This window comes from Chroicocephalus ridibundus, chromosome 6, assembly GCF_963924245.1.
Source record: "Chroicocephalus ridibundus chromosome 6, bChrRid1.1, whole genome shotgun sequence".
In the NCBI taxonomy this organism is placed as follows: Eukaryota; Metazoa; Chordata; class Aves; order Charadriiformes; family Laridae; genus Chroicocephalus; species Chroicocephalus ridibundus.
This window is the reverse complement of record NC_086289.1, coordinates 60,133,705-60,205,793: the sequence shown is the minus strand read 5'-3', so window position 1 is coordinate 60,205,793 and position 72,089 is coordinate 60,133,705.

Below are 72,089 nucleotides of genomic sequence, written 5' to 3'. Positions count from 1 at the left end.
CAAACCCGTTCATCTATGTGCATTTCCCTGCTTCTGCAGATTTAATGATGTCTAGTGGACAGGTTCTGACACAGCATCTTCTGGGTGATGTTTCAGGCAGCCCAGGAGACGTAGGCAACTTCATTAATCAACTGCTCTACAACCCACAGTTCCATTGACTGATGACTCCAACACTGTGCCATTTTAGCTTCAGACAAACGGAAGAGCCTCGTTTTCTAGTTTTAAAAACACTACCATCACAAAGAAATCCATACCATTCCAAACGTCAAACCTCTTTCAAATTCTGCAGCCAGTATTAGTTATGAGAAAATGGGAATATCAGGCAGAAAAAAACCTACACTGTCTTGAATTGAGGACAATTAATAATACACGCAGCAAGCCCCTCAAACCACCTATTTTTTTCCCTTCCCACTGCAGACAGAGAAAATGAACTGAATTGGAAATTCTGTCAGGAAAAGTACATCCTCCAAAATTAAAGACAAAGGCACGGCAAGAAAATGAGCTGTGTCAGGCTCACTTGTAACATCAGCAGTACAAGGCACAATTCCCTTCACAAAGCAAACCAGCCGTGTGTTCCTTGTGCTCCACAAGCACCTTTGTGGGCATTCGGGCTGAGGAGGTAACACCTCTGAGCTCATGAAGCATCTCCTGAAAGAATCCAGGAGAAAATACAGTACTCTTGGTGTGCAGTCCAACGGGCAAGGTGGGGAAAGGCCCTCTCTCCCCTCCAATTCTTGCCATGCCAAACAGCCCTTCATCTCTGCATGGAGAAGGAGGTAGCTCAAAGCTAACAAGGGAGAGCCTCGACTGGCTTTTCTGACAATGTTCCTGAAAAGACAGGGCTCCCAAGAACATGCCCAAGTTGCCCAAATCAACCAAGCCTGCCTACAGCCAGGCACAGCATAACACAGTGCCACCCTCCCCTCCTCAGCAATGCTCCTGTCCCCCACGCATCCTCCTTGTGCCTCACCTGGGATGGGTTTTTACAGGACTCTGCAGAGTCCTATGTGGGCTTTAAAGAACCCTGGGAGGAAAAAAAAAAAAGACAAAATAGCACAACATCCTCCCAGTTGCATTGATCCAGTTAAGTATGGACTTTTTAAAGAGGGCAAGCGGCCTGTTTACACTCTCAGTGCAGATGTATTGTCTCAGGAGCCAGACGGGGATTGCACGTGTCTTAGAGAGGCACATATGCACAGAAGTTTAAAATTATTAATCAGATTTTTACTATTATTATTAAATACTCTTTCTGCTGTACTACAGGATGTAGCTGCTGAGATCAAAGACTCATCGTTCTGCATGCACATACATAATAAGAGAAAATTCCTGCCCCAGAGCACGCGCGAGAGAATGGATATGACAAAAGCTGAAAAAGAAAAGAGAGATGAAGTGAGTTGTTTCAGGTCAGCCAGAGCTTTGCCTGGTGCTCCGCACAGTGGATGTGAGCGTTTTAGGGCCCGGTTTTGTTTCCTATGATGATATGGGAATGCCACAGCTCTTTGTTCTGGCTCAGCACTCCGTAGTCTCAGGAGTGGAAGAGCATCCCTTCATGAATAGCAGACTCCAGCATACAGGTGCAAAATTGCTCAGGAGCCCAGCTTAATTAGTGCTGTATTCCCGCCCCACAAAGTGTACATATAATGACCTGGAATGTAAGAGATTGCTGTAAAATGGCAGGAACTGCTGAAGAATGACACTCTGCTTACTCCTTCTGTAATTCCAGCATCTACTGGATGGACACCACATCTACAGGGCCACCAAGTGAAAGGTGGACCTGTCACCTGGATTTTATTTCAGAACCCTGCCTGGCACAAACTGTTGCTAATCCTGGTACTTTGTTGAGGCACACAGTCTCGGGGGGCACAGCAAGCACAAGTCAATAGTGTCCTGCACCACTGCTTCACGCTTTTAGACATTACAGTGATGTACGACATTTTAGTTTTGCAAATATTCTACATGTCTACAGAGTAATTCCCCTGAATCCTTATAACTCCCTATTTCTTTTCAGAAGCAACATCAGTGCAGCTGGGTTACCAAGTTTTGAGATGCCAAAGCAGCAACTTTTCAGGTAAGGGGAGAAAATGGTACTGCTTATTTTCTCCCAGCTTCACGAGCACAAACTAATTCGGTGGAACCTAAAGTTGATGAAGGGAATTGAATGTTCAGGAATGTGCGCCTCTTGCCTTCATCTCTGCTCCTGGAGGAAACAGGATCTGGGGTGGGTGCTCCTCAGCGTCCCTTGGCAACTGGACATCCTACAGACCAGTTGAGTGCGCCCCCCTGGCCCAAACTGCAGAGAAGTCAACAAGGTGATCACAACCAGTATTGAAAAATCCCATACAGCTCCAGCCTTCCATTCCATCTGTCCCTGGTCTGCAACCTCCAGTTCAGTGCAGTCATGACTGAGTCGATCACAGACTGTACCTAAACCATAGCCCCAAGACATGGGACAAATGTTTGCAGCAATGAAAAAACCCACACTCCTTACACCTCTACAGTACTAACTGCTGAGCTGATCTTTCTTTGGTAGCCAAAAGTCTACAAACAGTTTCAAATGAAACCCAAACAACCAAATTAAACAAACTCCTGGGGGGAAAAATACTCCCTTGGGGCTACCAACTGCAGCGATGTTGATGCATTGTGCGGTCCCTTAGATCCGTAGCCGAACACCCACCCATTTGACATGACCTTTTTGTCCCCTTGGCACTAGACAGCCTTTTGGACTGAGACTGCCTGGGTGCTCCCGGGGACCATTTGACCAAGCAAGGAAAGAATGGATTGGGGAGAGCAGAAAAAAAAGCCCAGGAGGGAAATTTCAGCTTTGCTAGGAGAATGTAAGCTATAAGGGAAAAGAAAAGCCTATCAAACACAGCTTGTAAGATTAAATGAGGTAAAATATGCTGTGGGCCTTTTGTTGTTTTAAAATCCCTTTCCCTCTGATGTATTGTTTCACCTAATGAACAAACATGCTTTCATTTCAAGCAGGCTGTTACTTCCTACCTGCGGGGCAGCAATGCTGCAGCCCAGATCCCAGGGACACAGAGAAACCCGTGCACCGCGCTCTGGTCCCTGAGAAAGGTACGGCCAGAGGCCCTGTGCTTCAGGGGGAAAACCCAGCGTCCAGAAACAGGGGGGTAAAGGAGCCATTAGTTTTGTACAGGGCAAGCTATTAAGGAGAACTAATAAAGAGACTAGCTTTGCAGGCCCAGTGCAAAACAGCCTTTACCAGGTTTCGGAGCGTGCTCAGGCAGCGCAGCTGATGCATTATCACAACACCTATATTCTGCCTCTGGAAAAGCATGATCCACCCTTATTTCTCCCTAGACATCTGTCCATTGCACATACAGTTGTTAAATCCTGCATACTTCAACATGTACCTGTATGCTAGGCATCGTGCCTTGCACCAGGTCTCCTCAACACCCCCACACCCAGCTCCTCTTCAGGCAGCAGGATCCTGAGACGAACCCAGATGCTGGAGCCAGCCCTGCTGGACTCTCAGACTGTTTCTGGGAAAACGCAGCTTCCTTATTTCATCTTTCCAGGACAGAGAAGACCCAGAGCAATGCAGAGAGCCACTTCTCAACCACCTGGTCCTTGCAGAGCTTGTGTGCTTCTGGCACAGCCACAGCTCTTCAGATACAGCCAGGCCACTCAGACTGACTCCTTTACTACAAGACAGATAGATATTTTAACTTATGATGACAGATGTAGCAATCGGTTGTATTTAGAAATGCAGAGGGCAGGAAGGATGGGCCTCCACTGCCATACAAGTACTGCACTGGAGAACAGGACACTGGTTCTGGGACAGGACACTTCTCTAAGGATGAGGGACGGTGGGAGTTTGCAAAGAAGTATGAATGGGCTGGTAAGAGGCAGGGCCGCCAACAGTCCCCGTTCTGCCCAAACTGTGCTTATCCATCCTCTGTTACCCTTACTTGCAGAAAGGATGGCTTTGACTGCCTTGCAGGGCAGGGGTCAGAAACACCCTACAACATGCTTAGGAAACAGAACAGCACAAGTGAGATTCGAACTAGCAGTCACCAGGCTGTCCCTGAAGCCTTTTGACCTCCAGGGTAGCTTGTGCGATGTCTTGCTTTCCCAAACCACTGTGGTAGGAGAACACCTAACCTTTTTCAGATAAGCAAGATACACTGGATTACTTTTGGTATGGCAAAGTTTGATCTACCTTGCTATGTCCCCTCCAGCAGCAGGGATAGCAAGTGGCACTGCCACCATGTGACATGCCACCTAGGTACATGCCAAAAGCTGGAGCTATGTATTCTTTAGCTTCACCCTGAACTGATGCACCAAGAACAAACCCAGCATGTAGAGCCAGCCAAACATGCTGCTACCACTTGAGCCAAAAAGCAAAGCCTCTTGCTGGGGGCTGCAACAATTCCTACCCACAGGGGACCGCGTGACAAATCCCTTTCTGTGCCAAACTCGTACAGGCACAATCACACTCTTCTGCTGAGCAGCAACCATCTTTCAAAAAAAAAAAAAAAAAAAAAAAAGAGGAGCACAGTCCAGCTCCATGAAATCAAATAGATTATATACGCTCCCTTGAAGAATTCTCAGTTTATCCACCAGTGGCCACACACTCATGCATAATGCACTTACAGTCACTCATGAAAATAATGTATCGGTGACATCTGAGCCATTTGAGCAGAACGTGGGTCACAAGAGATCAGAGATGGAATTTCTTTATTGTTCCACCGCTGCTGTTTGGTTATGTTTCCCTCATTCAAGGTTAAATCATTTCTGTTTGGAACAATCATTACATTCTGCATTACATGCTGGCAAAACTAATGGGCCCCCCTGGGCTGGCAAATGCTGCGCACCTCTCCCGAGGATTCCTCCATACCTCTGTTCCTTCTCCGGGTGACTTCTCCTACACCCTGCGCTTCTCACTAATTTGTGAACTGCCTGGGAATGAAATCAGATGTTAGGTCCCATTAACTACTGGGTAGAAAAGTCTGATAACAGTGCAAATTGATTTCTCTCTCTTACTTCCCATCAGAAGGAACAGATTCCTTTACTGGGAAGGGCGACAGGCTATTGCTTTCTTACCACACAGAGTTCTAGCAACCCATCAGAAGGGAGGCAATTGCTGTCTCTTGTCAGGATACTATTTCTCAGCAAGTGATTAGCTACTGATGGAGGCATATGATATGCCCTTGGCTCAGGGAGAGAGATAAATCCAAGCCTAATGTTTGGAGACTGGTTTTTCGGTTCATTATTTGCTTTCAGGAAGTCTGCACCTCTCCCCCACTGCCTTTGATCTAAGAAGAGGCTTTTATCTTTGCATTGAAGACTTCAACAACTCCCTCACTCTCCCCACAGCTTGATTTACTCCAAGCTTGGTCACCACCATGACACAGTACATCAGCTGGATATTGTTCTCCCTCAAGGTTTGCTTTGCTGGGTACAAATTCCAGACATCCAGCTGTGCAGAGCTCAAGGTCAACAAAGAACCAGGATCAAGACAGAACATGGGTCTGCATCCGTTCCAATTGAGGGATACACAAGCATCAGAAGCATTTGGTGGAGCATCCACCTGTCTCTGGTGCTCCAGCCTTGATGAACACATGTTCAGATAAAGCTACGTGTATTATTCAGCTTAAGTCTCCAGCTCAGATGAAAAAATGCTTTCCCTACAACCCAACTACATCTCTTCTCAAGGAAAAAACTGCAAGATATTTCTCTCCTCCTGAAAGGCACAGGCCAGCATATTAAAGTATTGCCCCACCTGACTTAGGAGTTCCCGGAGTTATAGGGCAACCTCCAAGAGGAGGAAAGGAGGCTACACCAGCATCAACAACACGTGCAAAGTCACACAAAGTATGTTTTGTGTAGCTGTGTCGTACCCTCCTCAATTCCCTCAGCTGTTTCGCTTCACTGGTGGTTGAAATGATTTCTATATCTTCCAGAGAGTGAAGCTCTGCTCTCGTGTAGTCATCTCCCTGTTTGGTTTATCTGCAGGGACTGAGCCAAGGATCTCTTGACCTGAAAACATAAGTCTCTCCTTCTTGAACTCAGAGGTCAGCATTGTTAGCTTGGCAGGAGCAGCTGTCTCCACAGCTCTGCACGTGCTCAGCCACTGGAGAGGGCAGCGAGGAGCCGCAGCAGCTCAGCCCTGGGAGAATTCCCTCTAGACAAAGCAGGTCGAGAATGCACTCTCAGTTCTGTGGATTTCTATTACAGGCAAGAAAACCTGGGAACGGTCCAGCAGATGTTTCATTTGATTTTTTTTTTTTTTAAATCAAACTAAGATTTCATTTAGAAAAATCATTTTTAAGATTAAACTTATTTGAAAGCGTCTCCCTTTCCAGAATGATGCTAAGCCATTTTTCCCCCAGATCATTTAAATTTTCCATGGCAAAAAATATTATTTGGATTGATCTGAAACTATTCCCTGAATTTTTCAATGGGACAAATAACCAAAGCCTCAGTTATTTGTACAGCTCTTCTACGCATGAGCTACACCTGAAGAAAAGTCTCCCTATCCCCACTTAGGATTTTGAAAAGCATTATGGAATAGTTATTAGCAAAGTTGCTGCATCCAGAAGAGCCCAAAAAAACTGGGCTCCAGCTTCTCCACCTGAAGGCCCACGTGAAGAGACTTCATTTTCTAACCCAGCTGGCCTTTTGGATGTCAGTCAACTCCATATGGTTGCAATGCAGTAAACAGCGAGGCCACCCCAAAGCCTGAGCGGGCACGGGAACACAGACGTAACCCGGCTACGTCAGGGCAGGCCTGTGCTGCCAGCTCTGCTTTAGAGCCAGGACCACCGCTCCCAAAGCTCCCGCAGACACACAAAGAGCCTGCAGGGATCAAACTGCCCAATCTGCCCGAACAGCAGAGCCCATCCGCTGGGATGCATCACGAAAACATTAGAGACAGGGAGCTCCACCTCCTCTCTGAGCATGAAGCAAACCAAAACCAAGTGCAGAAGATACAGGAAATACACCACCATTGCCTTTTGCCCTCTGACTCATCAACCTTCTCTCCCTCCAATTCATACCCATCAGTTCCAATTCCTATGATGCCTAGGAAATTAAGACCTTCATTAGCTCAAAAATGCCAAGGCATGGACAGACAAGGTCCAGTCAGACTTTAGTAGCGGGTGAGGATAAACTTTAGTACTTCAGGCAAATCCCTGAAAATTCCCACACTGGAATGGGAAAGGAAAGACAAAACACCCAGCTTGCAATCAGGGCAAAAAGAGGAGCAAGCCTTTCCTAGTGCAAATCCAAGACAAAAATAAATACCATGTCAAAAAATAAAAAGCAGCAGCAGCACAATAAAACCCAGCAATAACTCTCACCAGCACTGCTTACTGACACCAGCTAGCCAAGCCTCTGTTGGGATAAATGACATAGCACTTCCTATGATAAACTAATAAAAGAGATTTCTATGAGTAATCATTGATTTGACAGGAAGTCAAACAAATCTATCCATCACCGCTGACATGTGTCTACAACCTTCCAAACAAAGCAGCGTCTACAGAGAAAAATTGAGCAAACTGCCCACACTGTCTCAAATGCCACATAAAGACAACCAGCGTCAGACGCCTCGATCGAACGCTCCCTGCCATTCACTCTGGGTTCCCTCTTTGATCCCTTCTGGATCCACTTCTGAAGCCTACAAACATCAGACAAACCCTGGGCTTCTCCTCCCACATCCTGCCCCTGTGCTTCTCATGCCCTGCATGACACAGTCTCCATCTCCACCAGAGATAAGGAGAACAAACAACCGAGTGGTTCCATCCCACTCCTCTTCTGCCCATCCATGGATGATGATCTTCTCCAGATTCTTTGTTACTGGCGGGGGGTGGGGGGGTGTCTATCTGGCCTGCAACTGAGCCAAAGATCGCTGGTCATTGTAAATATTTGAGGTTCTGTGCACACCAAGCTCAGGCCATCACAGATTTGAGCACTGACCTTTGGGGACAAGATGAATCCCACCCCTCAGCCAGGAGGGCAGCAGCTTGGCCACCTCCTTTAATTCTGAAAATGTTTTGTTTGCTGATTGCTAATACAAGCGAGGAGCTTACAGAGCCTCTCCCACGTACATGGTGATTTGACTGGGCTCTCTGGGAGCACACCCAGGAGGTGAGCAGCCTGGAGCTCAGCAAGGCTGGCCTCAGGCCCAGCACAGCGAGACGTCACCTCTGCTCTCTGTCGCTGGGCTGTGACAGCAGCTCAAGCCACCGTAAAAACAATCATCGTGCTCACAGGCTGGTCTCTAAGAACCCCACATCTACTGTCTTTAGAGGAATGACAGCTGCTGAGCCCTTCCAGAAGCACCTATTCCACCAGGCATGTGACACACCTTACCACTAAAACAGAGCAGGCAGACTGCATTTTGGCATATCCACCGCTTTTTCCATTTCCTTCCTATGACCACTTCCCCTCCGCTCTGCCCCTCAGAGGTTTAAGCAGAAGCAGCCTGACCGCTCAAGTAAGTGACCGCACAACCCGAGTCGCCCTTGCAACTTCTGCTCTCCTGGAACATCTCAGCAGCCCTGTGAGATGCCATGATGTCTTGTCACACTGCCAGAGAGCACAGTCTTGGAGAAGTCAAAGCCAGGTTTTAGCAGCAGGGCCTGGAAGCCAGGGCTCATCTCCCATCTGTGAACTGAGCACATCATCAGAAGCGACGTGAATACTACGATAATAGCATGACCTGCTTGGTTGGCAGCAATGACTTCAGTCTGCTTCTCCCCCCATCCTGGGTCAGGCCTCCACTAGCAGAACCGATGAACCATGAGTCCTTCTCAATTTTTTCATAAAGAGCTAATTACTCCCTAAAAGAGAAAAAGAGCTCTTGCCTCAGTTTCTGGAAGAAGCACAGAGACCTGAGCCAGGATCACATATACACACAAGTCAGCTGGACCCACGGCACCCCAGAGGCCAAGACTCCTTTGTGCTGATGCTGTCTGCAGCCCGAGTGAAAGCATCCCTGGAAATTGCAAGCGAAAGCAAAAAGAGCAAACAAAGAGCTGTGCACAAACACGCGGCAAGGCCAGGCTTGGGGCAAGGTTTCCTGAGCTCCAGTCCATCTCCCTCAGCTATGGGTTACCTGGTTCTTACAGCAAATGCCAAAGTCCCCAGCTCCCCCAGCTCCATAGTACGCCGACTCTTCCAGGGCAGCTTTTGCAAACACAGCAACTCCCAGAAAGCAATCACTAAAGGGGTCTGAAAGCAATCAAAGGCACTTCAATTAGAAATGCAGATGATCCCTCACTGCTGATTCAGGGCAGCATGGGCTTAGTACTAACCTGTGCAAACATAAACACAACCAAATTCTTTAATCATCACAAAATCAAACCCCTCCACGCTGCGCTAGCTGGGCTGTCCTGTGCATCTGTGCTGGCACACGAGGCAGCTCCCAGCTGACACCACAGTACTGATCAGCAGGACTTTTACACTGACTTTAATCATCACATAAAAAATTGAGGGATAAAACCCCGCTTCGAGTTCTTCCCAAGCAGCTATGTTGATGCATACAGAACTAGTAGGCAGACATTAATAGGGAAGACTTTTTTTTTTTAATTGTAGGTTTTATTTCTGATTTCAAAAGCAGTGTTTGATCCTGAGGTCCTCGGGGCTTAGATATTTATAATAGACTCAAATGCAACCCAAACAGAGCACATACCTTTCTTCAAAAATGCCCTGCTGCTAGACTCATCCCCTTTTAAACAAAGCAGACACAATTAATTTGGAAAATTTATACACTGTTTCTCAATAACATGAGACGATCTGAAACAAAACATTAAGAGTTTGCACAAAATTTGCAAGCTATCCACCTAAAAAAAAAAGTCAAGAAAGTGAAACCCCCAAAGCAGCACAATTTTTGACAGTGTTGTTCTGCCAAAACCCTTTTTATTTCTGTTTTTCTTGGGGAAAAAAAAAAACAGAAAAAATACCTCATAATCAGAGTGTGGTTTGGTTTTTTTCTTTTGTAGGGAGAAAAGAAATCCCAAGCTTTCTGGGAAGCTCTGTTGCTAAAGATAAAAGACATTATGAGGATTTCCACTGATCTCTACTGCACTGCTAACGTGCAAGGGGCAGGGAGATGTGCCATCTCCATTCTGTCAGCTAGCCCATTCTCTGCAAAGTCGCCTTTTCTTACTGGAACCAGCTTCTGCTTGCCCTGGACTTTGTGAATGGAATTCACCTAGGCATGTCACACTGGGATTTCCATTTCTTGTCGCTAAGACACATGGACCAAAATGGGGGAATGGTTCAGGCTTGAGCTCTGGGAGGAATAACGAAAGGTTTGAGGACATCATTGAAAAACATCTTCCTCGTGGAAGCGGAGTCAGGTTGTTCTATACACAAGCACTTCTTGTTTTCTTGGCTGCTCAATGTCATTTTTCTTCCTCCACCCATATAAACCAAACCTAACAGTGAGAACTAGGCATTGCTTCATGCCCCCCCTCTATTAATCCAGAATACCTCAGCCTTGGAAAGCAACTGTTATGTCCTCCTTCATCCTTCAGTCTGCTAAGTGGCTTCCCTAGTTTCTCTGGCAGTTTCTCCACTCTCAGCTCCATGCTGTAAGCACCTCTCAAAAAGTTAGAACTGACTGCACAACTATCCAAAAAAGCCTGAAGCAGTGGCCAGGCTGTGTCCTCCACCATAGCCCTGCAGTGTGCCTTGGGGCAAGTGGCACTCAGGACCAGGAGCAGCCAAAAAGCTTTACGCTTGGTCCCACCTTGCACTGGGCTGGGACCACTAAACGGTTCTGGATGCAGGAGCTCCAAAATGCAAGAACATAAATTACTGCAATCCCTGCATCCATCAGTCCAAGGCACTTGGAGGAAATCAGTGCTCCACGGAAAAGGACTATTCATTTTCTCCTGTAACGTGACAAAATGTGGTGGGGAACAGACAAACGTGTTTGTGCCAAGAGAAATGGCGTGATCTGAAGACTCCTGTGCTCAGCACGGCCACCAGACAATAAGGGAAGAGAGCTTCGCAGGGATGCTGCACCCCTGCCAAGGAGCAGTGATTGAAATCACCAGCAACAAAGAGAGGAGCTGGAAACTCCAGATGCTGCTAAAACAACAGCTTCTCATTTAACTGCAGTTAAGATTTTCCAACACCTTGCAATGTTTTTGGATCAATCCCTCTGACAAAAGTGGGCTGCCAAGATGCAAAGTGCAGCAGCAGCAGGTGATGGCAGGCTACAGAGAAAGGAAATGCAAATATTTGGGAGACTAGCCCAGAACAGAGAGGCAAAGGCTGTTTCAGACTTGGAACCTCCAGGCTACAGGAGGCAGCTCATAGAAATGCAGATTAGCAGGGGACTTTCAAGCAACCACCCGGGAGGCTGATGGGGAGGTGGGGGTGGCAGGACATGCTGCTTTAAACATCTAGGTGGGTTCTTGAGAAGGTCCCAGTGCCTGGCTGTACAGAGAATGAGTGTTTTACTCAGATGCTCTAATCACCCTAGGTCAGAACGGGTCACCTATTTGCAAGGGTGTAAACAAAAAAGCTGAAAGGTCAAGTACACGACTGCCTCCCAAACCTCTTTAAAGGTAACGGGCAAGAGAGCTGCGCTAAAGGCAGTGGAAGTGAGAATCTCTTGAAACTAGATGCTAATTGTCTAAAACAGCCAGTTTGCACATACCCTGCATACAGGAAATCTCCCACAGATGGTTTTCTTCCTCTTAACCGCTGGAAGGAAGGAGACCTCTCACGACGGAAGGCGCTGCTTGGCACAAGCTAGTAAGTGGCTGTTCCATGTGACAGAGGGTAGCAGACTGTGGTCCTAATTGGCATGGAGGGAAGGAGGAGGCGGGATGAAGTTCTTAGTTCCTCCTCCACTGTTCTGACATCGGGAAATGCCAAATGTTGATATCCTCCATAAATATCTATTTAAAAACATTGCTTCCCCCATCCTTCCTACTGCCTACCCTCCTACACCAGCCAATTTATGAGCACAAACACGGCAGCAGCTCCTGGCTCAGTGCTGGCTCTGGCAGTAAAAACCAACCTGGTTCAGAAACTGACCTTCAGCTTTGCTGTTTTTATCTCATCTGCTTTTGTATGCTTCCTCCCCACGAAAGTGAGTACCCTGAGAAAGTCTTCTGATGAGCCATCTGGAGGAAAGGGCAGCCAACCTCCTACTCCCAAAAACGTGACACCCAGAATGTGGATTCAGAACAAAAAAAAAAAAAAAAACGGTGTTGGAAAGGTCTCTACACACACCGAAAAACAGAAAACTCACCTCCTAAACCCCAGACATTACTATCAATGCTACTTTTGTCAATGATAAAATCTAAAAGCCTCAGATTTCCTTTCCACAAAACGTCCTTACCTTCAAGAACCAATATACATCAGTCTTCATAGTACTGTCCACAACATGGCACAGCCACCCAAGGGGGACCACAGCTTCTTCACTGGGACCAGCAAGAGACAATCTAGTGCTTTGTTCTCCAGGCTGAGCAAACCTCTGTGCCGTAGACCTTCTGAATCAAGACCACCCTGCCCAGCAAGAACAAGGACTGCAAACTGGCCTCCCACAAGAGTCTCTTAAACACCAGGCATGAGTCCAAGGCACATGCTGCTGACTCTACATAAGCCTTCATTATCACATGCACCTGATGTATAGCCCCGGCTCTGTAATCAAAGCGGGGGGGAAGGAAACCTCATTAGAAAGTCCTGCTGGTGATTTGATCCAGAACATCCCTGCAGCCTCAGGACAAAGGCAGGTCAGTGTCTGGCCTACAGCAGAAATCGGACTATCAGCTGAAGAAAGGTTTTGAGCATCTTCATATTAAACTTATTACCCAGAAAAAATGACTTGCATCTCTCTGCTGACTAAGGCCCTTACCTCTCCACACCTGAAGGAGGGTATTAGTGCCTCCATCCATGCCAAGGGTTGGATAAGGTCTAAAGAAAACTCAGTAGTTCTCTGCTAACAAGCTAAAAGGAAGCCACTGGGGGTGGGGAAGACTGTCAGACTCCTCCTTTCCATCTGAAGACAAAACAGAAGAAAGGTCTCCAAGTGAAGCATGGGCTGACTCCATACACCCAGAACAGTGATCCCCAGAAGGGAGTACACCGTATCCCACCAAGGGACAGAAGAAAGTCTCTAGGGGTGAGTAAGATCAAGGTGAAAAAACAGAAGAGGTTAAAACTGGGAATACTGCCCCAGGAAAGCTGGAATGAAGGAAAGATCTCAGGCTGTGAGTGGTTATGGTCTTCCCTGAGCGTCCCAGCTGGAATCCTAATCTTGCTCATGCAGAAAGCGTCCATCCATACTAAGCAGTTGAGCATGGGACAGTGTAAACTGCACCCTTTGAAGACTCCCAGGAACAAGTCACAGCCTACAGATCCACAAGGAGAAAACTCCACAATCTTCCCACAGCGCCCAAAACCTTACTGACCATTTTCCTCCTCCACATGCAGCCATCCACTCCAACAAGCATATTGTACTGCCAATGCAACATGTGAGCTATTGAGAGGACATGAGCTGTTCTGCAAGGCAGGTCTCTACAGAGGAGAAAGCCTCACAGGTCCTTCTGCCTCACATGCAGGTGAGCTGCCAGTCTGCCCACAGAATCACAGAATGGTTGGGGCTGGAAGGGACCTCTGGAGATCATCTAGTCCAACCCCCACCCAGAGCAGGGTCACCCAGAGCAGGTGGCACAGGAACGCGTACAGGCAGGTTTGGAATGTCTCCAGAGAAGGAGACTCCACCACCTCTCTGGGCAGCCTGTGCCAGGGCTCTGCCACCCTCACAGGAAAGAAGTTCCTCCTCATGTTTAGGTGGAACTTCCTATGGTCAAGTTTGTTCCCGTTACCTCTTGTCCTGTCCCTGGGCACCACTGAAAAGAGCCTGGCCTCATCCTCCTGACACCCACCCTTTAAGTACTGGTAAGCATTGATAAGATCCCCCCCTCAGTCTTCTTTCTTCCAGACTGAAAAGACCCAAATCCCTCAGCCTTTCTTCATAAGAGAGATGTTCTAATCCCCTAATCAGGAAAAGGAACTATGGCAGAGAAAGTCTGCAACATGTCCATAGGGGAAACTTTGCACCAAGCTCCATCCCTGTAGCCTCTGAAGCAACACAAGGTGGAGGGCGTCAGGACCAGGTCCTCACCAACCCCACAGCAGAGGACCTTTGAGGCATTATGCAGAAACTGCGGAGGAACAGCAGTAAATATTTTATTCTTACAATCACAGAACTAAGCGACCCAAAGCAAAAAGTATCCTGTTGCCCTTCAGCTCCATTGTAATTCTCTTTTTCAGCAGGAAAGGGGTGCCTGTTAATGAAATAAAATGACTACAAACCTGTCTCCAAACACAATCTGTGCCGAGGTAAAGCTGCAGTAAGCAGAGAGAAGGAGTAAGCGTGGCATTTCCCAGAGGAATTCTGTGCAATGAATATCAGCCAAGGAACTGGCTTTCACTGTCTGAAGAAAGTGGGCAGTTCGTTAGCATATTACTCTTCAACAGAAAATCTGGCCTCTGACAAAATTGTATTTTGTGAGCAAAGGTCTACTTTCTGACTTTGGTTTCACATTTTTGGGAGGGTGAAGGGGTGGTGTGTGGATTAGCTCTGTTTAAAACACCTGAGCTCTGAAATCATTTGATTAATGCCTCTTACAAAGGCACCTCCCACCAGAAGTAGGTTGGTTGGTTTCCTCACTTGTTCTCCTTCAAATATTGAGCTCTGCAGAAGAGCTTCACCTTCCAGGATGGCCCATGAGCTGACACAGCAATCTGGAGCTGTGTGGGAGATGCAGTCTCAGGAGCAAGAAGAGGTGATTTTTCAAATTGGTCCATCTGAAATGGCACCTATGGTGCCTGACAGGACTTCCAGCTGGAAACCTCAAAGTAATTCTGGACATCTGGTTACTTTTCACCACTGTCAGAAGCATTCCCATCCTCAGAATGCCTTCCTCTAAATGTTCTTGTTATGGTTTCATTTCTCTTTGTTCAATAAAGCCACACATTTAAGAGAAGTAATTTAGACGTTGATTTTGGTAACATTTCATTCAGATATTTTGCAGATGGAGTGTTTTGGCTTTTCATCTCAAAATTACTTCCTGGAAGGAAGTGCTTTACTTGCATAAAAAAATTCTAGCCGTCAAAAAGAAACATTCTCCAAGCCACCATGATGCCATGCCTCAGTCTATCCCATACCAAAATGCATTCAGAACTTTGTGTGATCCTGGGATTTCCAGCAGAACAGACTACTCAGTTCCACCCTCTTGCCGCGACAAGTGAGAATAGAACCATATTTCCCCCAATTCAGGGAACTTCTTTACAACCTCAGCTCAAGAGCACCTCCTCTCCCACCACTTCAGCTCCACTTGTGCTTCGCCAAGCACAAGGTAGGATGCCACTACAGGATGTACCAATTACGTGTGTCATCAAGATACACTGTTGGCCTTTTCCAGAATTCTTTTCACTCACCTGAAATCTCATCTCCTTGAAATCCCAGAGACTCCCCTCTTCAAGCGGTGCACAAAAATCCCCACAGTTCTCACACCTTTCACCCTGGGAGTCTGTCTTTTCCTAATAAGCTGTTAGGCAGGAGCATCTTTTTTGGAGCTATGTGTTGTTCCGTAAGATAGCAAGAGGGAAGCTATTTTCTGATATAAAGATAGTTTATCTCCCTTGACAGATTTCAAGGCAGTTTTAAAACTCTTAACAATATGCTGGGTTTTCCCCATTATAGCTCTGACGGCGAAGGACCGATAAGACATGTCAGTGTTATTAACCTGAAAATGTTGCAGAATTCTTGAGATGTAACCCAAAGCCTATTAAAATTCTCCTTGTAACCCAGGGGTCACTAAAATAAAGTGCAACGTCTTAATGATGCCGTGGGTGTACAGACACTCTCCCTTCTGGCTGCACTGTGTGCCTACCACCAGCACACCTTCACCCAACACACAGGGCGAGCTCTCGGCCACAGCGGAGACGCACAAAGTCTGGATGCTCGCGTTAAGACAAATGATGCCAGACTCTCACCATCTCCAGCCGACTCTTCCCTGTGCCTGACCCTTGGCAGCTGGCCAGCACTCTGGCAGAGGCTTTCACACAAATCACACCTAAATGGTTCTTTTAATGTACTGGAAGTGAAGGCCATCCTTTCTCTAAAGTAGTGTTGCGTATATTTGAAGGGAGATATTTTTCCCTACATCAAGGGTTCGCCCTTCCTGGGAACACAGGGGCCGTCTTCTGAGGTAATTCTAGATTTACTCGACCCTCATTTAACACAGCATTGCCTCTAACAAGGCAGAGCAGATACCCATCTGAGAGTCAGGGACAGCTGGTTTAGCAGAACAGTGCTCAGGAAGGCGGCCCTTAATATAAAGGACAGTGTCTCTTCAGGATACATCACCTCCCACGCATTTTTGCTTCAGGCTCTTTTGCTAACGCCCAGAGCTAAATACCTTATTGACAGCCCGTAAGTTAGGCTTGTGCAGTTGTAGAGTCCTTTTCCCATTCACAGAATCACATCAAGAAGCTTCTGATTATTGTACAATTCCAAGCAATTTTTCATAAAGCGCTATGGCAGTGTAATGATAGTTTGAGTTTCACGTTCAGTCTGTGCATAATTTCATTAGCTGATTTTACTGAAATTAATGACAGGCTCACCAGAACAAGAAATAGCTTCTCTTGCCCATCAAAGAGCAGGTAACAGCAAGAGCTGCAGGTATACCAAACCACAGAACAACAACGTATCCGTGTCTGTAACGTCAGCTCTTGCTGGGCTGCATTTGCAATGCTCTTTGATAAGGAACTTTGTTCAAGGAACTCGGTGGTAAGCGTACACATTGGAGCACACCCAGCTTTAAGAGCAGGGACAGCCCAGAACAGGAGCAATGCCTCCCCCCGGCCCTTTGCTTCAAAGTGAAAATGCACTGTGGCTGGATTCCTCATGCTGGGGAAGAAGGACGTGCCTAGGGAAAGAGCTTCTGCCTTGACTCCCAGGAAAATGGGGATTTGAGCCTTGGCTCTCCAATGAACTTCTGGGATATTTAGCATTTAATCTACCCTGCATCTTTAGCCGTTCCCATGTGGAAAGCGAGGTGCTGGGTGGAAGGAGGGAAAGGGAAGCAAACTGAAATCCCTTTCTGACTACAAGGCACTCATGGTGTCTGACTGTAAAAGCCGAGCATGTGCTCTTCTAACTAGAACAGAAGCAAAATGAAAGACCAGGTAAAACGTAAATACTTGCAAGGTCTGATACCACGATGAACACTATCTCAGCTGGGGGGAGAGGCACAAACAATAACCCATTTGGAGACAGAAGAATCAATGGACTAGCAAAATCAGTTACTGCTGCCTTGATTAGCATAAGTAGGACAGAAAGCTCTGAAGGTTAATAATACTACTTAGCTGCAAAAAAAAAAGTTTCAGAAGTATTGTAAAATATTTTTCAAACAGATGTCACAGGTACATTAGGGGTTTGCAGCATGTCACCTGGCTATCTGCACACACGTTAAACTCCATAAAGGTTTATTTTAATACTACGGAGTATTATTTTGACTCTGACACGAGCTTAAGCAATGGTTCAGGTTATCCTGAATTTCTAACCTTGAGGTTAATTGACAATTGTGACTGAGAATGTCTCTACTAATTGGTAAGCTTGATTAGACTTAAAATCATTGGCACTAAGCCTCCATATTTGGACAAAAAAAAAAGTCTTTCCAGAATCATAGCATACAATCAAGTTAAGTTAAATGACCTTTTTGCACCATTTTGATTGCTATGCATTATAAGCTGAATTTGATCATTCATTTCTCATATCCTTCCATGTGCCCAAGGTAAAAGAACATCATATATTTAGTTCTTTGTTACCCAGCCAACCACCATCTTTGCATTGTATTCAGTTAGTAAGATTAATTAGAAAAGAAAATCACCAGTCTGTTCCCAACTCTTAAGCAATCTGTGCAGATTTGCTCAGACAAGGCTGGTAAAGAGGAGCATGCCCTGGCCAGGGATTTCCAGACACAGTTTGCCACAGTCAGGGGTTGGTAGACATCTCACTGTTTGTTTTCACTTGCTCTTGTGTTTGCTCTTTCTGGCAGGTATCAGATCTTCTACATGTTTGCATAACTCCAAGCACAAGCTGGCACTGATCTCAACTGAAGCTTTTGAGTTCCGGTATCATCAAAATGCTAACAAATCCAGAGTATGTTGAAAATCACCCAGCTATCTTGTTTTGCATTAATATAGATTCAGTTAATGAAAAAATGGAAAGTAAGCATAGATCTTGGGATGTTTCCTCTATACATTATTCAGACTGGCAATGCCATACTGTCTTGGCTGGGCTAAACATTTAATTACAGATTCATTTTCTTTTTGGTTTCCCTGATGACATTTAATCCTTTCAGCTGTTATAAATGACTCCAGAGCTGGGTGCTCTTTAACCAAAGCACAAGTTTTTTCATAACCTCTTTTTTATTGGAACATTTGGGGATCCTGATTTTTTTTAATCAAAGCTCTGGGTCAAATTGACTGGCTGGCATAAACAGACCTGACTGCATTGACAACTGTGGAGTTATGTTCATTGAATATGCTGCCTTCATTTTTCGCCTCCGAGAAATCAAAAGAATGGCTCTTTTCTTGCCAAGCCCCTTTATGCCCTTTTCTACCAGAAAGCAGATTAGATTTTCCCCACTTCTCTTCCCCTGCAACCCTTGCCCACCAGGACTAGCTTTTATTTTCCCACGCTCTGTCATCTCCACTTGTGAAAAGTACCAAAAGTAAATATTTCACTCCTCTACTCCTTTTTCAGAGAACAGCTGAAATCCAGCCAGACTGTACAATTGGATTATCCTCATCCAAGGATACAGACATCTATCATTTACTGACTCTTAAAGTCAAACAAGTTATGCAGAGCTCTATGCAGCACTCCTTTATTCAGTCAGGCCGGTGAATGGGAAATGACAACAGCAGCGCGATAAATTTTGGGCCCTTTCAAGATGCTGACTTTGAATGTATATTCACGGGCACAATGCAGGCCCCTGTCTCTTTACCATTTCTTCCTCAGCAGTTTGGGTCACATTCAGACGCACAATAATACAGACACAGTGTCCGAATTCAAACTGTACTGAAATGAGTTTGGTCATGCTCAGCAGACCTGAGCTAATGGCTATGGAGCTAAGAGAAAGAAAGACTCCTGGTTATTTCAGTTAGCTTTGGATCAGGGTTCACATGAGAAATGGTAGCAGAATCCATCCCAAGACATTTACCTGTACTGGACCACTGGGCGCAGAGCCCACACAACACAGCTGCAAACAAGCTCACTCCAGCCTAGCTATTTTTCCCACATTCTGTTAAGTGCTAGAGGTTGATTTTGGCACTAATGACACAGGGACAGACCTCAGGTGTTGCACTCCCCGCTGTGCCAAGCATAACATCTGCCCCCAAATGCCTGCCCATACAACAGAAACCCATGTAGGCCAGGCTGTGAGACAAGCGGAAGCTGCTGTCAGAGGGCAAGGGGACATGGAGCAAGCCATAGCCAAACCCCATCTCCTGGAGTGGGTCACAAATCGGATTCAACTTACTTGCATTTGCCCTGTGGGCAGCACTGATGATGGATGAGCTGAACTATCAACGCTTGGGCTGAGAAACTGATGTGAGGGACTGCAGATTACAAAGGCATCGTGCAGGGAAAGAGCCCTGCTCTGACTTCTGATCACATCCAAGTAAGAATAACGTTCAATAGGGACAAAGGCATAAGCAGTAGGTATTCACCTATTCGCTCACACCTGAGCCCTCGGTGGCTTTATTTGATCTCCTGCTTAGAGCTTATCTGAACCCTATGGGAAGTGCATGCCCTGCCCAAAAATATGCAACACCAGTGGGACAGTCTCTCTGGGAAAATGAGAGAGGACTCCCTCAATGCCAAACAACTGCTCAGAATATCCCAAACATCTCCTATTTCTTCTCGAGGGTGCCTGCTGTCCTCTTGCTCCGTTCCCACTACTTGGTTCTCTGCTCTGATTCTGTGTATACCTTGGCTATTCCTGTGTAAGCAGCATCTGGCTTTCCATAGTTTCCAGGGACAAAGGACACCATCTAGGCTTTCAAGGAAAGGAATTTATTCTGTAGAAATTCCTTTCATGCTGTCTGTACAACTGCTTGTCCATCTGACCATCAGATTCCTACTTCTAGGAACTTAATCTTCCCCCAGACTGACAGAAGGCTCAGAGATAACTAAATACTGAGAAATCCTGGGGAAAAAAAATATGCTGGGAATGGGGAAGAGACAGAGCCAAATTAGTGCCTTGGCTGTCATGTGAACTGAGAAAACGCCTGCTCTGCATGGCAAGCAGGCCTCTGCATCGGCACATACAAACCACCGACCAACCGCCACAGCAAGTACTGACTCGTGACTGCCAAGTAGTTAAATGGCATGGAGGAAGGGGAGAGGAACACCGTGGCTGTGTGGGAAAAGCTAATATTATGAAGGGAGAGGCAGAGGTCAGGAAAGTAGGATACAAATCCAGTGGCTCATTAGTTCTGCTGCTTATGGAACAATTGCCTGGTATCACCTTCATTGCTGGCTGCTGAAACAGCAAAGTTTGCTCAAAATGTCACAAACATCTTTCTAATACCCTTCCAAAGAAAAACACCTTTTTAGCAAGCAACAAGGCAGCAAAACAACCCAAAAAGGCAGGTACCACCTCCCTTGCCAACAGCTGTGAAAATAAGTGATGTCAGAGACCAAAAGCACGATGTTTAGGGTCTAAGCCTAATTCCACAAACATTAGTGGGAAAATATTTAATACTCTCCAGTTGCAACCTCCAGCCACCACTCTTCATGGCCTCAAGTTCAGAGCTGACAGCAGAACAAGGCTGTTTCTGCCCCAGCTGCAGGTGGAGCATCATCCTGATATCAGAAGAGGCTGTGCTGGGTGCCTCAAGTCTGTTACTGCAAGTACTCTGTGCACATAACTTTGGGTAGCATCTCCTTCCGTCTTACCCCTTCCCCTGGAGCCTTCCCTGTGATCCAGGCAGGCACAGGGTCCACTTGGCGCGTGTCTCATTCACACCAGAACCAGTAAACCATCTGGGAACCAGGCACAAAACTCCTTTCATGCTCCCCAGCCTCCCAAGAGGTCTCACCAGATGAGAACCATGGTTGGCCACCTTCCTGCATTGACCGGTCTCAGAAGTACAGTTACAAGATGGGTTTCTGTGGTGCTGCCAAAGGTTATTAACACACACGCACAAGCACACTTGCAAAATTACTCAGGCTACAAAGTCAGAGATGCCTAACAAGGAGCATGAGCTCTGATGGACCAAAATTAAGTGATATAACAATATGATCAGGCAGCACGGCCTTTGTGAAGAGGTGATGCAATTAGAAAGGAGCCAACGCAGCAACACTCTATTTTCTGCAAGTGCCAGGCACACTCCCAATCTGTCCTTCAAGGCCAGCTTATCTCCTTATTCTCCTGCCAATCCTCCTTTCTTCAGCCATCTCCCTTTTCTCCCTGGTACCCAGCCACGCATTTTGACCCTCACCCACTGTCTTCTCCTCTACGTCTCTCTGGGAGCTTTTTGGGCAACAAACATTTCTAGGTCCCCCTTCTGCCTTGGGAGAGGATCAGAAACCTTTGTGTGCTGACTTGGACTTCATGCCCCTGTCTTTCCATGCTGACAAGCAACTGGGACATCAAGCACAGAAGGTGGACGTGCTTTGGAGAGGATTGCTCATAGCAGGCAGGATAAATGAAGCCACAGAGTCTGCTTTGGAACAAATCCTTTGAGCATAGGTGGCTTTGACAGGAGAAGGCAGGGCAACAGCCCCCTGAGGACTTAGAGAAATTACCATTTCTGCAGCAGCTCCAAGCTTGAATCCCACATGTGACACTTGTTAGGCTCTGGCACCTGGGAGCCCATGGCAGCAACAGGATTTGTCTGCCCCCTCGACAGTGTGGAGAACCCTCTTCAGCATGCAGAGGCTGCTCTTCCAAGGTCTAGGGAAGACAGCAACTCATGCACAATCTCAGTGCATGCCCACAAAGCCACCATGCTCCAGGTTCCCGAGATGAGGAACGAAACCTTGTACAAAAGTCAAACTGGAGGAGAGAAGAGGAAATGAAAACGCAATATTCTCCAAATCTCAGCAAGGCAGATATTTTTAAAGTATTAACAAATTGTCTGGAGTCAGCCTCCTCCCGGCTTTCTCCTGACCCAATACCCATCCTTAATGTCACAAAGGAAGAGAAGCAAACTTTACACAGAATCTGGCACAGCACTGGTAGGTGCTAAGCCAGGGTCTCACACAGAGACCCATTCATACAAAGGGGGATCAAATCCTGCTCCTCTGCTCCTTCTAGCCCTGATGGTTCAAGACAGTTCTCTTATTTTTGGCTAATCCTGGGCCCGCCTTGAGCAAGGACTGCTCAACACAGCAGACCGCACACCACACAGTCCGGTGTGGCATATGGGTGTACTGGTTGGGGAGCCCATGAGATCCGTTTGACTCGTAACCCACCCACCACCCTGGTGAAAAAGAGAGAGCAGTGAATCAACCAACCCCCGTGTGTTTGTCAGGTCTTCCCTGTCACTTCCCTCTTGACATTTCCATAATCCTGCTGTGCCTGCAATTAAGAATTTAAACAAAACGCCTGCTGCTTTCCTCCTCCTTCATAACAGAGAGTAACAAAACTCCACAGGCACCAACTCCTGCTGAAATGAAATGATAAAAATGAGCATCCGAGGTCAGAGGGTTTTTCACAGCTGCTGAGGGATGCGAGAGATAAAAGGACAGGAGTGTCAGAATTTCCTCCTCAGGATGTGAAAGTGTAGCACGCAGTCCGATTACATATTTATTTATGGGGAGATACACTGATAGCATCTGTCAAACCTCATTGCAGAGCTAGGAATTGTGCTAGTCAAACCGTGCTCAGCCCTGTGAATTGCCTTACTGGCTACAGCAGTAATCACCATCGAGGCAGTGGTAGGTGGGTTTAAAGGTCAGATGAACCATTCCTGGAGGAAGCCAAGGCACAGCAGAAGCCTCTCCTGCCTGCAGGGCCACTACACCTTCCATTCAGGGACAGCCTGCGGCCACATATGGCCCAGCTTTCAGCAGTCTTTATTCTAATACTGATTATTTTCTACTGGCGTCAAACACAAAGATGGGAGGGGATTGAGAGCAGTCTCCAAATTTTCACCCCAAAGTAAGTTCTTTCCGTGGCTTCTACAAGAAGAGATGTGCTCTAACCTGATGTATCCCACAGTCTGGTTCATATGCACTTGGTACGCTTGGGGAGGGTCTCCCTTCTAGCTACAGCAGCTTGTGAAGGGCTTATAGAGTAAACAGGACTCTCAAGATCTGCTAGAAGCTGGCAGACATGCCACAGATTGATACATCGGCAACACTAAGTACCAAACCTAGTCACAGTCATAATGTTCTGCACCACTCTTGAATATTACATGCAAGACACAACTTGTCCCGCACGTGAAATAGATCTCATTGTTCCCCTCCCCAAAACACATCGCTCACCTTTCTAAGTGATGTAGCCCTTTGCTAAAATATTTCCAATAGCCCTGACTGCTCCTTCTGATGCATAGTTTCTTGTAACAATGAATATTACTGGCACTGCCCATTTGGGATCCTCTAACGGGTGGCTCTAAAATTCCTCATCATCTCCCCTAGTTTTGACTGACCAATATAATTGTGCCACATGCACATCTTGCCAATTTAATTCCGTATTGATAAATGTCTTAACTTCAAATAATGAATAGGGAGAGCCAGGGACAATAATTGCTTGTTATTTTCCCATTATTTTTGCTTTGGTGATATGTAAATTAACCGAGGATCTTTGCAGTTCTCTATTTTGACAATTCAATGGCATTAGCCATTTCAGCAGTTGCTTTAACAAGTCTAATTTGCTAGGTTTATTTCCAAGAAATTATGCCACTAGCAATTTATCTATTTACTCACAATCCCTTTGGCACTCAGTCTGCAAGTGTCTGCCTGTATGCCCCACAACAGAGGCTCATGACTTTCCCAGTTCCTGTCATGTGAGCATTATTCTACAGAATACAAAAGAATAATAATTAAAAAGAAATCCAAAATCCCAACCCTAAAATAAAGACAAAGTAAAAATCTTTGAACAGGTTCTTTTGCTGAGGATTAAAGAAGAAAAAGGAATCCCATGTCTTTACTCAATTATTTCTTATCCATTTAATTGACTGCAATATCCATTTGGAGAATCTGGCAGAGTGGGACAAATGCACCTATTATTTATGTATTTATCCGTTTTCTAGAGTTAGCTGATGCCCATCCTGCATTCCTAAAGCTCTGTGTACCTGCCATTCAGCTGAGCTCAGCAACAGACAGCTTCAGCAAAGGATGAAGCCCATTCTACTGTGTCACAGCAGAAGTCCATCACGCTGCTAATACAGCTATGGTATAGCCCTTGAGGTCACTCATCACGCAACTGCAAGGTGAAGATGGTAAAGAAATGGGCCATCCTTAGGAGGTGGTGAAAGACACAGCAAAAAGGCTTTGCTGGAGAAGCATTAAGACAGATGGTCCAGTTTAACTCACCTCTCTCCAATGCGGGCACCTTGTAAACCAAAAGAAGATTTCATACCTTGAAAAGCCAGAGGCTTAGAATCATAGAATGTGTTGGGTTGGAAGGGACCTTTAAAGGTCATCTAGTCCAACCCCCCTGCAGTTAGTCTGCGTTGATATTGCTTTATATTTCACATTGGGAGCATTCAGTTCTGCTGCAAAGGGTGGCGGGAGAAACAGAAGTGTCTCAGGATGCATAAACAGTAATTAAAGTGTTGTGCTATCAGACTGCTCAAACAAGACAGCATACCTTAATGCATCACAAATCACTGTTTCTGGAGCTAACGTGTATTGATCATTCCACTCCAGCAGTTCCACCTGCACTCTGACCACTAACCCATTTCTCCTGGAATTCAAGATGCCAAACATCTCTCAGTGCAGAGACAGACAGACAGATCTTTCCGAACCTATTCACAAACAAACCAAGGACACGTTCGGGATCTTGCCATTCCCCTCAGCAGGGGAAGGAAGGAGGAGTGTTGTCAACGAGGCATTTTGAACCAAGAGGTCACAAATCCAATCACTTTGCCCTACCCAAGAGCCACTAGAAGAGAAGTCCAGGCAAACAATACATTTTTTTTCTTTGATTGATTTGCACATTGTGAAAGTTGGGGGTGACAAGAAGAGAGCAAAGGGAAACCTATTCTGGCTTGAATACAATATCTGCTTCAACAAAATTGAAAAAGTCTTTTCGGAATGCTTCTGAACTTCTCAAAATAAAGTTAAAAAAAGGTCTGAAATGAAAAGTCAGCACAACAGAAAAGAAGCAAAAATAAAGAGTTTGAAAAATGTCAGCAGAAAGCACTCCTATTTTTCTCCCCAAGGGTTTTTATTCTAGAACAATCTGGTCATCTGAAGAATCATGATTAGCATCGGTGTTAGCAAATCCTGATTTTGTGCAAAACCAAATGAAATGCAGCAAAATGCCTCCAAGGGCAGTTCACAGAAGAGGTGGGTCCAGCTCTGAACTGGTAGGAAAACAGTTTCCTTTAAGCACTTCGAATGCACATGCCATGGCTTTGTAGAGAGCTACCCTCCCCTTGGCTGGCCCCAGGCAGACCACGGGGGAAGGAGGAACAGGCATGATGGAGATTCACAAGTTTTTCTGCCCCTCTTTTCCTCCTATAGGACATTCCTTAAAGCTACACGGACCCACGTGGCACGGGGCAGCACTGCCCTTCATTCACAAGGGGACGGTATTAGCCCCTGAAGATCCTTAGATGGTGGACTTCCAAACACAGCTTAAGGTGACTGCAGCTTAAGGTGTTTCTGCAGATTTCTGAATGCTGAAGTGTGACTTGAGCTGCCTTGCCCAGGCATCGCACTTAGAAACAAGCAAGTATCATCCACCTGCATGCTTTGCATTCCTGTCTCTCAGGAAGCCCTGCATGATTTTATGCACTGGCACACTGGAACAGATACGTATCTTCTGGACCACCATCAACCTGCAGGACACTACATGAATTTTAATTTCTCTAACCACCATATAATCTTTACATTCACCATATTCTTCATATCAGGAGGGTGTCAAACTACTCCATGCATTTCTCTGTAATTCTCGAGCACCTGATTTGCACATACCACTGCTGTTTACACATGGTGTAAACTACTGCCACAACAACTTGTGGCATCACAAACAGTACTTCTACAGCTTGTGGAAAGGGCTAGTTCTGTAACATTGCACGTGAGTGAGCAACAGAATCTTATCTCCGATACATCCCATCTGAGATAAAAATCAACATTAATTAGTGTACTAGCCCCAACATTGACCTGAGTACTTCAGATCTGCACCAGTTCTGGACTTCAAGGGGTTGTCTGACAACAAGGTAACAAGCAATAGGACAAAAGGAAATGGCCTCAAGTTGCACCAGGGGAGGTTTAGGATGGATATTAGGAAAAATTCTTCACCGAAAGGGTTATCAAGCATTGGAACAGGCTGCCCGGGGAAGCAGTTGAGTCACTATCCCTGGAGTTATTTAAAAGCCAGGTAGACATGGTGCTGAGGGACATGGTTTAGTGGTGAATTTAGCAGTGGTAGGTTAACAGTTGGACTCAATGATCTTAAAGGTCTTTTCCAGCCTAAATAATTCTATGATTTTATAAGGTGGGATTTTAGTGCAGGAGCTGGGTCTCATTTGAGGGCTTCTTGCAGAAGGCAGCAGCCCCCCTAATCTATCTTCCCTTCTCATTTGGTGGTGGCAACCGTCTGACAAAGGGGTGGGTCAGATGACATCACTCCCTGGACGGGATGTCACCAGCTGGAGTACACATGGTGGTTATAAGCCCATCCCATCCTTAGACAAACCAAAAAATTCATGCAACATGCTACTTTAGTGAAGCTCCCTTAGGTCTGCACCAGAGACTTAAACAGCATGCCTGCTAGTACGAGCCCAGCTACTGGACAATGCCTGCAGCAACCCAATACATCTATTGATAGGGCCTCCATACCTGAAGTGCAACTCCCCCAAGAAGTGTGGAGGTTGTTCTCTGAGTGACAGCCCTGAACAATTCGAGAGATGCAGCAAGCAACAAACAAAGACTGCACAGAAATTATCAAAGTGGCACTTGCAGGTAAACTACTGGGGTCACACCACATAGCGTATGGACGGGTATAACAGCCAGCACCAGGAGTTGTGGGAAGCAATATCTCCCTCAGCCAGAAAGTTCATGTACTAAGCACTCAAACTCCCAGAGCTCTGAGGTCTGTGTCTCTGCCTGGAATAATAATGCATTGAAATGACTTGCTGCCTTTGGTTACTGGTATCATGAAATAACAGCTCCCTGCTATCATAGTAAAGCACAGAAGGAACAGGAGGAGGAAAAAAAAAATACACACCCAAAAGCACAAAAAGCCTGAAGCTGCTCAATACAGGACTCAGACAAACCCAGCCAGACTAACCAATCGCTGCACATAAATGATTTCTTGCGTATACCTGGTACTGTGCAATGCAGAAAGACTTTTTTTTCCCCCCTTCCTCCAACCATCTGAATTCCTCTTAAGGAGAAGAAAAGGGAGGCGAAAATGAAGAGTGTCCCCACATCTCAGTTGTTAGACGACAATCTTTGCACTCTCTGCTTACAGTTTTCTGTTTTACCACTGAGCTGGTTTTGTAAGGAGCTAAATTATGCGCAGGAATCAATGAAGGCTGCTGCAGCATTTCCAGCTGCCGCAGGGAAAGATTGTTGCTGCCACCTGCAGTCTACCCTCTGGAGACAGCTTTCTTCTTAAAACACCTGGGTCAAGCGGGTGGGATGTACAGGGCTAACGAGGTATCACCTCTGCAAAAGAGGGGCTTGTAAAGGTTTCCAGGTAGCCAGGATCCTGCTGGTCCCACGGCATATGCCATCTTTTGATGCTAAATGATGTAAAATGTTTTGCCAGCTCTACGTGACCCTCCAAGCTGACAGAAATTCAAGCAAATATGTTATTTATAAATGGGTAACAAAAGTCACTGAAGAAAATAACGAGACAGCAGATATCACCTGTCTGGAAGGGATATTGGCTTTGTTCTGATACCACAGAAAAATAAAATCCAAAACCTCAGTATGCGAATCGAACAGATCCAACAGCCTATGTGCAAGGGTATTTTTTTTCCGTAGGGAACATCAGGATAACATCTAGGTTTCTGCAAACTGGGTGATTTGAATCTGAGAAGAGATGTGCAATTAATACTCGAGCACAGATTGGATATATGGCAATCCTCCCAAAGCCAGAGGTAACGTTAAGCATCTACTTCTCTATAAAAAAATAACTTAATCTCAAAGGACTCTAGATGTTCACATTCTGTGAAGGCACAATGCCAGAATATGGAAAATAGTTACTTTCTTTGTGAAACCTTGCCTAATCCCACTTTACTACTAAAATCAGCAGTCCCTTCAATAGGAAATTGAGCCCAGACATAAAGAAACAGTTCTGCCTTAAAAAAAAAAAAAAACAACCCCAAAAACACCCCCACCAAAACACTCCCCCACACACCTCTCTATTAAGGGCCTGCAGACCACAGACACTCACAGCTGTAAACCTCAGATCTCCACAAGCTGAAAACAAAATACCAGGAAAACTGGAACAGGAAAGAAAGAGCCATCTACAGACAAACTGTTCCCTGTCCTAATCTGAGGAAATAAGATGGCAAGAGAGACCTCCATGGCCCTGAAATGAGGGCTACTGTGTCAAAAAAAGAAAAAAAAAAGAAAAGAACATGTGGTAACAACAGGCTATTTACTAATTAACATGACTAACAGTAAATTTAAACATCTGTAAAAATCCCCCAAGGATTCTCTATGTAAATCAATCTCTAATTTAAGAGTAAATGAAACCTATGCCAAATTATTATTACTCAAAAAATACTTATGAATCAGAAAGCCCCTATGAGAGTTAATAAGGAGGATCAGAACCCCTGGCTCTACACAAAAAATAAAAGGAGTCCTAAAGTGTTGGATTCATATTTCATTGTTACTTTGGTGCTAAATGTCTACTGATTTTGATAGAATTCCATCACCCAAATAAAATTTGAGGGTCTGAATCTGAGAATCTAAGCATAAAAATATACTGCAAAGAAGCATTTAAAGACCGTGTCTAAAATTAGTTGTTTGACAAAGGGAGGTATAATACTGCTGTAATCCCTCCTTCCTGAGCTGTTTGATTTGGTCCTCTAACCTCACATATGGCTAAAAGCATATTTTTTTCTGTAAGTTATATGAAAAGGAAGGATTCTCCTCCATTTTCTGCCATGATGATGGCAGGTTTCCACCATTTAACACTATTCTGCTGTTTTCTGCTCAGACAGAAGCCAAAGTACTCAGGCTTGTTGACTAGTTCCACAAATTTAATATACATACAAGTTGTTCAGCCTGGCTCTGCAAATTTGAAAAAAAAAATGCATTTAACAATTTTAATAATTTATTTCTGCACACAAGAGCCCAGTTATATCTACCTCTTTTAAAAAGACATCTTATCCTCCCCCTAATACAGAGGAAAGATGCAAAGATCTCCTAATCTTTGGAAGAAGGTGTCTTCAAACCTTCCATGCTACTCGTGCATGAAAATAAATCCATATGAAAGAGGAGCTCATGCTTTGAATGTTAACATATTGTAGTATCAATTATGATATTTATCACGCAGTGAATTAGAAGTTAGCAACCATTTATAGTACAATTCCAGTAAACATTATTGCCTTTCCCAGCATATATACCCACCCACACAATTAATCAGAGAAAAAACTCTTCCTAAATAAATGCAAGTTTTTCACAGAGGCGGCTTTGTTTTACCAGTCTCCACACAGTGTGTTTTATAAAGAATGATCCCCCCCACCCCAGAAGGGCTGATGCTCAGAGAAACCAGTGGGAAGACTTTCCCCTGCTCCCTTACCACTGCATGGGAGCTGCTTGTTCCAAGGCAAAATAGGAGCATGTTTCTCCCATATTTTCATAGAATGGTTTGGGTTGGAAGGGGCCTTAAAGATCCTCTTAAAGATGCCCTGTGCAGGGACACCTCCCACCAGCCCAGGCTGCTCCAAGCCCCGTCCAACCTGGCGTTAAACACCTCCAGGGATGGGGCAGCCACAGCTTCTCTGGGCAACCTGGGCCAGCATCCCACCCCCGAGAGTGAAAAATTTTGAGGTCTGCAGGGACAGCTTTGGCTGAAGGCACCAGGATGTGCCCCAAGAACCACAACCCTCATCAAACCAGCAGGCCAAGACCGGTTTGGTGGCTGGTTTTACCTACAGAGCAGATGAGAAACGCTAGCAAAGGTGCGAACTGCCTCATTCACCTCAACCGAGCACTAACTCGAAGGCCCACTCAGGAAAACATAAACAGACCCACACAGCCTCCCCGCCAGCAGCAGCCATTACCACAGCCGAGGCACCCGCCGGCAGGGCACACAGAGAAACCCACCCACGCCGTACCTTGGCACGCCCGAAAGGAGCCCCGAGCCTGGCGTCCCCACAGCCCAGGCGGTCTCTCAGGGTTGCCGTCGCCCATCCCCCTCGCCGGCCGCCGCCATTTGCCACCACTATTTCCCGGCGGCCATTGCCCCGCCCCGCCCCCGCGCGCCGCCGCCGCCGCCAGGGGGTGCCCCCGCTCCGCCCCACCGGCGTGAGGGCAGGCCCGGGCGGGACCCGCGGCACCGCGGCCGTGCTGAGCTTCAGCTTCACCCGAGCCCGCCAACGGGGCCATCGGATTTGTAATTAGGAGATTATAGGTTATGGGGGAGAGGCATAAAGGAAAAGGAAAGTGCAAGGCGTCGCCCTGAAGGGAGAACCGGGTGGGGCCAGCACAAAACAAAATGGACTCCACACTTGGTGTGAGAAGCAGGGCCCAGCCCGCCGGCGGGTGCGTTGCCCAGCACAAGGGGATCAGTGCTGTGCAGGCAACAGTGTAGATACTGTCAGGGACTGGGAAAAGCCGTGATCCTGCCCTGTGGAAAGCATGAGCAGACACCCTTCTGGTGCTCGCCTTTCACATCCCCGACACACGAAGGAAAAAGAAGCATTTCCAGGAAAGTTGGGGGTTTTTTTGCCCGTTCACATATCCTCTGTGGTGTTATTGTTTGGGTTAAGGGTTGTCATGAGAACGTACAGCCAACGTTGGATTTAATGGAATTATCACATGTGGACAAGGACCGTAGCCAGATCCTGGCTCCCTAATTCATTCCCTCACAGCCCAGCCCTGAGCAGATATTTCCATGGGGGTGCTGGCTGGCTATTCACGGCTTCCACGCTTAGCTCAGGCGGGCACAACTCTTCCCAGAATTAATAAACCAGGATACTCCTTTCTAAACTGCTTTTCTGAAGAAAAAAAAGCCTTAGCATTGCCCCGAAGGACTCTGCCTGGGGCAGAGAGCCGTCTCATCCCTCTCCCCCCCTTGAATGACTCCTCAACACTTGGCAGCTCAGGAGTTTCGGAGCAAATTTAGGGCTTCCCTTTGTTTCTGCATGAAATCTCTAAGAAACCCATCTCTCCTCAGTGGTCACAGGGCAAGGTGTGAGAATCAGGCGACCCGTGCAAGCCTTTTGTGACTTGGTTTCCATGTCAGCTTTTTCCTTATTTACTGGATAGCTGGGGCTGGTTTTAGTTTGGGAGACTAAAGCAAGAGTCCAGGGGAAAAAGACAGATTTTTATATCCAACCTTGGGTCCTCTGGTGACAAATACAAACTCTGTGCTTACAGATAAGCGCCCAGAGTCCAGGAGAGTGAAAGTGGTTATCTGTTGCTGCCAGTCCTGCTCATAGGCCCTGTGACATCCTTCGGTGGGATATTGTGGTTCTCTGCGGGCAGGAAGGTTTTCTGCCACTTCAGAGGCAAAGCTTGCCATTTCTCCCGCTTCCCAGGGAAGGGAAGCCAATACAACAAGGTTAGGTGGCCTCAGAAATGGGCAGGAGAAAGAAAAGAAATATAGTAGCCCAGGGTCTCTTAGGCTTAAGCCACTGAGTGTTAGTTATAGATAAGGCCCTTCAAAGACTTTGTTTTATTTCTTTAAAAACAAGCTGGCTGGAGCCAGCGCTATGAATTCACGAAGGAAAGCTGTTTCCCAAGGCCAATATTGCCTGTCCAGATGATCCCATAATTCCGCTGAGGTCCAACATTTCATTTGGCCTCCCCAGCAGACCTGACCTTGCAGGAATATTTTCTTGGCATGAACTGCAGAGAAACTATGAGGAGAAGGTATTAAACACTTTCAAAGGAGATGAGAGCAGAAGGGTTTTCTGTTTCTCGCTCTCAGTGATAAAAAGACGACAAACTGCCAGAATTTCATAAAACCATGTTTGTTAGTGATCTAGAAATGCAAAGCTTGGCTGCAGCTATATGCTGTTCTTTTGAAGAAGGTTCTGGTGGCTTCTGCGAAAGAAAACATAGAAACCTAATGCTAATAATATGCTAAATAATTGAAAGAGATGTTTTTTCATTCCTCCGTATTATGGATGAGAGTGGAAGACAACAAGGGGATTAACAAAGGAAGGAAGATAAAGTGGAGAAAAAACTCTTATATTTCTGGTAAAATTGATGAGTTTACTACAAGGAGGTTAAAAAAAAAAAGACAAAAAAGAAAGGTCAGTGGTTGGCCCGGGCAGTTATTCCTCAATTGGGAGGCAGAAGACAAAAACTGAAGCTATCTGTGATGGCAGGTTTGCACATCAGGGTCACAGAAAAGCAATGGCCATCCTCCTATGGGGATGGGTTGGCCCATACTTCAGGTGGAGACTGTTCACACGTGCATTCCGTCTCAGGGCCTGAAGGTATGTGAATTGTGCTCTGAACACAGGGAGGCAGCCCATCAGTGCAGCACAGTTCAAGAAAGCTTCTTGGACTGATGTGCTTTTCTCTTTCCCTCAGTTTCCTCCATGCCTTTCTTGGTCCCAAAGGTAGGTATGTTTCCCCAAAAATTTTTAAGACAGGAGTATGAATCATCTCTGGTACATTTTCAGGAGCTTGACACCTCTGAAAAGCAAGTGCTGAGGAAATCCAGGAGCTAAGGTATACATCTGCCCTGAGACATGAGCACAAAATGCAATTACGTTATCCCAAGGCAAGCGCTTAGTAGAGATTTTCCTCCTCTCCTTGATTTAATTCAGGCTGTTTTCCTTGAAAGTGATAACAGGAGTGGAATCTGAGTCCACCTCCAGGTTTTAAAGCCTTTTGATATATCAACACTTAAAGCGGAAACTTTGCTCTCTGAAGGAGTCCCTACGGAGCACACCTGGTGTGCACAACACGCCTACTTTGAAACATGCCCACAGCAGGGTCCCAGGATGCAACCCTGGTCAGATCCCCTCCTCACATTGGTCCCCCTAGGCCACCCACATACTCTGAAACCAGCCTACAAATGCCTTGGTCTGCTGACGAACTTCAGGCTTTGCATAAGTATATGTGCGCACGCACAAATGAAATTTGGGGCTCAATGTCTCAGTCAATGCACGCCAAAGATCCAGCCTTGGTCCAAATAACTTACACAGTGGTCACCAGACCCAGTCAAAACCCACCTAGAGGGGCTTCAAGGGGATGGAGAACCACGATTAGGGCCTCCTGAGTGTCCGCAAAAAATATTTCCTCTTGGGTTTCTGAGATTCCTAAGATGCTGCGTTTGCAGGGAATTTTTAGTTCAAATAACTGCAAATTAAGACTACTGACTCTACCCTGCGGGATGGTTCTTTATTGGCAGGCTTTTGGAGCACGTACAAGTTGTCTCTTGTTGGGGGAATGATCATACTTATATTTGACTGGCTGAAAGTCGGTCATTTAGTCCAAGCTAGTCATTCGGGCTCTTCGGCACAGTGTTACCAACTTAGGACCTCACAGGTTGCTCTCCAGAGGTACCTGTGATAGAGCCGGAGCCAAGACATCCCTGAGAAGACACCAGCCATTAGATGGGCTAACATTAGGCAAGATGAATGTCACTCTAATCTTCCTTCCATCTAGTATAACAAAGCTCCGAACAGGATAGTCCTTCTGGTGTCTTCTCAGCCATCCATCTCCCATTTGAAGTTGCAGGCAGACTGCAATCCCAGCTGTGCTGAAGACCAAGAGCAGGGTCTTCTGCTTCACTGCCATAGCCAGTTTACATCTCCTGCCCATGGGTAGGAAGCGTGATTAAAATGTGTCCAAATTTGGAATTACTTTATCCGCATAAATCTAGATTTCAAAGCTGGGGTCACCCAAATTGGGATTTCAAAGGCAAGTCTCCATTTTTCTTCACCAAGAGAAATATTCTGACAATATTTTCCTTTGACCTTCTTGAAGTGTTTTAATAAGACTGAAACAATCCATATTAACTGAGATTGAAATGTTTCATTTCCACACTACTGCTCCAATTCCTGCATGATACGATATGAATAGAGCAGAGCAATTTTACAAATGGTTTCAATAATGTCCCACTAAAGTCTGCCAAAAATCAATTTCTGAACAGAGGACTCTCTTCTTGAGAAAATATCCCTGCTGCTGTAACGCCAGGTTGTCTCAAGAGGGTGAGATCGGAGGACACCCTACAAACTCCAGTGCTTCAGCAGCGCTCGGGTTATGTGCTTGGAGGGTGTGACTATGGGAATGAGTCCCTGAGTAATGCTTTGGTCTTGCGGTGCACGCACAACAGAGTAGATCCTTCACAGCAACTACAGGAATAACGACAATAATATTAATGACGGGGTTTGGTCCCTCTAAATTCAAAGCACTGATGCACGCCTTGGCAGGGCAGGGTTTTCACGCGCCTGCCCGCCTTTGGGTATCTGGGAGATACAAGGTGTCCGTCTCCTTTAGGCGACCCATCGATGGAGCTGGGAAGAGCAAAGACATTTTGGGCACGCAGCTGTCCTGCTCAGAAATCCTCTGGCCGTCTCGTGCACAGTAACACTGCTCCTGTGAACAGGGTAATAACCTCAGAACGGGTTCCCACTCCACTTAAACACTAGCTTTTCATCAGTAATATTTCCATCATAACTAGCCATTGCCTTTAAGCAGTATGTGACCAATAACTGCCCAGATATGACAGAATATTTAAGGCTTTTGTGTATGGCTGTTATTGATAACACTTAACCAAATGTGTGCAGGTAGGAAGATCCCCTCTCTCAGCCCTCTCCTCTTGCCTGCTTGTTGCCAAATGGGGATCATGCTATTTTATATCCCCTCTTTCAAAAATCACAGTATTCAGACTAGACGTGTCTCCCAGAGGCTAACATGTGCAGAAAGCTGCACCACCCTCAGTGGGGGAAGAGTTAAGAGGGTTTTCAGATTGCTGCTTGCCAGGTGTATTCTTTCCTCCTTTAAATCTTCCTCTCCGCCTACCTCTTCTCTGCAAAAATCTTCCTGCCACCTCCTGGAAGAATCTGCAATTGCTGCAGTGCCTCTGCACAAGGGAAGTACTCAGAGCCTTGAGAGCCTGCTGAAAAGCTCGCCAGGTTTGGGAGTAGGTGGGAGCTCACACAAATCCTGTCCTGGATATGGGTGGATTTCCAGCCCCTCCGCTGTGTACATCAGACACTGGGGCTGTGTCTTTTCACTGCTTCTGGTCTTTTCTCTCTCCTGTGTGTGCCTGGCTCGCTTTAGAGAGAAACAGAACATGATGTTAACAGCGCCACAGAAAGTGCTAAATGTCGGTGCATCCCCCTAGTCATTGTTTTCTCTTAAAGGAAAAGACAATAAGAGAATTCAACTAAAGCACAGAAAATTAGCCAGGCTGAATAAGACACACATGTAGCTGGCTTTGTGTGTGTGTTCAGTCAACAATACAAAGTTTACATGTGTATTATTTGTGTTACAAAACTAATGCCCAGCAATCTAACCAAAGTCTGTATTAGGTGGTGTGCAAACAAAATAAATTACCTGTCTCCAAAAAGGTAAAAATAAGAATAGAAATTAATGGTACTAATTTGTTGAAGTGCCAACAAATTTTAAAGCTAAAAAGTAATAAACTAGTTTTGGCAGATAAATATTAGAATGCAATTTCAGCAGGTTAGCTTCTTTCATTTGATGTGAGTACATTTAACATCAACTTTGTTTCAGCTGAAATTTTCCCTGGGATAATCCCCTCAGTCTGTTTACTTTGTCCATGAGCATCATTTTAGCTCACCAAGACTCCCATATCTCATCAGTCAGTTTTATTTACCAGCTTCGAATAGCAAAATCCTAAGGCATCCTCTCTAAATACAATACTGCCTCGTAGGCCTTAGACATAAGAAGTGCTGAGGTCAGGGAGTTGTGCTAGATAACAACACAATTCATCTGGATTTTTATTATAATTATTGTGTCAAAGCTCTGTAGAATCTCTCATGTATTTATCACAAGTCGATTCTCCGTGGAGGTAAGGCTATACAAATCTTGCAGCAAATCTGGTCCTTTGAGTTTTTCAGTATTTAGTATATAGGGGCTGATTTAACCACCAAAATAGTATGTGTGTATATACATATATAGCTGTACACATATATATTACTTAAACTGGGAGTTTGAGATGTTCCTGCAACAATGTCCTTTGCCTCACAAAGCAGAAACATGAGGTGCTTCTTCTCATTTCAGCTCCTAATATTAATTTTCTTCCCTCGCATGGGAAGGGTCCCACAGGCTGAGCTGGCAGCCTTTCTCTGCAAGGGCTCTGGGCTCATCTCACCCTGGAAAGGGCTAAGATCTGCCGTCCCAGGCTGCGTCGCAAGCCCTTGGTTCAGTGTCCTTGGTGCATCCCAGATCACTTTCTTCCAAGGATTCCTACATGCCATTTAGTAAACCACAGTTTTGGTAACTGCCTGGGGTAACGGGAGGCAGTTTAGCTCTGTTTAGCACCACTGAGGCTTGTTACAGGCTGCAAACAAGCAGTGGGGAGGGAGGACACAGCTCAGGGTGTCCCACGGAGGTTGTCCATGGGGGTTCAGCAAGCTGTGTCCACTCAACGAATGATGCCGTTTCATCCATCCGGAGCCTCGGTCTTCAGCGAACAGAGCTGCTGCCCCATCTCCGCGGAGCACCAGTCAGCCAGCTCGCTCCTCCTCTGCAGCTTCCATCAATACCCAAAAAATGGTGTTAGTGGGGAACAAATGTCTTCAATTTCTTTTGTAGTCAGAGGGTTTTTACATTTCATTGGTTTCAAGGATGGCATTTCTCTATTAAATCCTGTTGCCGGTGAGAACTCCCCTGTCTTTAAGCAGCTCCTTTGAATACTTTATAGTTTTTTTCCTGCCTAGATAGTAATTGGGTTTTTTTTTTCAAAATCAGCTTCCCAACCCACGCTATACAGTTTGCATTGCTCCTAGAGAGTACTGGCCACCTAGAAAAGGAAACAGGGAACTAATGAAACCTCATTTTCTATGGGTCTGGGTCCTTACTCGCTAGACCTTTCAGTACAGCTGTATTTCTGCTCCACCACTGATTTCCCTCTGTTGCTCACATCTCGCTGGGATTTTATGCCCAATGCAAAATTAGGTGAATGCATGAAGAGCCGTTAATACTTTCTGCAGGGCTGCTTGTTCTTGCCAGGCTTGTAGGAGCTGTATTGTGTCCCCCTTCACATTTGGGTGAGTTCAGCCCTTCAGGGTTACTGTGGGGAGGAGATCAGATGCAGGCACAGCGTAGTCACAACACCTTATGTCCGCTGGAGACAAAGCTGAAAGGCAAATTCCTCCAGTTCTCCCCATGTGAGCATTTCTGTATGGTCTCATGTTGAAGTGAGTTTTTATATCAATTCTGAGAAGGCGTGTACTGAAAATAATCATTCAGTGCCCTTTTGGGGAGTACAGTGTTACCAGGGATGTCTCTGGGGACATAATGGGAGATGATAGAAGGGCTCCTGTGCTGTAGGTCCAACTCACACTGGTGCAGTTGCCTGGATGTTCCTGAGCAAACAAACCCCGTGGTGAGTCCTGCAGCCTCAGCTGCTCTGAGTTGATGTCTTCAAACACCAGGGGACACTGCAAGACTAAGCAGTGACCAGGCTAGACATGGCCTTAACAGCATCTGCCACTCTGCATCCCTCCAGAAATACCTACAATGACCAGCAAACCCCCTGCACTTGCTCTCTGGGGCTCAGAAACCTCAGTTCAAAGTGTCCCTGTGCAAGGAGAGGGCATGGGGGACCAGAAGAGCAGAATGAAAGGGGACATTTTCCTATCTCAAATGGTGACATCCTGCAGAGTGGGCCCCATGAAGAAGAAACGGGGGTGATAGTTGGGTTGTGCATCGGAGGAGGACCATGCCATGCCTCAGAGTGAAGTCTTAGCTCTTGCTTTGTGCCAGGAGACACAGCTCAGTGCTTCCTAGGGTGGGAGCTGCCAACACAGGCACTGGTGCGCTCAGGAGGGAAGGAGGTGGGAAGGCTCTCGGGGAGCCTCGCAGGAGAAGCCGGGGGTGTATGCTGGGTATTGCAGCATGAGCTTGGCTGGGCCTCTCTGTTTATGCCAAAAGCATCTCATTGTTGCGTCATTCATGAACATGGCCATGTGTTTTACCTCCAAACACCTTGCGAGGCTCAAGTGTGGGATAAAAGTGACTGAAATGCTCGGATGCTTGGAGCAGAGTGGGTGCTTTCCCTGTGAGACGTATCAGATGGATTTTTAGTCCAGTGCCTTGCTGTGTCAGCCCTTCCAAGGATCCCCCAGTGAAGGGTATCAAAATAACACCCATCTCACCTCCTTGCGTGGCCTTTAAGTTCTGGTATTTAATTACACAAACCTCATTTACCTTACGGGAACCCTGCTCAGAGTTTAGCACTGCACGAAACATTTCATCTCATGGTGGCATACTCGTAGCGGCCTGGAAACCAGTTATTGTCACCCACCTGAGCCAGCCCAGAAGGGACATGACAGCACTCCCCAGTGGATTATGTGGCTATTTGTAAACCAGCACAGGAAGGTGGGGAGATGACAATGAAGTCAACAGGGGTCAGCTTATGCTGAAAGAAAAGCGTGTGCTTAATTGCTGGGGTTGGAATAGATGATCTTTAAGGTCCCTTCCAACCTAAACCATTCTATGATGGGATGCCGGCGCACTAGCCGAGCTGGCAAGCATGGTGGTGCCAGGCAGGGTGAAGGCATCTCCGCGGGGTGGGGAGGCAAAGCAATGCATGGCAATGCATCCAGCCTTCTGGGCTCTCCAACTGCCCCCTCCCACACAGTGAATTCACCCACAATTAAAAACATAGCTGTTTGCTTTCATGAGATTGATCGCACATTTAATCAGTCACCGTTCATATATACAGTATCCTGAAAGGGAGAGATAATAAAGAAATCATTCTTTTAAAGGAGTAACTGCATTGCAGATCAATTTCTTCAAAACCTTCATGTGCACAGAAATCCTATGGGATGAATATTTCATAAGGGGAATAACACTGTTAAATTAATAAAAACCCTGCATGCCTAGTTATGAACTACAATGATTGCTGAAGTTGTTATAAAAAAAAAAACTCATCCTGTTCATACTTTGTACATCAATTTATGACAGAGTCATAGCTGGACCCTGAGGGAAACGGAGGAGAAAAAGGGACCCTTTTGATGTGAGGCATTTTCAGTAAGTAATAAGAGTTGCATGGACAGGACTGTGCACCGAGGACAGGCAGCCGTACTGGTAAGGTGAAACTGGCTTCTCAAGTGGGAGGGTGGACATGCTAAAATTAATTATGCTGAATATTTCTTTCTGCCGGTCTCAGGCTGTAGGTGAATGACCTGAAGAGCTGGAGTGACCTGAAGTGAAGGGTAATTGATGTCTCCCGTATCCATCTCCAGATACTTTATCTCTAGTCCCAGGGCCACATCTTCAATACCAGTCCCTCAGCTGGTGGGGATGTGGAAGTCTTTACTCCACAATATCATGGGGACCCAGGATTGGGCCATTCACCTGTATCGGGGGGACCTGAATCTGTGCAACAGGGACTTCCCTCTCTCTCCCTCATCATCCCTGAGCTCTTGGCCATGCCAGAGCAGGGTTTTCCTCCTGCCTCCCCCAGAAATTCCATCCTGGTTGTAACCGCTCCCTCCATTCCCATGCTAAGTCCCCACCTTATACTTTCCAGGGGAAAATAAACTTCCACTGGAAGATTTCCAGCCCACTCCGCTTCTACATCCGTCCTTTCCGTCTTTACAAAAGCTCTTTCTTCTGGCTGTCAGCACTTCTGCTGGCCCTAGCGAGTTCCTCGCAGGCTTGGTGGCAAGTTAGCAGAGGCTTCTCTCCTGCAGGCTGCTAAGAAACTTAAGAGGAACTCATCAGCTTTTACCAGGAAAAGACAGAGAAGGCTTGAAACCACCATATTGATCTTTCCCTTTGAAATTTTTCTAAGTAGCGCCAAATAAAAATAGAACAAAAATATGTATCAACGTTTTCTACTTGTAGCTGATTTGTCTACTTGGCATTATTTTCTTCAGCAGGGAAGAGGGTGAGGCACACAAAGGGGACAGAGGCACGGGATAAATAAGTAAGAATGTAAAATTGGGTGTTTTGATTTTTTTTTAATGTTAACTAGATAATGTATTCATAATCTTCCCTGCTTACGACAAAAAAATGAGTGCTTGCCTTTTGAAGCCCTCATCTGGCAGAGAGAGATAGCAGATTTCTAAGAGCATTTTTTATGCTCCTTTGATGACTGCGAGGAAAAAAAAATATTCAGAGAGCCGAAATGACATTTTTCTATAAATTTCACACAGCTCTGCAGGCATGTAGGCATGGAGGCATTCATTAAGATTAGTTGGAATTACTTAAGCACCGTGAATTTTCTCCATCAAGTTGGTAACTGGAACACTGCGGATTAGTTATTGATCAGCTGCCATTAATACTTGGGGCTCTTTCCACGCTTGTTGTTGGGCTTTTTGTTGATTCTTCCCCCCTCTCTTGTGCGAGCCGAATCTGTGAAATTCACAAATTAAACAGGCACTCTTCAGTCGCTCCTTTGTTTTGGGGAACAAAAAATCAGAACAGAAAAAATAACTCCTTTGTTACTGCAAATCTTTATCTGCTTTGCCTCACTGCTTCTCCCCTCCGCTCCGTATAGCGGTGGGTGGCAGCCCAAATTTTTGGGTGACTTTCAGAGCCAATGTTGCAGCCCTTTCCAGCAGTGCCTCCAGGAGCATGCCAGGGTTTGAGCACGCTGGTCCTGCAGGCGGATTCGGGGAGACAATGAGGTGGGAGCTCCTGGGTTGTGTCCGGGAAGGAGGTCTGGAGAGCGGCATGCTGACCCCCATGAGGGGCCGTTGGAGACAGCAGCGACCCCCCCTCCCAGAATCTCTTTTCTACACAGGGGGATGTGGCAGGCCCCAAAATTTTTTCCCAGAGCCATTCTCTGCTGACCCAACTCCATCCATAGCCAGGGACTTGGACTAGGGGCCAGCTGCTCCCAGTCCAGTCTAGGCTCATTGCTGGTTACATGATTTAGCCGAGGTCGGGGACATCATTTGAACTGCTTGGGACCTTCAAAGATCTCAGTCCCTCCATCCACCTTGCCAGGTCTTTTACTTTTCTCTTTATTTCTGTTTCCTCTTGAAAACCTCATGGTTTTTATGAATGCTCATTGCTAGCAAAGAGCACAGACACCAAGTCGGGTCCTTCCAAGCCAAACCCCAGCCCACCCAGGCTGAGGATACAGAAGTGCTTTTGTACATTTAAGCAAGAGGGTTGTCCCCACTTGTGAATTTCAGGAGGACTTCCTCTTCTGCTCCAAGGTCCTGACTACCCAAGGTCCTCAGCCCTACCATGGGTGTTTGGTCCTCCTCCCATGCACTGCTTGTACCTTCTTGCAAGGTGCTGCCCTTTCTCACAGGACCAATCCTGTCTCTTCTCCTTTCAAAGAAAGTTTTTCTGAGTCCTCAGGAGCCTCTTTGGGAAACCGGTGTTACTGGGTAGATCCGGGACACCAAACCCTGATCTCTTCACTGGACCGTTCACAGCCTGTTTGACCTGCAATCGCTGTATGGCGGAGCATGAGGTAGTGCCACCTGGGCAAGAAGGAGACAGTCCCACATAGGCAGGCAGCAGAAAACTTATTAAGTTCCCTGCAGGATATGCCCCAAAGGAGTTGCACTTGACTGAACTTAATCTCCAACCACAACCCCTGAGCAAAGTTCCAGCTCCAGTAGCAACCGAGCATCGGGATTGTTATGGTTGTTCTTTGCACAAAAACACCAGGACCCGCACAGCTCCTGTCACCTTCACCTTTTCCTCCTTCTGGTTGCCAAAAATCCCCTGCACAGTGCCAAAAGGGGCCCCATGGAGGTTTTGCCACGTTTCTTTTCGGAGCATCTGTTCCTCGGCAGGTTTCGAAATAAATGACCAAGGATGACTTTGCAAATGAATAGCATACACAAGGCGGCTGCTGCTGGAGGAAGAAAATAAGGCTTCACTTCCCTGCACACAGCTCCTGAAATGGTTTATATTCTTCCACAGAGGTTGGTGAAGTCGCTACGAGCAGGAGTGAAGTCACTCCAGGCAGCTTGCCCAGGGTGTCCTGGCTCGAACTGTCCCAGGCTAAGAGAAGCTCTAAGGCAGAGGTTTCCGTCATCTTTAGGGCAGGGGCGTGTCACTTTCCATTAGCTGAACAGAGCCTAGAGCAGCTCGATTTAGACGTTCCCATTTTTAAAATCAAATTTAAAGAGGGGGAAATAACAAATAGAAGAGCCGTGTGTTAGAGACGGGGTAGAGTAGCAGTTTCTTCTGCATAGAGCACACAGCTCAGAGGGGATCGGTCCATTCTCGTCAGGATAATTTTCCTCTGCTCTAATGGGAAGTCAATAGCATCCTCTTTCCCAGGTCCGAGCCATTCAGGGGGGAGAGGAAGACGTGGCAGTTCAAGCGCCACATACTCAGTTGGAAGAGCCAAGTTTGGGCCCAACCTGACTTTCTACTTGTGCTTAGACCCACTTGTAACCTTCTAGGCACCAGTTACCGGCTGGTAAGATGCAATTTATGAAACATCCCTTGTGTGTTGCTCTGTTCAACCCCTTGAAAGTGAAGTGTCTCATTACTCTGTTCCTTGCTGCCGTGTAGCACTCAGACAGGCTCCAGGGGCTCCTGTAACATTAACCTTCTCTTTAGCCATACCTGTGGTGCCTAAATACCCTTCCCCACAGTAGAAGCAGGAGCAGAGCCTTTATAAACAGACTGGCAGCTTTTCACCAGGATCCTGGGGCTGCCAGAGAGCCGCGGGAATTTTACAGGCCCCAATCCTTTGTGCCTTATCAACTCTAATGAACCCGTGGTCCTAATTTTCAGCTGGCTGGTTGCTGGAATTGGACACCAGAGACTGCCATCAAGCAGGAAACGTGGTGTTTGACGTGGAAGCCGTCCTTCGGTTTTGCTGTCAGGCAGCACACCAGTTCACAAGGCTGGTAGGAAAGCTTTTAATTATCTCCCCTTGGGGATGTATAAAGTCCTGTGGAATGTCTTGCATGGGTTGTCTGCTCCTTTCCTTCACAATCGCTGTTTCATGTGATATTTGTCCCAAGGGGTGCCTAGGCATGGCTGGACTGACTTTATGCACCTCTCCGGTTCCAGTTCTACAGGGACTTTTCACCTGATGTATGTTCTCAGGTCTTACTGGGCTCCACACAAAAGCCAGGAAAAATAATTTATTTTCTGCTTGGTTTTCAGATATTCTGGTTTTCATATGCTCTCTTTCTTAGGGAATCCCAAAGCTCTTCTCAGCTTTTGCAAAGACGCGGCACAAGCCTAGGGCCCAGGCGTTATTCTAATAGGAGGTGATGCAGACTGAGCAGCACAGAGTACTGAGAATGACCTTGCATTTCGCATTCCTAGCTGGGTCAGTTTTTAAACAAAGAAATGTTATTTCTGAAAGGCTGAGCAATGAAAACATGGAAATGAAATGGCAAGGTATTTCCTAAGGGAACCATGTCACAGGAAGAAAATCCTGAAACAATACTTTTTGCACATTCAAAATCCATCCCTGCCTCTCTCTCTTTCTTTCCTTTTTTTTTTTTTTTTGGCAAGAAAACAGTTCGTCAAGTGCAGTCCAAGTCTCTCTAAAAAGCCTTTATGTTGGGGAGGACGGGATAAGGGGAAAATAATATTTCAATGAAAACATGTCTGCTAGCATTACGTTCAATACTTCTAACAAAGTTAAAGGCGATATCACTGAGAAACAGTCTCCTTTGGTGGAGCTTGAGGAGGAGAGCCAGGAAGGACAGGAATACTCATGGGGAGGGGGAAGGCAGAAGAGGACTGGAAACATCCTGGTCTGTGAGGAGAAAAGACAGACAAAGCAAAGATTTTCCAAAAACTCACTTGTGTGTGGAATATCTACCGCTGAGACAGGCTGAGGGCAGTCGTTCATGCATGGAAGGGATGGGTACGGGTGAGCTTCCCATGATCCACATAGCTGTGAAATAGCACACAGACACATTTCTCAAGGTCTGTGGGGAACCATGCCACCAACCCACACCCCATACCAAGCTTCTTGCTTCTAAAGCTTTGGTCTAGGCTATGGAAAAATCTCCATGTAGCTGCCTCATGAGCATCCCAGGGCAATTCCCCCCAAAGCAAACCACTTCTGCTTTGGGGCTGAGAAGAAAAAGCAAAGGGAAATAGCCTGGGCCCAGTAGCGGTCCTTTAACTGCTTGGAGGAGACCACAGGAGCTCGTAAGGTCACCCCTCAGCATCTCTGGGTACTCCTCAAATCGACAAAGAGCAATTCAGGCTGGCAGCCAAAACTAATCTCATGTTTAAATGAAAGACTTGTTGTTCTGGAGAAGGCAGTGAAATTGTCAGCTTCAGAGACACCTGAATAAAATCTAAAACCTGAATTATTCAGCTAGAAATAGCAAGAGCTGCAGCAGAGGCAGAGGAGTGTTCTCCTCCCTCCTCCCAAGCCCAGCTCCTGCACCCCATGGCTCATGGAGCCACCACAGCAGACCCCAGGAGCCCGCTCTTCTCAAGCAGGATAACATGCAGCCATGCCTCTGGCACAGCTATTGCACAGAGACAAACAAAAATAAAAGGTGGCGCGTGTGTTTTTACAGGCTGTATTGCTTCATCTCCCCATTATCCTCATGAAAAATGACTTCTTGAAGAACAGAAACAGCTCTTCACACTTGGAAAGTCAAGCTTTCTGAAAGCTTCCAATTTTTAATCAGAATGAATGAATGGCCACATGTTTTTTAACATCAGAAGGCAAACTCCCACCCTGTGCTGCGTTTTCAGGTGTTCATTGGCCACATGAGGTTCCTATCAAAGGGTTGGACAGTTTAACAACAAGCAGTTTGGCAAAAAACAGTCTTCTGCAAACAACCACCCAACAGAAAATAAGTCCAGACTTGCCAGATACGTAAGTTTCTGTATTCACTTAACTTTCTGAAATAATTGGTATTAAATGTTCCTTTTTTTTGTTGAAAGGGAACTGCAGATAATTTTCAGAGTTTGATCATCATTATTTTCAATTCCTCTTTTCCTCCTAGGGCCATATGCTTGGTTTGAAGTTGTGGGAATATCTTAAACAGTGCCAATGAAATATTTAGGATTGTCTGAACAGATTCAGAATAAATTTTCTCTAAAATATGCCCCCAAACGAAACAGCAGATGGGTTTCGATGCCGTGTGGGGTAGGCCCTTGTCTCCACAAGCCCGTACTTCCTAGGGACATGCATGGAAGATGGCAGCGGCTCCTCCTCGCATGGGTTTTCACTCCTGACTCCAAGCCCAAAGCCTGGAGACCTTGAGCTCTGTTTCCGAGCGAGTTTCTCCCCAGCAGCCTGAGGACAGACACGTTGTTTTCCCAAAGTAACCATGAAAAACCTTGACCGTTTCCATGAGTACTGCAGTGCCTGGGCTGCAGGGCTGGCAGAGTCTGCCTCCTAATTTAGCAATGGTTATATCCAGGCAGGGATGAACTGGGTTATTTCCAGCAAGAGCACCTTCATCTCTACCTGACCACTGATATTTTGCACCTCTGCTGGAAAGTGAATTTTCTTCGAGTTACTTAGCCCTTGGCCCTCTCCAGTGGGACATGACCAGAAGATGCACAAGTCAGTAGATGGAGGAAGAACCGAAAGGCTGGCACACGGACGTGGACTTGCAAACCTGTGGTGGGATTCTGGTGGCCGCATGTCTTCAGGAAGCCGAACCAAAAAAACCCTTACTGACCTAAGTCTGTGGACTACGTAGCCCGCCGTGGCTCTCCTGTGCCTTGGCTCTCCTAAAGCCCTAGCGCTAGGTGTGCTTGTCACCCACGTAAATGTCCAGTTCTTTTTTTGAAGCCTGACAAGTTTTCAGCCTCAGCAAAATCTCCTCGCAATGACTTCCAGCCGCTAATTGCGTGAAAAAAAAAATGTATTTCCTTTTGTCAATTTTCAATGCGCTGTCCTCATTCTCAGATGACGAGAACAGAAGTTCCCAATCTGCTTGCTTTATTTCGCAGTGTATTTTGCATACCAGCATTGCCACGTACGGCGTTACCATCCTGTGGAAGCTGTTACGCATTGTCAGTAGGAAAATCTGCAGCAGGCTGAAAAGTGAAAATGATAGGAGAATATCAAATAAATGCAAAAGCAAAGCAAATAATGGTTGGGGCAGCAATGCTGATTGGCTTCTCCCTCCACTGGATTCATTTAATGCCTCTATTTCTCATGGAGCTGCCACAGGCTTTGCTGCCTGTCCCCAGGAGCCTGCGCTGCTATCCAGGGAATTTGCTGGAAAACTGAAAGACCACGTAGCTGTGAAGGAAGAGGGGCCTCGTGTCTGGCATATCGTCCTCTCTCTCTCTTCAGGTGACCTCTGCAGTCGGGACTTCTCGTTAGGCCGTTTCTCTCACCTCCAACCTCTCTGGATATATCTGTCAAGTGTGTTTTACACAGGCACCGGTGCAATCTCTTTCTCCATTTGTATTCCATCTGCCTCCAACAAATTCTGAAAACCTTGCCTGGGCTGCCTCATTTGTATGCACTTAATCTGGCTTTATCCTGTTTTATGGAGCGTCTTCTTTAAATTGATTCAGGCAAAAGCATAGCAGGGGCTTTGCATAGATTTTGCATGCATGACATTTCTGCACAGTTGGTCCCATTATACACCATCCTGAGCACATTCTGCCCATAAAACCACCATATTAAACAAGAAAAAAAATGCATCAAAATAAAGAGAGCCATAGGAGGAGGAGAAGGAGGAATAGAGCTGACCACTGTCCACTTCTCCAGTGTAATTATGGGTAGCAATTTTCTGGTCTTCGTTCCTTGAGTATCCGGTTCATGTGGCATCAGCTTCATGTCCTCCTCCATCCGGGGCCGTGTCTGCTGAGCTCTGTGGAGCTGGATGAGACCCTGCCCGAGTCCCTGTGACTCTCTGAGACTCTCTCAAGGGGGACCTTGCAGCTGGCTGTGGACTCGGGGGTTTCAGGGTGGAGTACCACAGCACAGTCAGCATCCTCAGGAGCTCACGTGATGGCAGAAGGCATCAGGAGCATCTCTTTGGCCACGCCTCCTTGTCACTGGGAATAAACCGCATCGTCAGACAAAAACCACTGTAAAAGTAGGAATTTAGCTGTCCTGCCCTCTGTGATCTTCGCAAACCAGACCAAACCAGTCCACCAAACTCCTGCAATTATTGCTGAAAATTTTGCACCTCTTCTCAGCAGACATAAGCGTATGCTTCCTATAGCTGTGCAATCTAAGCAGCAGCAGGTGTGATCAGGTGAATACTGTGGCTAGGCAACAGCAAAAAGTGTTATTCAATATTTTATTAGGGAGAATTAATATTTCTTTAAAGGTCTGCTAATGATTTAACAATATTATTGTTATGTTAAGGTTGGGGGAATTAGAGAAAGAGTACTTGTGTTAATATGTCAACACATTAAAAACGCAGCTCCATTTAGGCAGACGCTTAGGTTAATGTGTTACATATTAAAAAGTCCAATTTCCTTTGCTGGCTACAAATAACAATCGAGATTATTGACACTGAATGATTTGCAATGTCCTCTTTCACTTTTCGCTTCTTGTGTTTGTGTGCTCTGCTTGATTTATAATGATTGGAGCTCTGGCCCTATAAATTTTCTGTATTAAGAAAATATGAAGCCAGCTTTATAATACACAATAAGAAAGAAAAAAAAAAAGAAAGCATGCTGCCATGCACAGGCACGGGGATGCGAGTGGGATCAGATCTTTTATAAAACCGTTCTCATAATTATATCAGCATCTTGTTGCTTGAGCAGGAGCCCACTGGACCTACCCATGGGAGATTCTGCACCTCAGCTTGCACAAAGCCTGCGGCTGCTTGGGGCGTCTGCCCTGAAGGAAAGTCCCCAGAAGCCCGGTGGGTACCATGCATCCTGTGCCTGACGGGACGAGCGCGATGCAGGGCTGCACGTCCTCGATAACCAGCCCCTGCTGGATCACTGGCGCTCTCAGCACCGTCAGAGAAACCTCATAAATCAGCGTCCCTCTGCTCGAGAGGAGCAGGAAGGAGTCTTGTCATTAGTGGCCTTCCCTCTGGTGGGGCGCTGAAGGCAAAGCCAATACATTAACCAAGTGCAAATGGGAGAATTAGAAAACCAGAGGCTCTTGAGGATAAGCCATGCACACATGTAAGTTGTGCAAATAACTAACGACAGAGCTTCGCATTGATAAAAAGCAAGGAAAAATACAAATACTGCCCTCCCAAATCCCCAACCAGAGGAAAAACCACTCCAGTTTCTCCCACGACGCAGTGCTCACTGCCATGGGTAAGCTGGGGCTGCTGGCCAGCCTAATGTCCTTATGTCCCTTGTGACTTTCTCCCTTGCTTCCGGCTAAAGCAAGGTGTCTCCTCAGAGCCACCCTTAAAATGTGAGCCTGTAAATGTGGCTGTGATACGTAAAAAAAGAAAATAAACAAAACAACAACCCACTGGTCTGAAAGGCACTTATGAAGACTGGTGGGTAGACTAGCATGGTGCAGGACAGGAGGGAGGGACAGCATGTCTCACTGCTGTCATAGGGTGTCCTGTGGTAAAACAGCTGTCTCAGTTGCTTAGTTTTGGTCTGGAAAACCATATATTCCGACTGGAAGCTACTGCTCTGGCTGCTTACATCAGGTAGGGGTGGTATTTTAATGTTTCGTCTTGGGGAATCCACCTGTTTCTGAGAGCAAAGCTAGGAAGAAACCTAAGGTGATGCCTTCATTAAAAAGGTGTTGTGTAATGATCCTATTATCCCGGAGACTCACAGATATTTGAGCCTGGAGAGGTACCGTGGACATTTCTGGCTTCCGATCCCGATAAGAGAGGATGGTTAGCTTCCCTGTGACACTCCCGCATCACTCCCCGTACCCATTGCTCGTCCTCATGCAGGACTCGGCCCTCTGGGCGAGCATTCAGGAGCAACTCTTAAGTTTAGGTTGCCTTTAAAGTTTGCTGATGAGAAGAAGAAATACTTATCTGCCTGCCTGAGCTGTGGTTCAAAGGCCCAATAGCCGCATCTACACTGCAGAGATGAATTCAGTATACATTTCTGAATTGACTTTTTATATACTCGTCATCAATAAATCCTCAAAGCCACTTGTATCAGAATGAAAACTGGCTATGGAAATCATTAGATCTACAGTCAGTAATTGATAACACGCATTTCAAATGCGGAAATGAATTAGCTTTTGGCTTATGGGGGAATTTCAAACTGTATCCAATTTCATTAGGCAAGAAATTCAAATGATGAACGAATAGCCTTTATTGTTCTGCTTTTAAAAAGGAACCGTTTGTTATCTTCTCGCCTCTTCTGAGGCGATCTTTTTTGTTGTCTACAAAGTTTAAAGAGCTCAAAAGTAATCTCGTGGCTTAGTGAGATGCAAACTTATGATTTCCCACATCTTTTACCTCTCCAGAGCTCAGGGTTTTCAGATGTGTTTTACTTTTAGGCAGACACAGGGTGCTTTGCACCCCACCGAAAACAGTTAAGTTTCCCCTGTCGGTGCCGCAGCATCCCAAAACCTCTTTGCCCAAGCAATCAAAAGAGCTCTGAGAAGCAAGATGTGAGCTGAAACTCTCTCTGCCATCCACGTTTGGCAACTTCTCTTGCCAAGAACGTGCTTCCAGGCCGTCTTTTTGCTCAGAAACTTTCAGACGCTGCTCTCGCTAACTTCAAAACACAAAGAAAAAGTTGCAAGGAAGCAGGTTTTCCAACTTCGATCGGATGAGGATGTACAGCAGGGAGCAGCTCTTCCATCCCAAGAGAAGCTGCAGGATCCAGACTCGTTCTTCTCCCCTCTCCACCCCACCCCAAGCGGGGACAGCGGGGGTCTGGCTACGCTTGAGCACATTTTAGTGAGCAGAGAATGTGAAACAGTTGTTGTTGCTGCTGCTCGGGCCAGTTGAAATATTTCATCTTGGGTTTCAACAGTTAAATAAAGGAAAAAAAAAAAAGACAGACACCCCCTCCCAGCATTGTTTTGTTTTATTTTAGCTGCAGAAGTATGCTGATTTGAACGCAGGAAAGAAAGCTGCCAATCTCAGTATGTCACAACACAAAGTTTTCACAATTTGGACTTGTTTTGCCTTCTCAGAAGATCAGGAAAACTACAAAATATAAGCCTCTTTTGTAAAAAAAAAAAATTTTTGACCAATATTTAGAAAAAATAATTTACTCTTTCTGGTGTTCCCAAGGTCTCCGGTTTCACCCACTGGCAGGAGACATTTTGGAAATTTCAAAGCAGCTCTGCAAGACACAGTATTCTTTAAAAAGTGTCCCCTTTTCTAGCAAGCGATGCGCTTTCTGGCCTGGCCTGTCCATGGCCCAGGGCCGTGTTGTGGTGGATGACAGCACACTAGGCCTTTCCAGTTAGTGTTAGTAGGTAGGAGTTCCTCCGTGTGCTGTCCGAGTGTAATACTTTGCCCTCATCCCCATTATATTCTGTTCTGGTTTTCAGACCTTTATTATATATTCCAGGCCAGGCTGGATGGGGCCTTGAGCAACCTGGTCTAGTGGGAGGTGTCCCTGCCCAGGGCGGGGGGGTAGAACAAGGTGATCTTTAAGGTCCCTTCCAACCCAAACCCTTCTATGATTCTATGATGATCAGCATCACCTTCTGTTCAAACCCTGTCCTCCCATTTATCTATTGTCTCTCCCGTGATGATCTCAAAGGTCCTTTCCAACCATGAAGATTCTAAGATTCTATGATTGCGGAACAAAGCACGTGTTTTGGAAAGATAGTTTCCACTCCATCCCCCAAAAGTGTTCTGCCGGACCAGATGCAAGACCAGCTCTTGCAAAACCTCATTTTTAAGTGTCTTGAAAAACTTCTTGGAGGTAAGGAAATTATTCCTCTTATTCTCCAATACCTGACTCACGGGGAGACTTGGTGGGTCACACATCAGTCTACCATCTGCCATCTTCAGGGTGGTCACATAGCTATAATGGCTGCTGGAGGGAGAGGCAGGCCCCTTCACCTGGTGACTCATGCAATCCTAGTGTAGGTGTCTTCAATAGGTGGGAAAAACTGAGCACTGAAAGGACTTTTAATTTGTCCCAAGCTGGTGGCAGTCTGGAGGAAGAGACAGATGCCGTTCTGGAGCGCAATGCATGGCAGGCAGCTCAGAGCAATCTATTTCATTCTTCATCCGTCTTTAATAAGATAAAAAAAAAAATGTATACACTCCACAAACATAAATCTGAAATTCGTAAAATTTATAGGAGAAAAAAAGAAAAAAGAAAAAGAAAAACCCCACAGCTCCTCTTTTGTTTGCTCTGGGCAACGTCCCAAACTCACACCAAACTGCAGGAGTGATCTTAGCTGGCCTGAAAACACTGAGGCTATTAGAAGAATTGAATCCAGACCTTTCAAAAAATCATTTAAAATTATAGAGAAACCCATATGGTTAAGGAGTATTAAAGTCACAGAGTCAAGTACTCAAAAGTTAGGAAGTCTGAGATTTAAGGTTGCTTGCAAATCCGCTTTCAACAGCGCAATGGCAAAAACCAGAACTCAGATATGAGAGCCAACCTGGCTACATTTCCGATACCGATGCATGCCTGTTTCTCAATGAAAGCAAATGAGGTTCAAAAAGTTTTCTTTAACGTGTTTTAGGCACAATGGCATGTTTTCACCTTCCCTTGCTCTGAGGTATGGAGTGACGCCTTCTTCACCGGGTCTGCAGGCGTTCCGAGCCAGGACACCGCTGTGCTGCTGCTCCGGCCGCCACTGCAAAGCAAAGTTCTTCTGGCACTGCTGATCATTAGGAGGGTGGGAGGTTTTTAGCAATTCTAATTGAAGAAGGTCCAGAAACATCAAAAGTCCTCTTTGGTTTCTGTGAACCCCCCGGGGTCATCCCGCTATGCCAAAATCAATAGTACCCGCGCCGTATTGATTTTGAAATTTGAGATTAAAGCCAATCATTTTCTACTGCCGGCTGCCACGGAGAAAACCAAAGTAGGAATGAAAAATTCTCACCAAAAGAAAGAAAAGCAAAACAAGAAGAAAAGGGAATTGAGTTATGTTCCTTTGTACGAAATAATCAGCTTTAAGCAAGATGAGTTTTAGCTCTCAACACACTGAGTGCAAACAGGACTGTTTCATTATCATCCAGCCAATGATTTGGGAATGAAGGATTAACAACATCTTAAACAGATGCTTCCAATGAACTTCCAAAAATATACGGGGTGTGTTTTTTTTTTCTCTACTAGGGATTAGAAGGCTGTACAGTAATTAGTTCTGAAATATTTTGGCTGGATTACTGTGTAGTGCTGTAAGAAGGATATGTAACTATCTCTCACTAGTCTGGCTAATACGTTCCATTTTGTATTTCAAATTCATTTATATTGTCTGTGGATTTGCTAAAAGTATAAATAGAACAAAATCCCAATTTTCATTTGCTAGGAATTTGTCAGTGCACATTCTTTTGAGAACCATCTCAAAAAAACAATTTTTTTTTTGGATGAAATACTGTAACATTGCAGAGCTAAAGCTATGTCCTACATTTTCTGAAAAGGCCCCCAGTCTTGGCCATTGGCAGTTTTGAAGTGTTCGGTCTTGGTCAAGTTTGGAGGATGACAATGATTTTTCTTGATGAAGCCCTCAGAAAACAAGATGACTTGAAAGACTGTTAGCTGTTTGCCTGCACCTCGGTGTTTGCATGAGACTATCCTTAGACGCATTTTCTGAAATGGTTGGACATCCAAACAGGTTGATCAGGAAATGAGGTGAGAGCACTCAGTACCTCTCAAGAGCAGCAACCGCTCCCTGCATACCACAGTCACAGAATGGTTTGGGTTGGAAGGGACCTTGAAGACCATCCAGTGCCACCCCCTGCCACGGGCAGGGACACCTCCCACTAGACTGGGTTGGTCAAAGCCCCGTCCAACCTGGTGTTGAACACCTCCAGGGATGGGAGGTGTTCAGCTCTCTGAAAACCGAGTTGACAACCATTTCTGGTGCAAAGACCGGTCAGATCAGTAGTTCCAGCAGTTGGTATTTCTTTCTTTGGGATGTGTAGGTTCAGTGTAGGAGGACTGACATGGGGAAGAGGCCATTCACTTCTAGGAAGCTATGGTTTAGCAGAGCTCCACGTGGAAATCTCACCCATTCACGGCAACTGCCTGGAAATGAAGTCTATTAGCCAGGACTTGCTTGCAGAAATGAGTCAGCAAGTATTTCGAGTTGCAAGACTGAGAAAACCACTAGGCTGCTCACAGGCAATTTAAAAAACAGGGGAAAAAAGCCCATAATTCATCAAATAAGTGATTCATAATGAATTATTATCTCTTTCCTATTGGCTACTGTGTATCATCAGGGTCTAGAAGCAGACAGGGCTCGGGAAGATTGTAAATCTCATTAGCAGTCAGCAGACATATGGTCTTGACAGAGAGGAGGGGGAATCCCCCATTATTTCCTCCGGCAAGGTTCCCATCTTGCCTGGGTTGAGGCGTCCGATTCCTGCCTGCCTGTCGCGCACAATGCTGTCCGGAGACATACTGCAATGGCTTCCTTTCCCATTGCCCATGGAAATGCCAACTTCTCCTCCAGTGAAGACCAGCAAAGCTCCCCTCAACTGTCTGAAACCCAAGGAGCTGGGCTCCCTTTAGGAATGAGCGAACCCCACATTCACCCTCCAGGAGCAGGACAAGAGGGCTAATGTCATGCTGTTATTTACATCTGGTTTACAATTCCTCTACAAATCAAGTGTGTTTTGACCTCGGAGACTATTTGTTTCCAAGGACAAAATCTTCATCTTGCACATGCCAATAAAGCGAGCTCTTCTCACGCACAATACTCACTCTCTGATACTGCCGGTCCCTGTATTTCACTTCACTCCAGCATTAGCCATTCTTGGTTTTGGTTGCAGAAAGAGAAAGGATGTGAAATATTTACAACAGTACCCCTTTTATTTTCCAGGTCAACCTATCATTTGGGTTTGGCAACCTTAGAAGAAGATGAAAGCAAGGTTACCTTTATCACAGAGCCCAGAAGAATTTACAGTCCAAATGAACCAATTTCGAGGGGCAAGGGAAGGGGGCTTTCGAGGTCTTAGCTGTTACTTTTCTGCATTCTTGCTGTCTTGGAATAAAATGTAATATTTATAGAAAGGAAAACCGTGTACATTTAGACTGACATTTGGAGCCAACATTCTTGTTTCTAAATATTCATGAAGCAAGTAGACTGTAAGCATCTCACCAGCGAGGAAAACACTCCTGCAGTGTATTTTCCACATAATTCTCCTTTGCATTTATTACATTTCCTGTACTTTTGTTGCTTGAAACGTCTTCTCTTCATTACATGGGTTTTGAGATAGGGAGATGTGTAAAATTGGCAGGCTGCTGTAGCGAAACACGGCGTTGGCTCATCCTGTGCTCGGTCCTCTGCATCCCCCTGCTCCGGCTGGCAGCGTGCCGAGCGCTGGCTCCCCCCGCATCCACCTCCAAGCATCACCCTCCGCACCGCACCCGGGGCACAACCTGACTATGTATTATCGTCTGAACGCCCGCAGGAATGCTGCTTGTACCCACCTAGAGAAGGTGCCCTCAAAAAAGGTACGGCAGCTGTTGTTGACCTTGGGTGACTGTCCTGGTTTGAGCGACATAGGACTAATTTCTCTTGTAATGTTTGGGAAAACTGCATTTTTAGAAGACTCTAGTGTCTGAATTTGTGGAAATATTTATAGCCAGCTCTGAGGTGTGGGTTTCAAGGTCTCAACATTTTCAAGCTCGCCAGGTGTGGGGATGAGGAGGAACGAGACCCAGGCTCTTGACCCAAGCTGCCAGCAGGATTATTTCATACCATGAATCTCACATTCAGTATAAATGAGAAAGTTTGCTGCAGAGTTCTCTCCCCCTTGCTGGCTGCCATCCTGAGCACTCCTTGTCCCAGTGCCGGAGCCCTGAGCCCTTCCCTTCCTCCCGACGCCGCAGCGCTCGCAGGGTCCCCCATTGGCTGTCCCTGCTGGGAGAGCACGGCTTCTGCTGATGGGATGGGCTGGGAATAGTCCTTGTGCATTTTCTATTGGTATCGGGATCAATACTGGTTCTTTAGTGTTATTAATGTTAATTGTCTAGTCTTATTCTATTAAATCTGTTTATATTTCAGTCCTCGAGTTTCCTTGTTTTTCACTGATTCCCCTTCCCAGGTGCGGAGGGGTCATCGGATGAGAGAATAACTGTCTAAATGACAATAAATTGCTGTGGGTTTCTCAAAACATAACTGACAAACCGGAGGGGTTTGCTCCTTCAGGCTTATAAAGGAGGTTTATAATCCTTTGGGATTATAAAGGGGTTGGGGAAATTTGGGATAAAAAAAGATGGTAAGGGAAGGGAGGTGGAGGGCAGGAGCACCTTGCTACCCTTTAATCTCAGGAGACGAGTGATCATCCCCCCCCCGGTGTTACTCGCGGTATTGCAGGCTGTGTCACGGCCGCACTCCCGCAAAGCATCCCAGCCTTGGGCAGATTCTGCTGCCCTCCTGTGCTGTCGTCACCACCCTCTCCACATTTCCCCTCGCTCTGCGATGTCCTCTGAAGTGGCACCATACCCGAGATGAAAGAGCAGCCGGCCTGACGCGGGAGCATTGCACTCTCGGTTCCGTCCTTTCTTCCTCCCCTAATGGCCCCCGCTGCTCTCGCCCCGTTGCCGGCTGCTGCGGCCAACAGCCACAGCCACCCACCCACTCCGACATCTCATTTCGGAGGTAATGGCTAATTTAGTTCCTTTCATGGTGAGCGTAGAGACAGGTTATTTTCCCCCGATGTGCTTTACTTTGCTTTTAACAACATTGAATGTCAGCTGCCATTTTACCGCTCTAACTCAGCCCTGGGAGCTCCTTCTGTGACTCTTCGCTGTTGGACGTGATGAAGCCAAATAATTCGGTGTCGCTAAATAGGACGTGGAGGCAGCTGGGGCGCGTGGCAGAGCAGCCTCCCCTTCCTTCCGAGGCACCTCCAAGGGTTAAAGCTGTGTTTTAATAGCGCACAAACATAACACGTCGGAGCAAGGTAGCTCTGCACGGAGCAGCTGGGCAAGGCAGGCTAAATAAAAAGGTTAGGAAAAGATTTACAACAGGATGACCATGAGCCAGCAATGTGCCCTTGTGGCCAAAAAGGCCAATGGCATCCTGGGGTGCATTGAAAAGACTGTGGCCAGCAGGTGGAGGGAGGTCATCCTCCCCCTCTGCTCTGCCCTGCCCTGGTGTGGGCACATCTTGAGCACTGTGTCCAGTTCTGGGCTCCCCGGTTCAAGAAGGGCAGGGAACTGCTGGAGAGGTGCAGCAAAGGGCTATAAAGGTGATCAAGGGACTGGAACACCTCTCTTATGAGGAAAGGCTGAGGGACTTGGGTCTGTTCAGCCTGGAAAAAAGACAACTGAGGGGGGATTTTGTCAACACTTATAAATACTTAAAGGATGGGTGTCAGGAGGATGGGGCCAGGCTCTTTTCAGTGGTGCCCAGTGACAGGACAAGAGGTAACGGGTGCAAACTTGACCATAGGAAGTTCCACCTACACATGAGGAGGAACTTCTTTCCTGTGAGGGTGGCAGAGTCCTGGCACAGGCTGCCCAGAGAGGTGGTGGAGTCTCCTTCTCTGGAGACATTCCAAACCTGCCTGGATGCGTTCCTGTGTAACCTGCTCTGGGTGAACCTAGATGATCTCCAGACATTTCTTCCAACCCCTACCATTGTGTGAGTCTGTGATTTATCAGTCCTTTCCAGCTGCATCCTTGGAGAAAGGATCTTTCTAGAGGCGGCTGCATGTGCTGAACAAACCCTGTGCACAGTCCTCAGTGCCTCGGGGAAGGCTGTTGCCTTTCCCTTCCCCGCACTTCTGGGCCCTGGAGTCCACCTGGGTGCTTAGAAAACACTGGTCCCCACGACACTCCCCTGGTCCCCCACCACTTCAGCTTCTGCAGAGCCACTCAGGTCCCAGCAGAGATCTGGGCAGTCTGCCCTGCTGTGAAAACTCTTAGTTTGTTCCTACCATTTGTTCCCTAACGTACTGGGCTCTCTCTGTGCTACTTCAGGGCTTTTTGGTGCAGGATCCGGCCAGAAGCCTTGGGCAGCTGCAGGAGAGCACATTAGCGGACGGCGCTCCTCTCCGTATTTTCGCAGCTCTGTGAGATGTGAGGGCCAGTTGCGAAGGGTGGGGACCCTTCCCTAGAATATCTCACTTACTTAGAGGTGCTGACCCTTTCCTTAATCCGATTTTCCACCGAGGAACCCGAAGGCCAGCCTCGCTGGGTTGCCCCGGAGCTTGTTTTGAAGCTTAGCCTTGCCCATCTCCCAGGTGCCTACGCGGAACTAAGTATTTGGCAGCGGCTCAGGGCCAGGGCTTTCTGGAGACGCCTTGCTTGTGAACAAAGGACGAAATAATCTGTTTCTCTTTTCCCTTTTCCTTGATTGCCCCTGCTCGTCTCTGCAGGCTTCCTGTTTCTGCTGTGTTTGGAAAGGCCTGTGGTTTCGCTTTTCATGCGTTCACCACGCCTGTCCCATCTGTCACGGGCTTTCACGTTTACCCTGGCAGGGAGTACGCTCTTCTCCATCTTCCATGCTTGGGAACAGCCTCTGCTTTTCGCTTCTTTTATTATCTTTTTTCACTTTTTTACCACCTCGTGGCCTGTGAGAGCAGCTTTGCTTCAGCCCAGGAGGAAATCAAAACACCCAGAGACCTCAAAATCCTTCACAAAGACAGGATTTCTGTCCACCCATTACCATTACCTTTTTTTTTTTTTTTTTTTTTTTTTTTTGCAGCGCTGAGGCTGGTTTATATGCACATATATTTGACCTCAGATGGATTATTGCAGCAAAAAGAGTAAATAACGTGGCGGTGAATTACAAAAATGAATACCTTAAGATGAAGCCTGCCTTGGCACAGCCCTATCAGAATCACCGCTCCGTAATGTGAATGGCTGTGATTTATGACCTTCTGATAAAGATACCCTGATGGAGAAAAGACGCAGTTAGAGGTAGGCAGGAGAGGTGTCACATAGTTTATGGGGTTTGAACTTTTATTTTGGTGCTAGAAGCATGGATATAACAGGCTATTTATCAGAGTTGGGCAGAAAATGAAGATATTTTCTGATAATTTTAATGTATTACCTCAAAACATTGCTGAAAAAATTTGGTTTTCCAGCAAGAAATTTCTGGCCAAGTTGTAGATATGTTTTCTTCCAAAATATTTATATTTGTTCCTATTTATTCTGACTCTGACAGTAAAGTTTGCTGCAAAATGCAATTTTTTACTCTTAATGTATAGGACTATATATTGATAGTTTTGGAAGATGAAGACGTTGGAGCCTTTAGGCCTAGATGTGATAAATTGTGACTGTCCAGGGTGAGATAATTACAAAACAGTTGCAATTATCATTGTTGCTCGTTGAAAATCTGGGGTAATTTGCATGCAAGACTGCTGGGTTTGGTCTCAAGAAGGTGAACAAGCTGGATTGACGAATTTGTTAAATCTGCTTGAGAAGCACAGTTTAAAATAATAACAATAATTAGTAGTAATATAATTGATCTGTTTCATTCTGTGCATGACAGGAATTCACTTTAATTTGAACGAGCAAATTAAAGCAACATTTAGCATACTAAACATTATTGCTCATGAAAACATCTATTTATATCTGCCAATAATTGTTATCTAACTATGAAGTATGCGGCAGATTATACAGTAACCTTGCGGGGCATCAGAGAACGGAGATTTAAATCGCTGAAGAACAGCTGAAATTTTCCAATAAAAGACACCACGTCTACACCATCAAGACGGTTCATCGCAAAGCCAGTCAGCGGATAATCCACCGCACCTTGTGCTGTAAACGATCTTGTTATTTGCCTACAAGAGGTTAAACGAAATTCAGCTAGGCGGCCAAACTGCCATTCTCGCTGGTATTTTCTGTTTTGAAGTTCAATAAATTGAACCTGGAGGCATGGGGGGGGAGGATGCATTGCCAAAAAAAAAAAGTCAGTTTGGGGGAAAAACAGTCTTCGAAAGTGAAAGTAGTGGGAGTTGTAGCATGGTCCTGGGAAAAGAAGAGGAACAACTTTTTTTTTTCCTCCAGAAGTTTTCTGGAGAGAAGTATCAGGCTTTTCCAACCTGCTGTATCAAGACATACCTGTGACTTTGCACCGTCGTTCAGAGTTGGATTGTAATACCCAGAGAAATCAGAGCTGTTTTTTGGAAGTGATGGTCGCGTTCAAGCCTGAATAGAGAGATTAGGGTCAATAAAAGGCTCAGGGCAAAGCTTGTCCCATCCCTGGAGGAGTCCTTTCACCACGACCTCCGCTGTGATGCTCAGCCCCGTGGCTCAGGAGCAGCTCTGGAGGCAGGCGGAGGAGGTTGTCACCATGGGCTTTGCAAGCTGTGCCAAAGCCACCCCATGCCTTGCTGCTTTGAAGAAGATGGAGCAATTCCCCTCCCTTCTGCCCGAAGAAGAGTTTTTGATGAAATCCTGTTATCTCCCTTGGCCTGGAGGTCAGCGTGCCCAGCTGGAGTGGTCACTCCAGCATGATTAAATCAGCTGCGATGCCACCGGAAGACACCGTCCCACAACCCCTTGGTGACCCTGCAGCGCTGCCCCTCTTCACAGAGTGTGACTTTAATTGTCTGCTGTAGCTAATTTTATTTTGTGAATCAAACTCCCAACAGCACTCTGCAGTCTTCTCCCTTCCCAGTCCCTCCACTTATCTTTGCCTCCCCTCCCCCCGTGGCCAGGGCAGGAGGCCAGCGTCACCAGCACAATTGAACTCCATCTGAGGGCTCCTCTGCACCATATTGACAGGTCGGGAATTTTTTTATCTCCTTTTTCCAGCATCCGACTACAAATCCTGCTGCGACAGTCGGAGCCGTGGTGTTCACCAAGGGCAGCTAGCTGCTCCCTGCTGCTGTGGGTCATGTCTTTTCCCGTGCTGCCCCTGCTCACCTACCAGCGATGCAGGGTTGGGACGTGGCAGGAGGAGGGACGTGTGGGAGGAAGGCAAGCTCGTTGCAGCCAGGTATTTGACACCTCCAGGTTCGACAGGGCGTGAAAGCCAGGCAGGAGAGGACACAGCGCGGAGCAGGCAAGGAGGACTTAGAAAACGTACCTGCTGGTGTTTAGCCTGGGCTTTGGCTGCCCGGCTTTTCCCAGCACATCCAGCTCTGAGCCCCAGACCAGACTTTTGGGACCCTTTCAATGCCGCTCTGCTCTGACAGAGAGAGTGATGTAAATGTGGTGCTTTCTCACGCAGGTATTTCTGTAGATTTACAGGGGAAACGTGCCACTCCACAGCCCAGGGCGCCATGCAGGGCCAGGCTGATGACAGGAGCTGGATCTTGCTGTGGTTTAAGCCTTGAGGTGGAATTCACTGGGACAAATCATTTAGGAAAGACCTTTTCCCCCTCTGCTTTCTTTACATTTGCAAGCAGATTTGCCCTGGGTTTTCCTGCAAGTCAATAAAAAGAGATCTCTGGCACCAGTGGCTTCCAGAGTCAAACTTCTCCCTAGCACGTGGGGTCTGGGCGAATGTCAGGGTTTGCCACGGTTTCTGATGTGCTGCCAGTCTGGTGATGAAGGTGTTAATCAGGCTGGGGCAGCCACCGAGTTTCAATGAGACACCAAATGCCAGCAGCTAAACCCGAGGACCATGACAGGGCAAACTGGGGGACAAAGTCTGTTCAGGTCAGAAACCAGTCTCCTCCTGTCAGCTTCATCACATCTGACTTACGTGTCTGTGGTGCCGATGCCTCCAGGAAAGCTCCTCTCCCTTGGCACTCGGTGGAGTCGAGTCAATAAAGTTAATGGAGCTCAGAGAAGGAGTCAGCCAACCAAGTGGGAGTTTTAATTTTTTTCCTATTTTAGGAAAAGACGAATACCGTCGTAGACTCCGCTGACAATAAGGGCTGTCTGAGCTCCTGGCAGAGGTTTTCCCTGCAGAGCCCGCCTTCAGCCCAAGGCATCCCAGCCCTGTGGGTATGGCTGAGAAAGTTGTTTCTAGCTCCCAGACCTGGTCCCTGCTCTGTATCGGGGTGAGACTGTGTATTTGCCAAAACTAAAACCATAATTTCAAGCAACCAATGACTCCTAGCCCCTCTCATGAGACCCCAACTGCAGTGCTGCCTCCAGCTCTGGGGCACCAACAGCAGAAGGAGATGGACCTCTTGGAGTGGGGCCAGAGGAGGCGCCGGAGATGCTGGGAGGGCTGGAGCCCCTCTGCTGGGAGGACAGGCTGAGAGAGCTGGGGGGGTTCAGCCTGGAGAAGGGTTCAGCCTGGAGAAGGCTCCAGGGAGCCTTCCAGCCCCTTCCAGTCCCTAAAGGGGCTCCAGGAGAGCTGGGGAGGGACATTTTACAAGGGCACCTAGTGATAGCAGAAGGGATAACAGATTTAGATGGAAAGAGGGCAGATTGAGATGAAATCTGAGGAAGCAATTCTTGGCTGTGAGGGTGGTGGGATGCTGGCCCAGGTTGCCCAGAGAAGCTGTGGCTGCCCCATCCCTGGAGGGGTTCAAGGCCAGGTTGGACGGGGCTGGGAGCAGCCTGGGCTGGTGGGAGGTGTCCCTGCCCAGGGCAGGGGGTGGCACTGGGTGGGCTTTAAGGTCCCTTCCAACCCAAACCATTCTGTGATTCTATGATTCCTAGACCCCAATTCAAAGCCTGTTAATATCCATAGCGTTCCTTCTACAGACTTTCTTGATCCGTGGATGAGACCTTGAAGGCTCCAGCTAATTCTTCTTTCCCCTGCATGGCACATCGTAATATCCACCTCGTTGAAGGGAAATGCATAGCTGAAACGGTCAAGATGGTGCCCAAGGGTGAGCTTGAGAGGTAGACAGATCTCCATGGTACATGTCATACTCCACCTGGCTCCCTGCTTCATTTTAATAAGTGACTTGGTTTCCCAGGGACTAATATTAACTGAACAAACTATTTAATTTTGCTGATTAATTAACATAGGGAAAAGATCTGACCTTGCTGTGGAGGTAATAATATTCCTCTAACACCACCACGAGAGGATGGTTTATTTCTGTGACCCCAGAGCAGCTCAATCATTACTGCACGTTGAATACGATGGTGAAATCCTCTTTCCTGAGGGGAAAGTGGGTGACCCTGGGTGAGCAGAGCACACAAAAAAGGAATTATCTGTTTTATGCAATCAGTAGATCAAGGGATAATAACAGTGCAGAAATGTCATGAAATACATGCCTGTCTCCATGTACATTAGCCATCCACGTGCCAAGAAGTTAGGATTGGAGGCATCTGGTCTGTCAAAAAAAGCGGAGTTAAAAGAAAAGCAGAGAAAACTTTGCCTTTTGTTCTTGGATGATCAGAGTGAAGCAGCTGGGGTCGAAGGGATGAGATGCTTATAAAACAACGTGGGGTTGCAGCAGGGCACGGAGTCTGCGCTCCTGCAGTTTGGGACTGATTGATTTACAGCCCACTGACCTCTCCTGGGAGTTTCGCTGACCTGAAATGCCTGCAGATAGATGGAGGAGCACAGAATGCTCCTCAGATTTTGGTTGAGTTTCAGTTGTGAACCAGGGGGCCTACAGCACCTTCCCCTGAAGTATTTGGTGCTGGCAATATTTATTTGGTGGCACCTCTCACAGCTGTGGGGCTGGCGGTGGCCATGGCTCAGCACTGGCCGGTCACCACGAGGCCAGTCCTTCAGGTACGGGTCTCAGGGAGCTCTTCCATCCCTCAGGTGGTGGTCTACAATTAGACATGAGGTTATAAACCCAGGCACCACTGTGATGGGCTGCATATGCATCCTTGGGAAATGAATTCAGATCCTGCAACTGCAATTTCATCTCCTACTTCAGTCCTTCCTTGTCTTTCCATAAGACCAAGAAGAGTTTGGTGGCAACTTCCTCTGATTGCTTCCTCGCTCTTTTACTACAAAGTCATTTACCTATAAAAATTCCTGCTCTAATGCCCATCGCCCATCCATCCTGTTACCCCTGCATGGAGTCTAGTGGCTCTGACTTCTGCAGGACAACACTTTCCATTTGAAGGTCAAAGAGGCTGAGATGCTACCATCACCCTGTTTTTCTAAGGATCGCTCTCCTAGTCCATCATAACACACTGGAGTCACTGGATACCTTTTTCTCCTATCATAATACAATAATAATGGATGTATTTTCAATATCCAATTTGGCGGTACGTTGCTCCCTAACCAGCCCTCTAGACCTGCTACAAGGTTCTTGTAATAAATTGTAAAACGTCTCAGACGAATGTTGTGGGTTTTTTCCTCTATAGGAAAATGCAGTCGGACTGAAATCAAAACATTTTGAAGGAAACGTGTTGATTTTCACTGGGAAGTATCAAAACAGATTGTTTCAACTTTCTCGTTTTGTTTTGACAGTATCAAAATGTTTCATTTCCATGAGGTAAAAACATTTGGGTTTGATTTTCTCCTAGTTTAGTTTTGACTTTCACTTTACATGAAAACATTTTATTTTGTCGTGAAAAGCCTGAATAGAAGCTCATGTAAGTGTCAAAATACCGCCATGGGAACACTTTGGTATTTCAGGTGTCTCGCTGCTAGGGGCTCAGCTGTCCCCAAGCCAGGCTGGGAGCCCTCCTTCCCGCTGGCCAGCCCCAGCCCACCGCCGTCACCAAAACAGAGAAGCAGAAGTTCATCCAAACCCACCGCCAGAGCCAGAGCTGAGGAGAAGCAACCACAGGGGCTTCAGGTGCCTTTCAGCCCTGCCCAACGGGCCATAGATCTGCTTAAACGCTGGTCTTTGCTGCCCACCCTTTGCTGCCGTCATCCCCACGCCGTTTCTACAGCTTTATAGAAACCATGGAAGCCATGGGGCTGGAGCAAAACCACATCTTCATTTCTCACCTTATTCAACCACTATTAGCAGCTTTTCTTACTGGAAGGAAGGAAGAAAAAAATGCTTAATGTCTGCCAGCGAGGACTCGCTGGCTGGGGCTGAGACAGGATACATCAGCAGACTAAAGAAAACAATTAAAGCAAGGTAGCACGTAGAAATTAACCTTTCGAGGGTAGAACCAGATAAAATGACTCCTCTTCCTCAGCCTATCTCTATCACAAGCTGGCGATTCATTTCTCCGGGGTGCTCATTACCATGCTATAAAGCATGGAGAAAATTAGTAGGGAGCTTGAAAAGTCTCAGGCATTAAAAAATTTTATTTCCTGGGTCCATTTTCTGTTCTGCTTTCCCATTTGCTTGCTGATTTCCCATACAGCTTTTCCTAGGCATTTGGGGATGTATTTGCCTCTTGCACATCATCACGACTTGAAAAAAAATTGGGTTTACTTCTCAAGTGGCTTGTTTTCTGTATCTCAGCCACGTCTGAATGGCCTGTATTGCTTTAGGTACAGGAGATGAGGGTTGAATGACCAGCAAGCTCAAGCCACGGCTCTCCTTTTGGTGAGGGTATTGCTTGTGTGTGCCTCTTTTCTCTTCCACCTTTCACTTTTTTAGGAGTTTTAGTATTTTGAAGACTGCTTTCTTCCAGCAGCTTAGGTTAAAACTGGCAGAGAGGTTAACATGTCCTTGGAGAAAGAAATATCCCGTAAGCTTTTCTTCTGCAAAACTACAACTCCCTGCAAGGAGGGTGTAGCCAGGGGGGTCAGTCTCTTCTCCCAAGGAACAGGGAATGGGACAAGAGGAAACGTCCTCAAGTTGTGCCAGGGGAGGTTTAGGATGGACATTAGGAAAAGTTTCTTCACCGAAAGGGTTGTCAAGCATTGGAACAGGCTGCCCAGGGAAGTGGTGGAGTTGCCACCCCTGGAGGTATCTCAAAGGCGGGCAGACATGGTGCTGAGGGACATGGGTTAGTGGTGGTGGGCAGTGTTAGGTCAATGGTTGGATTTGATGATCTGAAAGGTCCCTTCCAACTCGGACGATTCTATGAAACATGAAGGGTTACGGGGGTGTGACTGGCCGCTTGCCTGCCCATGGTGGGAGGGAGAATGGGTGGAAAAGTGCCCAAAAGCAGAAAGAAACAAGTCAGAGGAGGCCTGCGGAGGGCAGGGGGAGGGGATGGGGACCCCAGAATAATGCCGACAGTCCCTTCTCTCAAGCACAAAGAGCACAAGTACAGCTTCTTCTCAGAGACAAAGCAAATCTCTGAGTACCTGGAGGCTTGCCCGTGGGTAATTTAGTGGGTCCTGCTCAGCCCCTCATCCCACACAGATGAGATCAATGGGTCATATGGAGTGTAAGTGTTTTATGAATACATTAAGAGTGTGATATTGGCTGGAGTCTATTAAACAAGCAAAGGCCCCAGCATAATAGCTTCTCTCCACCGCAATTAAAAGTAAGTTCTCCGTGTGCAGTTTCGGTCGTGCAGTTGGATCTGATCCCTTGGCCTCTCCTCTGCCGCCCACCACGGGACACGGCGTCTCCAACTGCAAACAGTTTTGGACAAATCACAATAAAAAAACCACATCACTGGGTTAAAAAAGGGAAAAAAGAACGATGAAGAGAGAAAGAAATGGGGTCTGGGGTCAGGATAGGAAACCAACACCTCATTGAGCTGTTATTCTGGTCCTGGTGAAAGCCCAAGATCATTCGTAGGGGCCCTCAGAAGTTCATAAACACCTTTATTTGTAGTTTCCAATTTGACTTTGTTCAAACTGGAGGGTACGAATGAGTTCCTGTCGCTAGCTGCTGATTCTGCTACTTCTCCAAAAAGAAATGGCTTTGCCTTTTTTAGTGCGTGCCTCATAAAATAGGGATTAAGAGCATTTTTTTAAAACATAGTTTTTGTAATAGTGCAGCCCCAAACCCCTTCAATCAGCAAACTTTAGCACGACTTGACAGACTAAACTGCCATTCCTTAACCCACAGGACAAGAAGTGCCATTTGCACATGGTTGAGTGGTGAGCAAGAAAGATTCATGTCGCTTGCTAATTGCCTTTGGCTCTGCGCCACCGCACAAACACTTCAGCACCGACTGCATTTCTGTTCCCGATTCCATCTTGGTAAATGTCTTTTTCTGTATTTCAATGACTCAGGAGTGCATGTAGCTAGAATTCTTTTAGAAAGGTGGGCAAGGAAAGGACAAGTGGCTATTGCTGGAGAGGTGCGGGTAGGAAAAGTTCTCCAGCAATGCCTGTGAGCACACCAGGAGCTAAGAAGAGACCGCCTGGGCACGAAGCTCACATTGAAACCTACTCTAGATGTCTCTGGGTATTCAGTTCTTCACGTAAAAGCAATGTGAGCAGGGGATTAACATGGAAAGAGCACATTAACTGTCACATGGAAGAACTTCCCTTGCCTTCAATATTCTACCCTCAACCGTGTCTCCCAGTGCTATTGGAGGTATCTGAACGCATCTGAGATGTCCACACAGGGCTGGGAAATAGGTCAGAGGAATTATGAAAGGCACATGCCTGCCTTAAGTGGCTTTCAGCAGCCCAGGGTGGACGGCTGGGGTGGTCCTTCAAATGACCCTGGGCATCTCTGTGTGTGACTGAAACCATCCAGCCGAGTCCCTTTTCTGCCTGCAGACAGTACCCCAAATCTACTGAAAGCTGAGCCAAGTTTCAGCTATGCCTCATTCCTTACCTCTGATCCATCAGACCTGGGTTAGGGATTGTAGAGATAACTCCACCAGCCCTTGTCCACTGCGAAGAGCGCTGCAGAAAAAAAGCCAGGGGAAACGAGCAGTTCTGGGCTCCGGGCCAGAATCTGCAGCAAATAATACAAATGAGGGTTTTGAACATTGAGACTAAGCATAAACACTGACCAGCCCTCCTTGAAATCAGGGAGAGGTGGGTGGAAGCCCACCTTACGGTTCATCCAGTGGAGAGAAAGATGATGTTGGCAATGGGATGAAGGATGTGGTTGTCCAGTGAACCCAGGCAAAAGGCCGAGGTGGGGATGCAAGGAGGCAATGAGCTGCTTCATTGCCAGACTCTTCAGTCCTCACAGGACAATCCTAGTATTTTACGCACTTTTTAAATTCTACCAGTAACTTTCAAAAGAGAATTGAAGTGCTTGGCATGAGTCTTCCTGAAGAACCACGCTGCATTTCCAGTTATCGGCACAATCTCCTCTAGAGCCACACGGCAGAAACTGTAGTCATTGATAAACTTAATCTGCTCATTTCTCCGGGGCAGAATCCTGTAAATAAGTGAGGTTCGTTTCTCCCTCTTCTTTGTTTTGTCATTCTCATAGACAGGATGATAGATTTTGATTTCCTGTATCCTTCCTTTTCATTGATGGTCTTTTGTAAAGAAACACGACTGGCATGGATTTTCTTTTAATGGACTTAATTGAAATGACGGCAAATGTCATGACTTGAAGAGCAGGATATGAAGTATGAATATACTCGCCTATGTACACTCCTAACAATACAAAATGTATGATTATATAGCAACAATGAGCTTTCATGGTAATAGCCTAACATTGACTCTAAATACTGATTTCAGTGTATTATGTGCTATGTACCCTGCAGGCAAAACAGCACATACAGGCCTTAAACCAGGAACAATTAGGATTTGGCAAGTTTATTTAAATCCAGAGGATGCAATCAACCACAAGTGCTATGAAGATAAAGTCAAACTGAGTGATGAGTTAGGATGGGGAAAATTCATGGTGGGAACTGAATGATGTTTCCCCATGGAAGACAGGTCAAGCTAAAGCCCCGTGTGCTGAGCAGACAGAGCTGGAGCTGGTCTACCAAAAAAACCCTGGGAACAGGGCTTCTGTCTGAAGCTCTGGAGCTTTTCAGCTATGGGACATGCTGGGACATCATGAGGTGAGGCCGAGAGAGTTGGGGGCGTTCAGCCTGGAGAAGAGAGGGCTCCGGGGAGACCTTATAGCAGCCTTCCAGTCCCTGAAGGGGGCCTACGAGAAAGCTGGGGAGGGGCAGTTTTCAAGAGCATGTAGTGATAGGACGAGGGGCAATGGTTTTCAACCGGGCAGGTTTAGATGAGACATTAGGAAGAAGTTCTTTACACGGAGGGAGGTGAGACACTGGCCCAGGTTGCCCAGAGAGGTGGTGGAGGCCCCATCCCTGAAGACATTCAAGGCCAGGCTTGATGAGGCTCTGAGCAACCTGATCTAGTTGAAGATGTCCCTGCTGACTGCAGGGGGGTTGGACTAGATGGCCTTTAGAGGTCCCTTCCAACCCAACGCATTCTATGAGTCTATGATTCTATGATCATGAGACAGAACAAGCACTGTGCGGTGGTGCCAGTGTTTGTGGTCACTTGCCTTTCCAGGAATAAATGCAGTAGCTGGGGCATTCATTGAGACACGCGCATCCTTCCCAGCAGGTTTCAGTGCTACCACTGCCCCTTTCTCATCTCCATTGAGCCCTTCTCAATGCTCCTCAAAGTCCTCTTGAACTTCATGTAATGGTACCCACTGACCCGCTGTGTCCTGCCAGTGCGTTTAACAATTAAATGGGAAGTAGGAGCACTGCTTTGTGTTTTAGGGCCAGATCACCATCTTTTAATCGGAGTGTATTAGATGAAAGATGATCCTCTTATTCTCACCATAAATTACTTTGCACATTGTCACTTCCAGCTCACAGCTTGCACTCATTCTGGAGGATAATACAGAAATAGCAGGTGGCTCCTGCGGCCTGAATCCAGTCTGTGGTTTTCTTACGTTTCTGGGGGAAAAAAGAAAAATGAAATGGACAGAGAGAGGTGTGCAATGGCATGAAGACTTCTGAGAGATGGGAGGACTAATGAGGAAAATTGTCAATCACTTGGCTGGAGAGGGAGAGACTTCTCCATCCTGCGAAGGCTCCAATCACAGATATGTCAGTGATAATAAGTCTTGCCTACGTTACCAGGGACAGCCTGAAAATGTAACTATACATCTGAGTAGGTCTCCATCCTACTATAACAACTGGGACAAAATAAACAGTTCAGAGCCATACCAGTCTTAGAAAAGAGTCAGCTCCAACTGCAAGTTAAAACAGCATCAAGTCTTTCTTCATGCCTTTGACTAATTAGTATTAAATCGAACCAGTTTGTTCAGCTCTTTAACGCGTTCCCCCTTATTTTCACAGGAGGATGTATTTCTCTCTCTTCTGGATGCAAACCTCTTTTAGGAAAAAAATATCTACAAATGCCTCAATTCTCTGCTTTTTGGTAACTGCTTAGGAAAGGAAAGAGCTTTCATAATAAGCATAAGAGATTCATGCATAAGAGAACACAGATTTCATCTGTGAATATCTGCTTGAAAATGGTCTTCCGAGGCATATCAGATCTATTCAAATCAGGTATCAAAACACCGTGTGCTGTGCGCAGCCAAGATACCGCAGGCAGGGGAAAGGACCAGATCTGTGGTGGTAACATTCATTGATAGCTAACGGCAGCCTTCTCTGAGAAATCGTTTCTGTACGTAAAATACGGCTACGGTTTCACGTGACTGATTTCCTGCTTTTTCTTCCACCTAATAAAACTCCCGAAAGGGCAAGCCATGCACAGCTACGGCATTTCCCCAGCCGACACCAACGGGGTCTTTCCAGTTACACTTCGCCCCAAACAAAAGACAAAGCCCTTAATGCCTTTTAACATAAATTGCCGAGAAAATTGGTCATCTTCTCAAAAAAGCCTGGGTTTCTCATTCTCAAATGCTGGTCCCTCACCAGTGCTTAACAATTAGCCCTTTTGTGTCCAGTATAAGAATTTCCCAGGGGCAGCTGATAGGAAGAGGTTTCTACTTGACGTGCTCACCTCCTCTGTCACGTAATGACTTTGCCGCGTGTCAATGATAAAGGAGAACTTGTCCCAGTCTCTCCTGAAGTCCTCTTACACAGCCTCCCAGAAGGCAGAGTAGACTCTTGTTTGTGTTTGCAGGTGCATCTGCAAACTCTCGAGCCATCGAGGGATACAGAACAAATACATTTATCTGAGAGGGAAACCAAACAAATGAGATAATCACCCGCTTTATTTGTGGAAACAGGAGATAGCATAGCTGGCATCAGGAGCACAGCTGTTCACCTCGGCAGCAGAAATAATCACCCTTATTGAGGAGGCATGTCACTGGAGAAGGGCAGATGTAGAGGTTGTGAGCTTCACTGCCACGCTCATCTGTCCAGCCGACTGCAGAAACGACGGGAGACGCTACGAGGGATTACAGCCAGTGCCTTTATCCTCACAGAGAGGACCACAATTTGTTATTTCGTTAACATCATGAGGCCCTGGCAGCATTCCAGTTTGGTTTGGTCTTTCTTCCGAGGCTCCCGTGACCAAGAGCTGCTTTGACTCACTCGGTCTCTGCAGACTGTGAGGAAAGTCATGTTTGAAACTGCAGCAGGAGGGTGCCTGGGAGAGTGGATTTCCTGACGGAGATGAAATGCAATGTGTTCATAACGCATTGCGCGGTCCCTCAGATGCTGCCGTTACTCTGCAGAAGACAGCAAACATTTCCACTGCCAGCTGGCAGAGCACTGCTGAAGGGAAAGCAGACGCTCTCCTAATCCTACCTGATGCAGGAAGGCTGAGTGTAATCTGTGTGCATAGACACAACATTACACCAGCTCAGCTGAAGACACGGGCCTTCAGATAATTGCCTGATAGAAGGTCAGAGGCAAATCCTTGCATGTTCACGGCCCAGGCTTAGAGCTACCAGTCAAACCAGCTTGGACACCAGTGATGCCTGGAGGTGGAGGACAAACCCATGCACTCACAGCCTTTCCTAATTTGTTCCCCAATGCTTCCACTGTGCTTGCACGTACTCTAGAGCTTGGCAACGAGTCTTCCACTATCCAAACCTGAAATACCACTGAAAACGCCACTGATGGAAATCAGGGAGCGCTGCTCCAGCAGGCTGAGGCTTACCAAGAGAAGCCCAGCCACCAAGAAGGTTGCAAGGAAATGCAATGCTGTGGAGAGGTTTAAAAAAAGAAGCCAACATGGTAGAGGTCAGCCTCCACCCAAGGCTGCAAGAGCAGCAGGTTCTCATCTCTCCCATACTTTCAGATTTGCTCTCGGGGGCCTCAGCTCCTCTCCAACCAAACACTGAGCTTCACACTCCCCTGTGAAGGAAGATCCTTAGAGGTTTATCAGTTGAACAAGATGTTTTACAGCAATGTCAAAAGACACATCTGTGGCAGCAGGATGACTCCCTGCCAATTTTCCAATCCTCATTCCAGGCACTGGAGGTGTAGAGTTTCTCAAAGAAACTGTTGTCAGGATTTGTTTAACACGAATGAAACAGTATTTTTTTCGTAATCTTATTTCGTATTGATCCCTCCTATGAAATGAAAGAGCATATAATCAGCTTTTCTATATATCACAGGCTGTTAAAGGTCACCCAGTTATCTACATCAAGCCAAAATATGAATTATGGCTAGTATTTTGAACCTATAGACAGAACATATCTGTTACAGAAAAGGACAGAAGAGAGCAGGATGTTATCAACATCTTTTTAGATTTATGGGCATGGCAGAGAAAAACCCTGAACAAGCACCCGGTGCCTACATAATTTAATGGACCCTACTTTTCACCTCTCTTGATGGAGCTAGGTTGAGTTCCTCAAGCTTCGCACCATGAAGTGGTTTTCCAGACCTGGATGCTTTGAGAGCAGATTTGTTTGAATCTGCTCTCTATTCTTGTTGGTCTCAAAGCAATGATCATCAAAATCTGACACAACACACCAAAGCATTCAAAATCAGAGATGCTCCCCGGCCTTGCCCGATGCGCCCCTTGTATCACACCAAGGGGTGCAGTGGCAAAATTGTGCAGTCTTGTTCT